The sequence below is a fragment of the Vicia villosa genome, linkage group LG6 (assembly GCF_029867415.1).
Source record: "Vicia villosa cultivar HV-30 ecotype Madison, WI linkage group LG6, Vvil1.0, whole genome shotgun sequence".
Classification (NCBI taxonomy): Eukaryota; Viridiplantae; Streptophyta; class Magnoliopsida; order Fabales; family Fabaceae; genus Vicia; species Vicia villosa.
In genome coordinates, this window is record NC_081185.1 from 118,006,173 (window position 1) to 118,078,261 (window position 72,089).

The following is a 72,089-nucleotide window of genomic DNA, read 5'->3' on the forward strand; positions in this document are numbered from 1 at the left end:
CACCTTCTTTCCGAGTGAAACCCCTTGAAACTAACCTTTCCTTGTATCTTTTCGACGTCACTCCTTCGATTCCTTCCTTAACTTTGAAAATCCATTTACAGCTGACTAACCTTGCTACAGCAGGTTTCTTGATCAGTTCCCAGGTGTGATTATCATGAAGAGATTTCATCTCATCATTCATGGCCTTCAGCTATTCAGTCTTCTTTCGATTCATCATAACTTCCTTATAGTCTCTAGGTTCTTCGTCTAGAACCTCACTTGCAGAGATTAAGGCATAAGCTATAAGATCTGCATACCCAAGTCTCTGAGGTGGCATGATGACTATTCTCGACCTATCTTTTGACAATAGGTAGTCATCAAAAGTTTCCTCAACTTCCTCAGCATCTTCTGCTTCTTCTTCGACTTCATCAGGGATATGCAATTCACCATCAACTTGTTCCACCTCAACAGGAATCTCTACCTGATCCAGCTCTTATGCACTTCAACCATCATCATCATTAGTTTTCTTGAAAGCCATCTCACCTTCATATATAATAAACGCATCTAAAACAAATATTAACAACAATATTTATCAACAACAAATCTTAAACAAAATACAACATTTATATGTAATAACATCAACATCAACTCATAAATGTGTCAGAAATGTACATGTCCCCTAATGGATTAAAAAATGAAAGGAATAGAGGATGAAGGTGAAGTGAGAGCAACAAACATGTGTTAATCGATAAGCTTGCAGTGCTCACACAAGTTTCCTGCTGTCACTTTAGCTTCATCCTCGTTAATTTTTTTCATTAACCCATTCATCCATACTTACAAGTCAAAACAAGCAAAAATATAAACAAGTCAAAACATTATGAGAAAAACATGAGATGAGATATGTGAAGACGAACCAAAACAAAAATATAAATAAGTCAAAATCCTTGCATAAGTTTTGTGAAGACGAACCTGAAGGTAGCCATAGGTTTGAAGAAGACGAAACCGCTGCATAAGTTTGAGGTTTAAATATGAGTGAGATGAGTTACATAGATGTTAGGGTTCTGTTTTGAGAGAGAAGAGTGAAATATATTAGAATTTTATTTTGAGAGAAACGACTATTATCTACTGAGCGAGAGATAATTTTGTTTATATATAAGTAAGTCTCACCATTCACCATAGTTGATAAGATAAACCGTGATGAAATGATTAAACGTTACACCATAGTTGATGAAAATAATCGTGGTGATATATAAGGACAATCCCATTTTGTGACGATAAATGGAAAATTATTGGAGCTGGGATTCGAACCCTATAACTCTTGGTACGTTTCACTATAAATTTTAACCATGACCGTGGTGAATTATCTTTTAGTAATACAAAAAAAGCGCCAAAAAATGAGTTACTACCACAGTTAACATGAGGGCTGTTGTATATTGTGTTACGAAAGGTCTTTTCCATAGCCGTGATTGAAAATCACGACCAGGGTCCCTTGTTCTTTTCCTTGTTTTTGGCTTCACATTGTTTTTCATCTTCGGAGCTTCATAAATGTTTTGTTCCTCTCCACATTTTCATCCAATAAATTTTTTTCATATGTGATTTATGGTTGAGCCCAAACAAGTAGCTTACTCATACTCATTGAGTTCTTTTAATCCCAATTTATCTTAAACTCGCAGTCTGGCCTCATTCCTTTCTCAAATATCCAACATTTAAGACTATCACTAGATCCTATAAATTCCGCATCTTCTTTAGTAAACCTATCAATTTATTCTTATAATGTCCCCTTCTTCCTTTGATGATTCGCTATGAGGACGACAACTAGCTTTGGTTGACCCTTACTCACTTTGAATTGGAGCGTGAACTCGTCACATAGTGTCCTCTAGGAGTTGATGGTGTTATCTTCTACGACTTTGAACCAAGTCATGGATTCTCCCTTCAAGGCGAGGACAAAAATTTTCCACTTCACTGTTCCTCTAGCTTGGTGATAATCTAGTACGATGTCCATATGTTTGATGTGCTCGTCGGGGTCTCTAGTCCCATCATAACTTTCTAACTTTGGGGGTTTCTCCAAATACTTCAGAATGTGGAAATCAATGATTTGTCTTGGGAATGGGTTTTGTCAATGGTGGATGGCGAATTGTCCTGCATAATTATAATTATACCTATTCCACGATTCATGGGGAGAATGAGATCTCATTGGCAGATAGTCTTTAGGTGCTGTACGACTACTATCTCTACCATTAGAGTCATTGGAATATGACTTTTAGTCCTAATGAGGGGGAAAATGTCTCATAGGCAACACTTGAGCTCTTGATAATTATGAAACCAACAGTGACAAAAGCATGCCCCAAGATAGCTTCAGAGTGACCGCGTTATAAAACATATAACTGCATGGCAATCTCAATTAGAAGCTCATTAGTGTTTGGTGTGCCTAATGAAACTTGAAGATGTTGGAGAAGATGAAACAGTTAGGGAACTAAAACATGAGGTTGCAAATAAGAGATTTTGAGTTGTAGTGGAGGGAGAGAATCATGATCTAGAGGAAGATGATGTTGGAATGAAGGAATTGGTTGATTTTCTTGGACTACCAGTTAAGGAATCATTGTTAAAGCTTTAAGATCCTGTTGGTGGAGATGTTTTTTATCTATGGGAGAGAAAACTAGTGAAGCACTGTCTTGAAGAATCCAAATAATAGATCGAAGATCATTAGTTGCGTTGCTAGTATGAACTGGCTTCGAACTGACCATAGATGGAGATAACACAAAGAGTTGTTCTTAAACATTTACAATCATTACAATCGTAACAGAAAACAGTTGTGGTAACGGAACAACCAAAACTAATTATTTTTATGAGAATTCGAGATAATCAAAAGACGATTCCTATAGACAGTGTCATTATTCTGTACTGGAACATAAAATATATTATAGGTTGATGACGACCACTATAATGAGGTTTATGGCTTGATGGTTATGGTTTTTTGACGATCATAGACAAAGTACATCCAAAAGGTTAATAATCCAATACTCAAGTTAGTATATGAATAAGGTGAAACTTTAAAATTGTGAGTGACAATGTACATAAGTGTAACTCAGAGTCACACATATAGAAGACATGCTTATAATTGACCTTGAGTTATTTAATATGGTATACATATAACCGTTTGATATAGATTAATGATTGTATTGAAAGAGAGGTCATGCTCGTGTGTAGTGTTTCAGAATAAATATATACGTGCATATCGGGTTGAGTCTATGGATTAAACTAGACTTATTGAGTCTTTGCTCAGTTTATAACATTTTGCTTATCTATAAAATCGAGAAGAACAATAATCTTTAGCAATTTTTTAAAATATATTTTAGGATTTAAATATTATTATTCATACATTTATTTGCAATATATTTATTGTGTTTCAAATTATTGTTGTATGTTGGAATGCCAATATATTTATTGTGTTTCAAATTATTGTTGTATGTTGGAATGCCAGTATAGTTTATTTTGGATCGAAAATCAACTCATCAAATTAAATCTAAGTGGCCAAAAAATACAACACATGAAACAGATTTAGCAACATTTTCCTCCAAAGATATAAAGTCTATGTTCCTAACAACTCCTACAAAACTGTGGACAGCCTTATATGAAATGCCAATATTTCATAATCATGTCTTTAGACTTTCAATTTTTGTTTAATTTCTTTTATTAGTTTTAAAAGAACAAAAAAATTGTATGTTACCAAATATATATAAAAAAATCGAAAAATTAACCACAAGCAAATTCATTTTCATTTGAGTACTGATACCTAATTAATTTAAAGAGTATCTAAGATTCTCCCATCTACAAATAGTAATCTCCACCAAATTATCATGTGAATTATCTTTGTAGTCACCACTACTCATTTGGATTTTAATCATCTTTTGTTATTTCTCATGCTCTTCTATTCTACTCAATTTCAATTATTGATCGACATTTTTATATTTTTATTTATTTTTCTTTATGGATCAATTAAAGTTGTATTAAAAATACTAAAAAATACATAAGAAGATTCAAATCCTCCTCACATCCCATCTAAAAAAGTTCAATACACAATATTCAAACTCATATCCTTTCTTGAAAAAACAAACCCTTTATTTTTACTTAAACAAATAATCAACATTATCGTTAAGTGAATTTCTTGTTATTTAAATGACCCACTACCAACCTTCTATTTTAAATTCAAGATAATGTCAAGAAAAAAATTCTCACCTGTTTTTTGTTGTCCCCATACTTAGTGCTAGATTGCGAGACAAAACTTTACTATATACTACTATATAGTATATACCTTAAAAAATTCTCCACATTATTGCCTCAATCTTTGATTTTGCTAGTAACCAAAGGAGGGAAAATATTAAAAACTTTTTCAAAGAAAAAAATTATAAAAAATAAGAGAAAGGAAAGACAATGATTAGAGTAAAGTGACATAAACATTCAAACAAAACAGTACTAGTATGTAATGAGATTACATGTAAAACTGTGAAAGAGAACAAGAAAAGTAGAATCTTAGCTGGAGGCAAAAACACACACTCCCCTAAATTTACTCTCATAATTCAAGTACACCATCATCATAAATTCAACCTTTTCACACATGCTCATAACTTTTTCAACATTTTTCAACACTTTCTCTTTGTGCAACATAAAGCTTCTCCAATAACCTACTAGTACTATACTTCACTAGTCACTACTCTATTTTCTCTCTTAAAACCTCATTCACCTCACACAACAACAACAAAAACACTAACAAAACAAGAACAAAATGCAATCCTTGTACTTGTTTATCTTGTTTATGTTCTTGTTCTTCTCCTCAGAAGCATCACTAGCTTCAATCAAATCAAATAATAGAAGGATCCTTCATGAACCCTTTATACCGTTAAACTCTCTCCCTCCATCAGAACTACCTAAACCATCACCGCCACCATCACCACCACCGTCACTTCATTCTCCACCCTCAACCCCAAACACCAAACACCCATTTTCCACCACCGGTCCCACCACAGTTCCCACGGACAACAACAACCCAAACCAAAACCAATACCAAAATGAATCACCGTTTTTCCCAAACTACCCTCTCTCACCACCACCACCTTCACCACTCACCTTTGCTTCATTCCCAGCTAACATCTCTGCCCTAATTCTCCCTCACACCCCTCAACCAGCTTCCTCTTCTAACAAACTCATCCCCATAGCACTCTCCGCTACTGCCATAGCCGCCGTCGCTGTTTTCATTTTCGGTTTCGTTTACTTCCGGCGACGCCGATATAACCGTCGTGCTTCCACCGAAAGCAAGACTCTAAGATCCGACAGTAGCCTCGAACTTTTCCCGCGTAATGTGGAGACCGCCGTCGATGTAAACCCCTCCGAGTTTCTCTACCTTGGTACAGTAGTAAATTCGCGACAAATTGACGTTGCTCCTCCTCGCGGTGGCGCTTCGGTTTCTCGAAAACTCGAGTCGCCTGAGCTCCGTCCTCTTCCGCCGTTAGCACGACTGCCGGAACCTCCACTACCACCACATCGTGACAACACTTATTCAGATGAAGAAGACGAAGAGTTTTACTCGCCGAGAGGCTCCTCTCTTGGTTGCCTAGAAAGCTCAGGTGGCACAGGATCGGGTTCCCGGCGAGCATTCTCCTCCATAGCCGCTGGAAGAGGCGGCGAATCTAGTTCAATTTCATGTTCTTCCTCTTCTTTCGGTTCTCCGGCACAGTCTCATTCGATTAGCCTCTCACCGCCGGCGAGTTCTAGTCCCAGGAGAACACAACAAAAATCACCTGAAACTACACCAATTCAGAACCAACATGTGCAATATCATCCTTCTTCTTCATCGTCATTCTCTTCATCACGTTCAACACCAGAGAGAGATTTCGATGGAGAAAAAGAAAATGCTTCTTTACCCTCAAATGCACATGCATCATCATCATCATCAGTGTCATTACAAGAGAGATTCATGGAGAAAACTGAAAACGCTTCTTTACCAGAACAACAACCAAGGTTATCCAATCATTCTAGTGCTTCATCTTCAGCTTTTTCTCTTCCTTCTTCACCGGAGAAAATGACAATGATGCATCAAGGTTTTGATCAGTCTCCACGAATGTCGAGTGTCTCCGACGGGTTAAAGCTACCCGGTCTGTCATCATTGCCATTGTCACCCGCCCTACTTTCATCGCCTGAAACAGAAAGAGGAGGGTTTAGCTGCAATCCAAATCAATGGGGAACATTTTCTTATGCTATGCATGCGCCACAGAGGAAACATTGGGAGGTACCGGTTCTCCCAAAGCCTATAGCTCCTCCACCGCCTCCTCCTCTGCCACGGCAGAGGAGGCATTGGGAAATGTCAGCAACCTCGGCTATTGTTGATCAGCCTCGATCGATTTTGAAGCCGCCTGTGTTAGTACCCCCTTCGAGGCCTTTTGTGTTGCAAAACCAAACAACAAACGAGTCTTTGGGGGAAATTGAAGAGAGTTCGAAACTTAAATTGAAGCCATTGCATTGGGACAAAGTGAGAACAAGTTCTGATCGCGAAATGGCGTGGGATCAGATGAATTCCATGTCGTTCAAGTAAGATTACTAATTGTCATTAATTTAATTATGTAGTTATTCCTATCTTTATTTTGATTAATTTTTTTAGCCTTTTAGGTGTATGAGTATCTTAGATAATTTGATATTTGCTTGAAATTAAGCGCTTATAACATGTTATAAGTTGTTTCCACAAGCTCAAATAAGCTGGTGGATAGCTTTTCTGTTGATAAATTGAGAACTCTTTTGTGTATATGCTGTAATTGGTGTTCTTGAACTAAGTAAATTGAATTGGGTTGGCTGCAGATTGAATGAGGAAATGATTGAGACATTGTTTGTAGTGAACACATCAAACCAAAAGCCGAAGGATGCTACTCCGCGTTCTGTTCTTCCCTTGCCAAATCAGGAAGGCAGAGTACTTGATCCGAAGAAGTCTCAAAATATTGCAATCTTACTCAAGGCTCTTAATGTCACAATAGAAGAAGTGTGTGAAGCACTTTTAGATGGTATTTTCTCATTCCTGCATTAGGTTATTATGACTTTGATTTTCTGTAATTTTTGTATTGGATAAATAATTATCGATTAGGCATCTAGTTAAGTTGTAGTCCTTGTTCATAAAGTATGGTAATTAACTGTAATTCTAGCAACCGTCTTCAAATATTTACCGAGGATACTGATAATGATACTAAATTAACCTTTCCTCAGGTAGTAGTGATACAGTTGGAGCAGAGCTACTTGAAAGTTTGTTAAAAATGGCACCAACCAAGGAAGAAGAACGTAAATTGAAGGAGCATAAAGATGACTCACCGACCAAGCTTGATGTGGCTGAGAACTTCTTGAAGGCGATGCTTGATATACCTTTTGCATTTAAAAGGGTTGAAGCAATGCTTTACATGATCAACTTTCAATCTGAAATAGAGTATCTTAGAAAATCATTTCAAACTCTAGAGGTATTTACTCAAACTATCTATTGTGTTTGTTCATTTGATTGAGGATGAATGGAATCTAGTATTGTCCAATCCCATGTATTAAATTGGTTATTTTTTTCAGGTTGCCTGTGAAGAGTTGAGACATTGTAGAATGTTCTTGAAGCTTCTAGAGGCTGTACTTAAAACTGGGAACCGAATGAATGTGGGAACAAATCGTGGTGACGCAGAGGCCTACAAACTCGATACACTTCTCAAGTTGGCTGATGTCAAAGGTGCAGACGGGAAAACCACTCTACTTCATTTTGTCGTACAGGAAATTATTAGAACCGAAGGCGCTCGTCTCTCTTCTACTAACCAAACTACAAATCCTACTCTGATCGAAGATGTTAAGTGCAGGAGACTTGGCCTACAAGTTGTTTCCAATCTGAGTTCAGAGCTATCAAATGTAAAAAGGGCTGCTACTATGGATTCTGAACTTCTCAGCAGTGATGTCTCTAAACTTTCCAAAGGAGCTACAAACATAGCTGAGATTGTGCAATTAATCGAAAAGGCAGGATTGGATGAAACCAGTCGGAAATTTACAGAATCGATGAACAATTTCGTTAGAATGGCTGAGGAGGAAATCATGAAACTTCAAGCGCAAGAAAGTGTCTCTTTGACCCTTGTGAAGGAGGTTACAGAATATTTCCATGGGAACTTATCAAAGGAAGAAGCTCATCCGTTAAGAATCTTCTTGGTTGTAAGAGATTTTATAGCAGTTCTTGACCGTGTCTGCAAAGAAGTCGGTATGATAAACGAACGAACTATGGTTAGTTCGGCTCATAAATTTCCTGTTCCGGTTAACCCAATGCTTCCGCAACCTCTTCCTGGATTACATGAAAGGAAACATTGTAGTAACTCTTCAGATGATGAAAGTACATCATCACCTTAGCTTAAATCATTTCTTTTTATGTAGAATATATAGAGAAAATTAGTATGAATAGAATATGTATTATATAATGTTGTTATAGTACTAGCTTGTAAATAGAGCTTTTCAATTGGAGAGAACCTTGCAATGTTGTTTTTGTATTTTCAGTGATTGGTTTTACTATTTCTTTATGAATGACAAAATAGAAAATAGGAACAATTTTTCATTTCGGGGAGGGTGCAATTGTTTTATTTCTTTTCAATGTGTGCAAGGGGCTCGAGGTTTTTCTTTATAAATTTTTTATAAGAGGAATTCAAGGTTTTTTGTTTGAGCTAGCCCGTGATAAAATGGGACCCGCCATTTTTAATTGGTCAATCAACTTTTTTCTTTGCTATAAATGCTGTTCAAACTTTTTTTTTTCTGACAAAGTTGTTCTAGCTATTTGGTACCTTGACCAATGACCAGAGACTTGGAATACTCTCACGAGCCAATTGAAAGTCACTAGAATTCATTCTTTTTACTCGGAGTATCAAGTTTTATTATCACAATAAAATCTCATTGGATAATTTCATCTTTAAGTCTTATAAGAATATTTTCAGTCACATTAATCCGCATATCCCATTTGCCACTGCTCTTAACATTGCTTCAGCACAAGATCAAGATACAACACTATTTTTTTCTATTCCAAGTCACAAGATTCTCACTAAGTAAAGTATAATATTTTGTAGTTGATCTTCTATCTAGATTGACCCTGCATAGACAACATGGGTATATAGTTCAATGTCCACATTTTTATTTTGTTCAAACAAAATTCTTCCCCGAGAAGTTACTTTTAGATACTGCACAATTCATACAATTCATAGCGCAACTTGTAAATGGTTCTCTTTTGGAAGATGCATAAATTGTCTTACTAAACTTATAATAAAAGCAACATAATGTCTAATATGCGATACCTATATAAGTTTTTCAACTAATCTTAAATACATTTCCTTATCAATAGGAATATTTTCTTCTAAGTGTTTTAACTTTACACTTGAACTAATTGGTGTACTTGGAGGCTTACATGTTGTGTTACCCGTCTCTTGCAAAAGATCAATACTATATTTTTGTTGAGATAAGAATATTTCTTTCTTAGAGTGGACAATTTTACTTCCCATAAAATACTTTAATTTTTTCAAGGTCTTAATCTCAAATTTCTTGGCTAAGTGTACGTCTAACCGTTTATGTTTCTTCTCACATCACTTACTACTAGGATGTCATTTATATACACTGTTACTCTCCCTGTCTAAGAATGTTTGTTAAATATAATATGATCTCAATGTCTTTGTTTGAAGCTTAAACCTACCATAACTTTGAAGAATCTTTCAAATCATGTTCGTGGTGATTGCTTTAACATATATACAATCTTTTTTAATTTGCACATAGTGTTGGCGGTATTAAGTTCACGATATCTAGAAGGTACATCCATTTAGATTTCTTCTTCAAATTCTTCATAAAGGAAGACATTTTTCACATAACATTGATGTGAATTTCAATTGTAATTAGCTGCTAACAATAATATCATCATATGGTATTCATTTTAACAACTGGAGCAAATTTTCCTGAATAATCTACTCCGCAAGTTTGGATGAATTCTTTGGCACCAAATTTTGTCTTAGACCTCTCAATAGATCCACCAACGTTGTATTTTATAGTGTATTCCCATTTCATTTGATAGATAAACCAATTCTCAAGTATTGTTCTTATTTAGTGTCTTCATCTTCAAGTCCATGATTTATTTCTATTTTCTATTGGGCAATGCCTCAAATAAAGATATAGGTATTGTTATAGTATTTCAACATTTCCATTTTTACAATATCAAGATCAGCTTCAACCTTGTCACCACTAATTTCAATCTTAACTTTTGTCTGAAGGTAAGGTCAGAAAGTATAAGAGACTTATCTACCTTACTTATATTCTCCCATTAAAGACGGGTTTGAAGTAAGTAACGTTCTTATTTATGAAATGTAAAATTTCAATAGGCAAAGAATTTATAGAGAGAAGATGATAACATTTGTAACCCTTTTAGGGGAAAAAAAAATACTATAAAGACACATTTTAATGTTCTAGAGTCAAGTTTTCCTCTACCATCATCACTATGGATATGGAAAAGTGATATACACTCAAATATTTTAGTAGTGAGATTACTAGAAGTGAACACATCAGGATAGAATATAAATATGACTTCCATAAGAGTTTTGGAGGCAAGGACGATAAATGGTAAACTATTTACGAGACACGGCTCAGTTAAGACAACCTCGCCTCAAAATTTCTTAAGAACCATATTTTAGAATGTCTTAACACGTTTTTGGTCTAATAAGTGCCCATTATTTCTAAAAAAAAGTCATTTGTTGGAGGTTCTTAACACATGCATGCAAACTCGTGAACCATACCTTCTTTTTGGGAGAAAGAATTAAAATAGTGGTTAAAGTAATCTTTAGCGTTATCACGCCTAATTCTCTTAACACTCACACCAAACTGATTATTAACCATAATGAAGAAGTGAAAAAATAAAAAACAGACTTCAAATTTTGTTTTAACGAGTAGACCCAAGTAATGCGAGTGCAATGATCAATAAATATCATAAATCAACAAGCACGTGATATATTTAGAGCATTAGACAATACGAATGAAAAAAAATAAAAAGTACTCGTTTTATTAGTGTCTGGAAAAGAGACACGCTTGTGTACAGTAAGCTGACACACCTCACAACAAATAATTCACATCTGAATAAATTTAAACTGGTAGAAAATAATTATTTTATAACTCTAAATGAATGATGATCAAGGATACAAAATGACATTTTCTCGGTTGATTTTAATTGTTCTAAAGAAAAGGAGTTGTTGTTAAATAGATTTGGAAGAAATATTCTAGTTATATAAGTAATAAAGATGATTCCATTCTTTAACATTTTTATTTGTCCTCTCTGAATTCTTGTTTTGGAAAATAGAAACATTGTTATAAAAAAACAACACTACATGATAGACCTACAATGAGTTTTTGTATTGAAATTAGGCTAGTGAACAATTTAAAAATATGAAGAACAGTTTGAAGGATTGTAGATGACCTTATTTGGATATCTCCTTGACCACCTACAATTATAAGAGTACCATCTGCGGTGTATATTTTTGTATTGCTAGGACAAAGTGAATAAATAGAAAAGTGTGTGATAAGTGTGTAATATGGCCAGTGGCTCCAGAATCAAGTATTCAATATTTGTTATAGGGTTTATCTGAGATATTGATTTAAAAAAATTGAGATTTACCCATTGAAAGCGAAAACAGAAACATACAGAGTACATGAATATGTCAAAGAAGAAGTATTTGTTGCATTCTCTAGTTTACTAAGGAAGAATGTCAACCTTTCTACTTCATATTGGTTGAATGTAACCAATCATTCTTCTAACATATTAATAAATGTCACGCGAATGTGTCTTACTGAATATAATAAAAAAGACCAATAAAGAGAAGTAAAGAAGCCCGCAGACTTCAACCAAGTTGATTATTATTATTTCCTTTAAAAAACGAAAAAACGATATTGTAGAATTATCCACTTATAAACACAACACATGTCATATCTCTAAGAAATGTGTGATTAAATCTACCCCTTCAAACCCAACACAATGTAGGTGGAAACTTTAATGAAGGCAAACCAAATGTCACAATTAGGTGACTATTGACTAGCGATAGACCACAATGAATGCAGAATATCCAACACCCTCCCTAATGCTCGAATTTCAATGAGCCTGCAGCATCAACGATGCACAAAACCCAACAAAAGATTTAGAATAAGCTCTAATACCATTTTAGAATTTGAATTAAGTCTAACTCATCCCTATAAAGTTGAGTTGTACGGTGATGGTTGTCCCTTACTTATAAACACAATACATTTTATATCTCTAAGTAATGTGGTTATTATATTTACGCCTTAAAACTCAACAATATAGACATTGGAGGTTGCAAGGAGAACAAACTGAATGCCGCAATTAGGGACTAGGGACAGACTATAATGAAGGCGAAATTTTTAACACACCCCTCCACATTTAGTTCTCAATGAGTCTAAAGCGTGGACGATCCAAAAAGACCAATAATAAATATAGGATAGGTTTTAATACCATGTGAAAACTGAATAATATATTTTGGGCATGAAAAATATAGGAGTAACTGATCAAAGATTTAAATATAATTACTTCTATAAATAACGATAGATAGTAAAAAATAACTTCATACAACACTTATTATGACTTTTTTAATTGCATACTTGAAGTAACCTATTCATCTAAAATCCAAGTGAGTTTAAATTTGATCAAGATTTTTCAATCTTAGTGAGTTTAAATTTGATCAAGATTTTTCAATCTTAGTGAGTTTAAATTTGATCAAGATTTTTCAATTGCATAGTGTCTTCTAGTGGACTAACTGGATCAATAAAAGAAGTGAACTAAACTGCATGTAATTAACTATCCTGTTAAGACTACAACAACATTATCCAAAAACACTTTTGTAGTACTTGATTTATTGATATTAACCTAACAAATGTGACATCCACTATATCCACCGTTGATACTATCTTTTGAAAAAAATTGATTGATTTTCATCACTTTCATTTAATATTTTAATGCTTAGTTTTCCTCATGCTATTTACAAATAGACAGTTCTTAGGGTCACAAAGCTGCTAGATCAAGGTATACAACTTTAGAAAACATATGAATAAACATTAAAATCATGTTCATATATAATCTGCCTAAGCAGAAGAGTGTTTCTATCAAATCCCTATAATGCTAGTAAAAGTTATACAAGGCAAACTTGTGCCTTCAATAACTTGACAGCAGAATTATTACATTAGATCAAATTGTTTTTAGATTCTGCTAATATAACTAGTAGTACACATTTTAATTAGTTTACCAGTAACTGCTGTTGTGTTTTTTATGTTCTGAAGAACTCATTCAAGTTATCAGCGTCTATACGCTCTAATATCCGGCGTGCTTCTTCTTCTGTTGCCGGTACTACGTTTCGAAGTTTGAATCCATTTTTCATAGCTTTTGCCTCTGGACGGACGGTGAATGAGAAATGGAAAGTATTTGATACCTTGGTACAGTCGTGAACTCGCGACAAATTGACACCGTTCCTCTTCGCGGTGGCGCTTCGGTTTCTCGAAAACTTGAGTCGCCGGAGCTCCGTCCTCTCCCGCCGTTAGCGCGACTGCCGGAACCTCCATTACCACCGCATCGTGACAACACTTATTCAGATGAAGAAGACGAGGAGTTTTACTCGCCGAGAGGCTCCTCTCTTGGTGTTATAGAAAGCTCAGGCGGCACAGGTTCGGGTTCCCGACGAGCATTCTCCGCCATAGCCGCTGGAAGAGGCGGCGAATCTAGTTCAATTTCATGTTCTTCCTCTTCTTTCGGTTCTCCGGCGCAGTCTCATTCGATTAGCCTCTCACCGCCGGCGAGTTCTAGTCCCCGGAGAACACAACCAAAATCACCTGAAACTACACCAATTCAGAACCAACATGTGCAATATCATCCTTCTTCTTCATCGTCATTCTCTTCATCACGTTCAACACCAGAGAGAGATTTCGATGGAGAAAAAGAAAATGCTTCTTTACCCTCAAATGCACATGCATCATCATCATCATCATCAGTGTCATTACAAGAGAGATTCATGGAGAAAACTGAAAACGCTTCTTTACCAGAACAACAACCAAGGTTATCCAATCATTCTAGTGCTTCATCTTCAGCTTTTTCTCTTCCTTCTTCACCGGAGGAAATGACAATGATGCATCAAGGTTTTGATCAGTCTCCACGAATGTCGAGTGTCTCCGACGGGTTAAAGCTACCCGGTCTGTCATCATTGCCATTGTCACCCGCCCTACTTTCATCGCCTGAAACAGAAAGAGGAGGGTTTAGCTGCAATCCAAATCAATGGGGAACATTTTCTTATGCTATGCATGCGCCACAGAGGAAACATTGGGAGGTACCGGTTCTCCCAAAGCCTATAGCTCCTCCACCGCCTCCTCCTCTGCCACGGCAGAGGAGGCATTGGGAAATGTCAGCAACCTCGGCTATTGTTGATCAGCCTCGGTCGATTTTGAAGCCACCTGTGTTAGCACCTCCTTCGAGGCCTTTCGTGTTGCAAAACCAAACAACAAATGAGTCTTTGGGGGAAATTGAAGAGAGTTCGAAACTTAAATTGAAGCCATTGCATTGGGACAAAGTGAGAACAAGTTCTGATCGCGAAATGGCATGGGATCAGATGAATTCCATGTCGTTTAAGTAAGATTTTTAATTGTCCTTAGTTATAGTTATTCCTATCTTGATGTTGATTAAATTTTTTAGTCTTTTAGGTGTATCTTAGATAATTTGATATTTGCTTGAAATTAAGCAATTATAACATGTTATGAGTTGTTTCCTTAAGCTCAAATAAGCCGGTGAATAGTACCTGTTGAGAAGTTGACAACTTTTGTGTATATGCTGCAATTGGCGTTCTTGAACTAAGTAAATTGAATTGGGTTGGTTGCAGATTGAATGAGGAAATGATTGAGACATTGTTTGTAGTGAACACATCAAACCAAAAGCCGAAGGATACTACTCCACGTTCCGTTCTTCCCTTGCCAAACCAGGAGAACAGAGTACTCGATCCGAAGAAGTCTCAAAATATTGCAATCTTACTCAAGGCTCTTAATGTCACAATAGAAGAAGTGTGTGAAGCACTTTTAGATGGTATTTTCTCATTCCTGCATTAGGTTATGCCTTTGATTTTCCGTAGTTTTTGCATTTGGTTTATAGTTATTGATTAGGCATCTATTCAAGTTGTAGTCCTTATTCATAAGGTATGGTGATTAACTGTAATTCTCGCAATTGCCTTCATATATATTTATCGAGGATACTGATAATGATACTAAATTAACCTTTCCTCAGGTAGTAGTGATACACTTGGAGCAGAGCTACTTGAAAGTTTGTTAAAAATGGCACCAACCAAGGAAGAAGAACGTAAATTGAAGGAGCATAAAGATGACTCACCGACCAAGCTTGATGTGGCTGAGAACTTCTTGAAGGCGATGCTTGATATACCTTTTGCATTTAAAAGGGTTGAAGCAATGCTTTACATGATCAACTTTCAATCTGAAATAGAGTATCTTAGAAAATCATTTCAAACTCTAGAGGTATTTACTCAAACTATCTATTGTGTTTACTCATTTGATTGAGGATGAATAGACTCTAGTATTGTCCAATCCCATGTATTAAATTGGTTCTTTTTTTCAGGTTGCCTGTGAAGAGTTGCGACATTGTAGAATGTTCTTGAAGCTTCTAGAGGCTGTACTTAAAACTGGGAACCGAATGAATGTGGGAACAAATCGTGGTGATGCAGAGGCCTACAAACTCGATACACTTCTCAAGTTGGCTGATGTCAAAGGCGCGGATGGGAAAACCACTCTACTGCATTTTGTCGTACAAGAAATTATCAGAACTGAAGGCGCTCGTCTCTCTTCTACCAATCAAACTGCAAACCCTACTTTGACCGAAGATGTTAAGTGCAGGAGACTTGGCCTACAAGTTGTTTCTAATCTGAGTTCTGAGCTATCAAATGTGAAAAGGGCTGCTACTATGGATTCTGAAGTTCTCAGCAGCGATGTCTCTAAACTTTCCAAAGGAGCTACAAACATAGCTGAGATCGTGAAATTAATCGAAAATGCGGGATTGGATGAAACCAATAAAAAATTTACAGAATCGATGAACAATTTTGTTAAAATGGCTGAGGATGAAATCATGAAAATTCAAGCACAAGAAAGTGTTGCTTTGACCCTTGTGAAGGAGGTTACAGAATATTTCCATGGGAACTTATCAAAGGAAGAAGCTCATCCATTCAGAATCTTCTTGGTTGTAAGAGATTTTATAGCGGTTCTTGACCGTGTCTGCAAAGAAGTCGGAATGATAAACGAGCGAACTACGGTTAGTTCGGCTCATAAATTTCCCGTTCCGGTTAATCCAATGCTTCCACAACCTCTTCCTGGATTACACGACAGGAAACATTGTAGTAGTAGCTCTTCAGATGATGAAAGTACATCATCACCTTAGCTTAAATCATTTCTGTTTATGTAGAATATATAGAGAACATTAGTATGAATAGAATATGTATTATATAATGTTGTTATAGTAGTAGCTTGTAAATAAAGCTTTTCAATTGGAGAGAACCTTTGCTTTTAATTGGGATTTACAAATTACAATGCTGTTTTTGTATTTTCTGTGATTGGTTTTGCCATTTCTCTATCAGTGACAAAATAGAAAAAAGGAACAATGTTTCATTTCTAGGGGGATGCAATTGTTTTATTTCTTTTCAATGTGTGCAAGGGGCTCGAGGTTTTTCTTTATAAATTTTTTATAAGAGGAATTCTAGGTTTTTTGTTTGAGCTAGTCCGTGATAAAATGGGACCCGCCATTTTTAATTGGTCAATCAACTTTTTTCTTTGCTATAAATGCTGTTCAAACTTTTTTTTTTCTGACAAAGTTGTTCTAGCTATTTGGTACCTTGACCAATGACCAGAGACTTGGAATACTCTCACGAGCCAATTGAAAGTCACTAGAATTCATTCTTTTTACTCGGAGTATCAAGTTTTATTATCACAATAAAATCTCATTGGATCATTTCATCTATAAGTCTTATAAGAATATTTTCAGTCACATTAATCCGCATATCCCATTTGCCACTGCTCTTAACATTGCTTCAGCACAAGATCAAGATACAACACTTTATTTTTTTCTATTCCAAGTCACAAGATTCTCACTTAATAAAGTATAGTATTTTATAGTTGATCTTCTATCTAGATTGACCCTGCATAGACAACATGGGTATATAGTTCAAGATCCACATTTTCATTTTGTTCAAACAAAATTCTTCCCCGAGAAGTTACTTTTAGATACTGCACAATTCATAGCGCAACTTGTAAATGGTTCTCTTATAGCGCAACTTGTAAATGGTTCTTTTTGGTTGATGCATAAATTGTCTTACTAAACTTATAATAAAAGCAACATAATGTCTAATATGCGATACCTATATAAGTTTTTCAACTAATCTTAAATACATTTCCTTATTAAAAGGAATATTTTCTTCTACGTTTTTTAACTTTACACTTGAATTAACGGGTGTATTTGGAGGCTTACATGTTGTGTTACCCGTCTCTTGCAAAAGATCAATACTATATTTTTGTTCAGATAAGAATATTTCTTTCTTAGAGTGGACAATTTTACTTCCCATAAAATACTTTAATTTTTTCAAGGTCTTAATCTCAAATTTCTTGGCTAAGTGTACGTCTAACCGTTGTTTCTTCTCACATCACTTGCTACTAGAATGTCATTTATATACATCAATAACACTGTTACTCTCCCTTTCTAAGAATGTTTGTTAAATATAATATGATCTCAATGTCTTTGTTTGAAACTTAAACCTACCATAACTTTGATGAATCTTTCAAATCATGTTCGCGGTGATTGCTTTAACATATATACAATCTTTTTTAATTTGCACATAGTGTTGGCGGTATTAAGTTCACGATATCTAGAAGGTACATCTATTTAGATCTCTTCTTCAAGTTCTTCATAAAGGAAGACATTTTTCACATCAAATTGATGCGAATTTCAATTGTAATTAGCTGCTAACAATAATATCATCATATGACTCATTTTAGCAACCGGAGCAAATTTTCTTGAGTAATCTACTCCGCAAGTTTGGATGAATTCTTTGGCACCAAATTTTGTCTTATATCTCTCAATATATCCACCAACGTTGTATTTTATAGTGTATTCCCATTTCATTTCATAAATAAACCAATTCTCAAGTATTGTTCTTATTTAGTGTCTTCATCTTCAAGTCCATAAGTCCATGACTTATTTCCATTTTCTATTTGGCAATGCCTCAAATAAAGATATAGGTATTGTTATAGTATTTCAACATTTCCATTTTTACAATATCAATATCGGTTTCAACCTTGTCACCACTAATTTCAATCTTAACTTTTGTCTGAAGGTAAGATCAGAAAGTATAAGATAAAGATATAGGTATTGTTATAGTATTTCAACATTTCCATTTTTACAATATCAATATCAGTTTCAACCTTGTCACCACTAATTTCAATCTTAACTTTTGTCTGAAGGTAAGATCAGAAAGTATAAGAGACTTATCTATCTTACTTATATTCTCCTATTAAAGACGAGTTTGAAGTTAGTAACCTTCTTATTTATGAAATGTAAAATTTCAATAGGCAAAGAATTTATAAGAGAGAAGATGATAACATTTGTAACCCTTCTAGGGGAAAAAATATACCATAAAGACACATTTTAATGTTCTAGAATCAAGTTTTCCTCTACCATCATCACTATGGATATGGAAAAGTGATATACACTCAAATATTTTAGTAGTGAAATTAGTGGAAGTGAACACATCAGGATAGAATATAAATATGACTTCCATAAGAGTTTTGGAGGCAAGGACGATAAATGGTAAACTATTTACGAGACACGACTCAGTTAAGACAACCTCGCCTCAAAATTTCTTAAGAACCATATTTTAGAATGTCTTAACACGTTTTTGGTCTAATAAGTGCCTATTATTTCTAAAAAAAAGTAATTTGTTGGAGATTCTTAACACATGCATGCAAACTCGTGAACCATACCTTCTTTTTGGAAGAAAGAATTAAAATAGTGGTTAAAGTAATTTTTAGTGTTATCGCGTCTAATTCTCTTAACACTCACACCAAACTGATTATTAACCATAATGAAAAAGTGAAAAAATAAAAAACAGACTTCAAATTTTGTTTTAACGAATAGACCCAAGTATTGCGAGTGCAATGATCAATAAATATCATAAATCAACAAGCACATGATATATTTAGAGCATTCCACAATATGAATGAAAAAAATAAATAAAAAGTACTCGTTTTATTAGTGTCTAGAAAAGAGACACGTTTGTGTACAGTAAGCTAACACACCTCGCAACAAATAATTCACATCTGAATAAATTTAAACTGGTAGAAAATAATTATTTTATAACTCTAAATGAATGATGATCAAGGGTACAAAATGACATTTTCTCGGTTGATTTTAATTGTTCTAAAGAAAAGGAGTTGTTGTTAAATAGATTTGGAAGAAATATTATAGTTATATAAGTAATAAAATAATAAAGTAATAAAGTAATAAAGATCATTCCATTCTTTAACATTTTTATTTGTCCTATCTGAATTCTTGTTTTGGAAAATAGAAACATTGTTATAAAAAAACAACACTACATGATAGACCTACAATGAGTTTTTGTATTGAAATTAGGCTAGTGGATAATTTAAAAATATGAAGAACAGTTTGAAGGATTGTAGATGACCTTATTTGGATATCTCCTTGACCACCTACAATTATAAGAGTACCATCTGCGGTGTATATTTTTGTATTGCTAGGACAAAGTGAATAAATAGAAAAGTGTGTGGTAAGTGTGTAATATGGCCAATGGCTCCAGAATCAAGTATTCAATATTTGTTATAGGGTTCATCTGAGATATTGATTTAAAAAAAAATGAGATTTACACATTGAAAGCGGAAACACAAACATACGGAGTACATGAATATGTCAAAGAAGAAGTATTGTTGCTTTCTCTAGTTTACTAAGGAAGAATGTCAACCTTTCTACTTCATATTGGTTGAATGTAACCAATCATTCTTCTAACATATTAATAAACGCCACGCGGATGTGTCTTACTGAATATAATAAAAAAAGACCAATAAAGAGAAGTAAAGAGGCCCGCAGACTTCAACCAAGTTGATTATTATTATTTTCTTTAAAAAAATGAAGAATATCGTAGAATTATCCACTTATAAACACAACACATGTCATATCTCTAAGAAATGTGTGATTAAATCTACCCCTTCAAACCCAACACAATGTAGGTGGAAACTTTAATGAAGGCAAACCAAATGTCACAATTAGGTGACTATTGACTAGCGATAGACCACAATGAATGCAGAATATCCAACACCCTCCCTAATGCTCGAATTTCAATGAGCCTGCAGCATCAACGATGCACAAAACCCAACAAAAGATTTAGAATAAGCTCTAATACCATTTTAGAATTTGAATTAAGTCTAACTCATCCCTATAAAGTTGAGTTGTACGGTGATGGTTGTCCCTTACTTATAAACACAATACATTTTATATCTCTAAGTAATGTGGTTATTATATTTACGCCTTAAAACTCAACAATATAGACATTGGAGGTTGCAAGGAGAACAAACTGAATGCCGCAATTAGGGACTAGGGACAGACTATAATGAAGGCGAAATTTTTAACACACCCCTCCACATTTAGTTCTCAATGAGTCTAAAGCGTGGACGATCCAAAAAGACCAATAATAAATATAGGATAGGTTTTAATACCATGTGAAAACTGAATAATATATTTTGGGCATGAAAAATATAGGAGTAACTGATCAAAGATTTAAATATAATTACTTCTATAAATAACGATAGATAGTAAAAAATAACTTCATACAACACTTATTATGACTTTTTTAATTGCATACTTGAAGTAACCTATTCATCTAAAATCCAAGTGAGTTTAAATTTGATCAAGATTTTTCAATCTTAGTGAGTTTAAATTTGATCAAGATTTTTCAATCTTAGTGAGTTTAAATTTGATCAAGATTTTTCAATTGCATAGTGTCTTCTAGTGGACTAACTGGATCAATAAAAGAAGTGAACTAAACTGCATGTAATTAACTATCCTGTTAAGACTACAACAACATTATCCAAAAACACTTTTGTAGTACTTGATTTATTGATATTAACCTAACAAATGTGACATCCACTATATCCACCGTTGATACTATCTTTTGAAAAAAATTGATTGATTTTCATCACTTTCATTTAATATTTTAATGCTTAGTTTTCCTCATGCTATTTACAAATAGACAGTTCTTAGGGTCACAAAGCTGCTAGATCAAGGTATACAACTTTAGAAAACATATGAATAAACATTAAAATCATGTTCATATATAATCTGCCTAAGCAGAAGAGTGTTTCTATCAAATCCCTATAATGCTAGTAAAAGTTATACAAGGCAAACTTGTGCCTTCAATAACTTGACAGCAGAATTATTACATTAGATCAAATTGTTTTTAGATTCTGCTAATATAACTAGTAGTACACATTTTAATTAGTTTACCAGTAACTGCTGTTGTGTTTTTTATGTTCTGAAGAACTCATTCAAGTTATCAGCGTCTATACGCTCTAATATCCGGCGTGCTTCTTCTTCTGTTGCCGGTACTACGTTTCGAAGTTTGAATCCATTTTTCATAGCTTTTGCCTCTGGACGGACGGTGAATGAGAAATGGAAAGTATTTGATACCTTGGTACAGTCGTGAACTCGCGACAAATTGACACCGTTCCTCTTCGCGGTGGCGCTTCGGTTTCTCGAAAACTTGAGTCGCCGGAGCTCCGTCCTCTCCCGCCGTTAGCGCGACTGCCGGAACCTCCATTACCACCGCATCGTGACAACACTTATTCAGATGAAGAAGACGAGGAGTTTTACTCGCCGAGAGGCTCCTCTCTTGGTGTTATAGAAAGCTCAGGCGGCACAGGTTCGGGTTCCCGACGAGCATTCTCCGCCATAGCCGCTGGAAGAGGCGGCGAATCTAGTTCAATTTCATGTTCTTCCTCTTCTTTCGGTTCTCCGGCGCAGTCTCATTCGATTAGCCTCTCACCGCCGGCGAGTTCTAGTCCCCGGAGAACACAACCAAAATCACCTGAAACTACACCAATTCAGAACCAACATGTGCAATATCATCCTTCTTCTTCATCGTCATTCTCTTCATCACGTTCAACACCAGAGAGAGATTTCGATGGAGAAAAAGAAAATGCTTCTTTACCCTCAAATGCACATGCATCATCATCATCATCATCAGTGTCATTACAAGAGAGATTCATGGAGAAAACTGAAAACGCTTCTTTACCAGAACAACAACCAAGGTTATCCAATCATTCTAGTGCTTCATCTTCAGCTTTTTCTCTTCCTTCTTCACCGGAGGAAATGACAATGATGCATCAAGGTTTTGATCAGTCTCCACGAATGTCGAGTGTCTCCGACGGGTTAAAGCTACCCGGTCTGTCATCATTGCCATTGTCACCCGCCCTACTTTCATCGCCTGAAACAGAAAGAGGAGGGTTTAGCTGCAATCCAAATCAATGGGGAACATTTTCTTATGCTATGCATGCGCCACAGAGGAAACATTGGGAGGTACCGGTTCTCCCAAAGCCTATAGCTCCTCCACCGCCTCCTCCTCTGCCACGGCAGAGGAGGCATTGGGAAATGTCAGCAACCTCGGCTATTGTTGATCAGCCTCGGTCGATTTTGAAGCCACCTGTGTTAGCACCTCCTTCGAGGCCTTTCGTGTTGCAAAACCAAACAACAAATGAGTCTTTGGGGGAAATTGAAGAGAGTTCGAAACTTAAATTGAAGCCATTGCATTGGGACAAAGTGAGAACAAGTTCTGATCGCGAAATGGCATGGGATCAGATGAATTCCATGTCGTTTAAGTAAGATTTTTAATTGTCCTTAGTTATAGTTATTCCTATCTTGATGTTGATTAAATTTTTTAGTCTTTTAGGTGTATCTTAGATAATTTGATATTTGCTTGAAATTAAGCAATTATAACATGTTATGAGTTGTTTCCTTAAGCTCAAATAAGCCGGTGAATAGTACCTGTTGAGAAGTTGACAACTTTTGTGTATATGCTGCAATTGGCGTTCTTGAACTAAGTAAATTGAATTGGGTTGGTTGCAGATTGAATGAGGAAATGATTGAGACATTGTTTGTAGTGAACACATCAAACCAAAAGCCGAAGGATACTACTCCACGTTCCGTTCTTCCCTTGCCAAACCAGGAGAACAGAGTACTCGATCCGAAGAAGTCTCAAAATATTGCAATCTTACTCAAGGCTCTTAATGTCACAATAGAAGAAGTGTGTGAAGCACTTTTAGATGGTATTTTCTCATTCCTGCATTAGGTTATGCCTTTGATTTTCCGTAGTTTTTGCATTTGGTTTATAGTTATTGATTAGGCATCTATTCAAGTTGTAGTCCTTATTCATAAGGTATGGTGATTAACTGTAATTCTCGCAATTGCCTTCATATATATTTATCGAGGATACTGATAATGATACTAAATTAACCTTTCCTCAGGTAGTAGTGATACACTTGGAGCAGAGCTACTTGAAAGTTTGTTAAAAATGGCACCAACCAAGGAAGAAGAACGTAAATTGAAGGAGCATAAAGATGACTCACCGACCAAGCTTGATGTGGCTGAGAACTTCTTGAAGGCGATGCTTGATATACCTTTTGCATTTAAAAGGGTTGAAGCAATGCTTTACATGATCAACTTTCAATCTGAAATAGAGTATCTTAGAAAATCATTTCAAACTCTAGAGGTATTCACCTAAACTGTCAATTGTGTTTATTCATTTCTTTGAGGATGATAAAAGTCTAGTATTATCCAGTCTCATGGTTAAATTAATTGGTTCGTTGTTTCAGGTTGCTTGTGAAGAATTGCGAAGTTGTAGAATGTTCTTGAAGCTTCTAGAGGCTGTACTTAAAACTGGGAACAGAATGAACGTGGGAACAAACCGCGGTGACGCAGAGGCCTACAAACTCGATACACTTCTCAAATTGGCTGATGTCAAAGGTGCAGATGGGAAAACCACTCTACTGCATTTTGTCGTACAGGAAATTATTAGAACCGAAGGTGCTCGTCTCTCTTCTGCTAACCAGACTACAAACTCTACTTTGACCGAAGATCTTAAGTGCAGGAGACTTGGCCTACAAGTTGTTTCTAATCTGAGTTCAGAGCTATCAAATGTAAAAAGGGCCGCTACTATGGATTCCGAACTTCTCAGCAGCGACGTCTCTAAACTTTCCGAAGGAGCTACAAACATAGCTGAGATTGTGCAATTAATCGAAAAGACAGGTTTGGATGAAACCAGTCGTAAATTTACAGAATCGATGAACAATTTCGTTAGAATGGCTGAGGAGGAAATCACAAAACTTCAAGCGCAAGAAAGTGTTGCTTTGACCCTCGTGAAGGAGGTTACAGAATACTTTCATGGAAACTTATCAAAGGAAGAAGCTCATCCGTTAAGAATCTTCTTTGTTGTAAGAGATTTTATAGCGGTTCTTGACCGTGTCTGCAAAGAAGTCGGTATGATAAACGAGCGAACTACGGTTAGTTCGGCTCATAAATTTCCTGTTCCGGTTAATCCAATGCTTCCACAACCTCTTCCTGGATTACATGAAAGGAAACATTGTAGTAACTCTTCAGATGGTGAAAGTTCATCAACTTAGCTTAAATAATTTCTGTTTATGTAGAATATATAGAGAAAATTAGTATGAATAGGATATGTATTATATAATGTTGTTATAGTACTAGTAGCTTGTAAATAGAGTTTTCAATTGGAGAGAACCTTTGCTTTTAATTGTGATTTACAAATTACAATGCTGTTTTTGTAATTTCTATAATTGGTTTTTCCATTTCTTTATCAATGAGAAAATATAAAATAGAAACAATGTTTCATTTCTAGAAGGATGCAATTGTTTTATTTCTTTTCAATGTGTGCAAGGGGCTCGAGGTTTTTCTTTATAAATTTTTTATAAGCGGAATTCAAGGTTTTTTGTTTGAGCTAGCCCGTGATAAAATGGGACCCGCCATTTTTAATTGGTCAATCTACTTTTTTCTTTGCTATAAATGCTGTTCAAACTTTTTTTTCCTGACAAAGTTGTTCTAGCTATTTGGTACCTTGACCAATGACCAGATACTTGGAATACTCTCACGAGCCAATTGAAAATCACTAGAATTCATTCTTTTTACTCGGAGTATCAAGTTTTATTATCACAATAAACTCTCATTGGATCGTTTCATCTTTAAGTCTTATAAGAATATTTTCAGTCACATTAATCCGCATATCCCATTTGCCACTGCTCTTAACATTGCTTCAGCACAAGATCAAGATACAACACTTTATTTTTTTCTATTCCAAGTCACAAGTTTCTCACTTAGAGTCTGTTTGGTAACACCCAAAAAAGAGCTTTTAGCTTTTAGCTTTTCAGCTCACATTAATGAAAAAGCTCTATTTGGTAACGCTATTTTAGCTTTTAGCTTGTAGCTTTTTTACTAGCTTTTAGCTTTTTTTTCAAAAGCTATTTGAAGTAGCTTTTGAGCTTGTAGCTTTTAGCTTGTGACTTTTTTTTTTCATTTATACCCTTATTATTTTAACAAAATATTATTACCCTTATTAATTAAAATGATCATTTATGTCATTTTGTATTTATCAGCTAATGAAACAGCTAATTTACCAAACACTCATATTAGCTTATCAGCTATCAGTCATCAGCTAAAAGCTACCAGCTACCAGCTATCAACTACCAGCTATCAACTATAAGCTACCAACTATCAGCTACCAGCTAGTTTTACCAAACAGAGCCTTAATAAAGTATATAATATTTTGTAGTTGATCTTCTATCTAGATTGACCCTGCATAGACAACATGGGCAGTGGCGGAGCCAGAAATTTTAGGGAGCCTGGGCAAAAAATTTACACTTTATTTTTACTAATTTTATACTCTGTTTCTACTAATTTTGCCCTTGATTTTGTCTAAAAATTTTGCCCCCTATTTTTACTAATTTTGCCCTATATTTTGTCTAAAAATTATTAAATTTGCCCCTGGTATTGTCTAAAAATCGACTATTAGGTGAGGAGTATACAACGAAAGGAGGGGTTGAGCCCGAGCGCGTGCCCGGGCTGGCTGGGCTATAGATCCGCCCCTGAACATGGGTATATAGTTCAAGATCCACATTTTCATTTTGTTCAAACAAAATTCTTCCCCAAGAAGTTACTTTTAGATACTGCACAATTCATAGCGCAACTTGTAAATGGTTCTCTTATAGCGCAACTTGTAAATGGTTCTTTTTGGTTGATGCATAAATTGTCTTATTAAACTTATAATAAAAGCAACATTATGTCTAATATGCGATACCTATATAAGTTTTTCAACTAATCTTAAATACATTTCCTTATCAAAAGGAATATTTTCTTCTACGTTTTTTAACTTTACACTTGAATTAACTGGTGTACTTGGAGGCTTACATGTTGTGTTACCCGTCTCTTGCAAAAGATCAATACTATATTTTTGTTGAGATAAGACTATTTCTTTCTTAGAGTGGACAATTTTACTTCCCATAAAATACTTTAATTTTTTCAAGGTCTTAATCTCAAATTTCTTGGCTAAGTGTACGTCTAACCGTTGATGTTTCTTCTCACATCACTTGCTACTAGAATGTCATTTATATACACCAATAACACTGTTACTCTCCCCGTCTTAGAATGTTTGTTAAATATAATATGATCTCAATGTCTTTGTTTGAAGCTTAAACCTATCATAACTTTGATGAATCTTTCAAATCATGTTCGCGGTGATTGCTTTAACATATATACAATCTTTTTTAATTTGCACATAGTGTTGGCGGTATTAAGTTCACAATATCTAGAAGGTACATCCATTTAGATCTCTTCTTCAAGTTCTTCATAAAGGAAGACATTTTTCACATCAAATTGATGTGAATTTCAATTGTAATTAGCTCCTAACAATAATATCATCATATGGTATTCATTTTAGTAACTGGAGCAAATTTTCCCGAGTAATCTACTCCGCAAATTTGGATGAATTCTTTGGCACCAAATTTTATCTTATACCTCTCAAGAGATCCACCAATGTTGTATTTTATAGTGCATTCCCATTTCATTTGATAGATAAACCAATTCTCAAGTATTGTTCTTATTTAGTGTCTTCATCTTCAAGTCCATGACTTATTTCTATTTTCTATTTGACAATGCCTCAAATAAAGATATAGGTATTGTTATAGTATTTCAACATTTCCATTTTTACAATATCAAGATCAGCTTCAACCTTGTCACCACTAGTTTCAATCTTAACTTTTGTCTGAAGGTAAGGTCAGAAAGTATAAGAGACTTATCTACCTTACTTATATTCTCCCATTAAAGACGAGTTTGAAGTAAGTAACCTTCTTATTTATGAAATGTAAAATCTCAATAGGCAAAGAATTTATGAGAGGGAAGATGAAAACATTTGTAACCCTTTTAGGGAAAAAAATATACTATAAAGACACATTTTAATGTTCTAGAATCAAGTTTTCCTCTACCATCATCACTATGGATATGGAAAAGTGATATACACTCAAATATTTTAGTAGTGAGATTACTGGAAGTTAACACATCAGGATAGAATATAAATATGACTTCCATAAGAGTTTTGGAGACAAGAACGATAAATGGTAAACTATTTACGAGACACGACTTAGTTAAGACAACCTCGCCTCAAAATTTCTTATGAACCATATTTTAGAATGTCATAACACGTTTTTGGTCTAATAAGTGGCCATTATTTCTAAAAAAAAATCATTTGTTGGAGATTCTTAACACATGCATGCAAACTCGTGAACCATACCTTCTTTTTGGAAGAAAGAATTAAAATAGTGGTTAAAGTAACCTTTTGCGTTATCGCGCCTAATTCTCTTAACACCCATACCAAACTGATTATTAACTATAATCAAGAAGTGGAAAAATAAAAAACAGACTTCAAATTTTGTTTTAACGAGTAGACCCAAGTAATGCGAGTGCAATGATCAATAAATCGACAAGCACATGATATATTTAGAGCATTCAACAATATGAATGAAAAAAAAATAAAAATTACTCGCTTTATCAGTGTCTGGAAAAGAGTCACGTTTGTGTACAGTAAGCTGACACACTTCACAACAAATAGTCCACATCTGAATAAATTTAAACTGGTAGAAAATAATTATTTTATAACTCCAAATGAATGATGTTCAAAGGTACAAAATGACATTTTCTCGGTTGATTTTAATTGTTCTAAAGAAAAGGAGTTGTTGTTAAATAGATTTGGAAGAAATATTCTAGTTATATAAGGAATAAAGATCATTCCATTCTTTAACATTTTTATTTGTCCTCTCTGAATTCTTGTTTTGGAAAATAGAAACATTGTTATAAAAAAACAACACTACATGATAGACCTACAATGAGTTTTTGTATTGAAACTAGGTTAGTGGACAATTTAAAAATATGAAGAACATTTTGAAGGATTATAGATAACCTTGGATATCTCCTTAACCACCTACAATTATAAGAGTACCATCTGCGGTGTATATTTTTGTATTGCTAGGGCAGAGTGAATAAATAGAAAAGTGTGTGGTAAGTGTGTAATATGGCCGGTGGCTCCAGAATCAAGTATTCAATATTTGTTATAGGGTTTATCTGAGATATTGATTTTAAAAAATTGAGATTTATCCATTGAAAGCGAAAACAGAAACATATGGAGTACATGAATATGTCAAAGAAGAAGTATTTGTTGCTCTCTCTAGTTTACTAAGGAAGAATGTCAACCTTTCTACTTTATATTGGTTGAATGTAACCAATCATTCTTGTAACATATTAATAAATGTCACGCGAATGTGTCTTACTGAATATAATAAAAAAAGATCAATAAAGAGAAGTAAAGAGGCCCGCAGACTTCAACCAAGTTGATTATTATTATTCTCTTTAAAAAACGTAGAATTATCCACTTATAAACACAACACATGTCATATCTCTAAGAAATGTGTGATTAAATCTACCCCTTCAAACCCAACACAGTGTAGGAACAAGCTGTAATGAAGGCAAAACCAAATGTCACAATTAGGTGACTATTGACTAGCGATAGACCACAATGAATGCAGAATAATCAACACCCTCCCTAATGCTCAAATTTCAATGAGCCTGCAGCATCAACGATGCACAAAACCCAACAAAAGATCTAGAATAAGCTCTAATACCATTTTAGAATTTAAATTGAGTCTAACTCATCTCTATAAAATTGAGTTGTACGGTGATGATTGACCCTTACTTATAAACACAATACATTTTATATCTACGCCTTAAAACTCAACAATATAGACATTGGAGGTTGCAATGAGAACAAACTAAATGCCGCAATTAGGGACTAGCGACAGACTATAATGAAGGCGAAATTTTTAACACACCCCTCCACATTTAGTTCTCAATGAGTCTAAAGCGTGGACGATCCAAAAAGACCAATTACAAATATAGGATAGGTTTTAATACCATGTAAAAACTGAATAATATATTTTGGGCATGAAAAATATAGGAGTAACTGATCAAAGATTTAAATATAAATTACTTCTATAAATAACGATAGATAGTAAAAAATAACTTCATACAACACTTATTATGACTTTTTTAATTGCATACTTGAAGTAACCTATTCATCTAAAATCCAAGTGAGTTTAAATTTGATCAAGATTTTTCAATTGCATAGTGTCTTCTAGTGGACTAAATGGATCAATAAAAGAAGTGAACTAAACTGCATGTAAATAACTATCCTGTTAATTAAGACTACAACAACATTATCCAAAAACACTGCTGCTGTAGTACTTCCTCCGTCTCATAATAAGTGTCTCATTTGTACTTTTTCTATGTCTCAAAATAAATGTCCATTTAAAATACCAATGCAATATTTATTTTTTTTTCCACTACTATACCCCTATATATTAACTTTCACGTTTTTCAACAACTCCACTATCTATAATAAATAAGGGTACTTTAGTAAATGACATTAATTTTATCATTAAAATCAACAAATCTAATCATTTTCTTAAGAACCACGCAAAACTCAAATAAGACACTTATTTTGAGACGGAGGGAGTACTTGATTTATTGATATTAACCTAACAAATGTGACATCCACTATATCCACCGTTGATACTGGCCCAGGCCCAGTTTGTTTCAGCTTTAAAAAAATGGATTTTTTCTTTGTATTTTTTAAAATAGATTTTCTAAAACTGTTTTTCAAAATATTACAAGTTTTTTTATATTCATTTTTTCTTAAATGAAACACTTAATTTGACATCCTATAACATAAACATACATAACTGAAGACCAAAACTTAGTCAAAATCATTATTTTTTCAAAAAATTGTATTTCAAAAATGATTTTTATGAAAATCTATTTCAAATAGCTTCAAAATTAAGTGATTTTTTGAAATTTTGATATCGAAATTTTTTCCCCATAAATAAATGAAATACCTAAAATCACATTTTAAGAATATCTATTCAAACAAAATTTTCATTTGAAGCTTTTATAAAAAATTTCTTTGTAAAAACTTTTTTCACAAAATTTGATAACACTATAAAAATCATTTTTAAAAAAAATCCAAAACAAACGGGCCCACTATCTTTTGAACAAAATTGATTGATTTTCATCACTTTCATTTAATATTTTAATGCTTAGTTTTCCTCATGCTTCTTAAAAATACACAGTTCTTAGGGTCACAAAGCTGCTAGATCAAGGTTTACAACTATAGAAAACATGAATAAACATTAAAATCATGTTCATATATAATCTGCCTAAGCAGAAGAGTGTTTCTATCAAATTCAAATCCCTATAATGCTAGTAAGTTATACAAGGCAAACTTGTGCCTTCAATAACTTGACAGCAGAATTATTACATTAGATCAAATTGGTTTTAGATTCTGCTAATATAACTAGTAGTACACATTTTAATTAGTTTACCAGTAACTGCTGTTGTGTTTTTTATGTTCTGAAGAATTCATTCAAGTTGTCAGCGTCTATACGCTCTAATATCCGGCGTGCTTCTTCTTCTGTTGCTGGTACTACATTTCGAAGTTTGAATCCATTTTTCATAGCCTTTGCCTCTGGACGGACGGTGAATGAGAAATGGAAAGTATTTGATACCTGTGTTCATATGATATACAAGAATAAAAAGTAATGAGAAAAGCTTTCAAATCAAGTGAAGCTGTTAAACTAAAGAAAGATCAGTTATAGAGTAACCTCGCTAGATCGTAGCTCGGGTCTTGTAACGTGAGCAACAACTTCAACATTGATAAGTGGCTGATCAGGATCGTGAAGTTCCGTGTACAGAACGCAGGATTTGAGACGCAAGAAATCGCCCACGTCAACCTGCGCAATGGTTAATTTAAAAAATTGAGCAAGTTGTGCATATAATATAGAATCGCTTTCGTAAGAATGAAGAAAAGTACTCACGGGTCTGAGGAAATCAACATGATCAACTTCTAGGAAGTAAGGAACTAATCCAGCAAAGGCATAAGCAGTCGAGAAAGCCAGTTCAAACGCGCGATTCATCAAGAAACCTCCAAATATTCTACCATGGATGTTCCTTTGCTGTGGCTGGCATAATAAGGAATTCTCTAGGCTGGTATCCCTTAGAAGAATGCTGTCTCGGTCGGCTAAAGCTGGCATGTCACAGAAAATTCTTCCCTCAGCCAATAGATCTTTAAGTTTCTTTTCTTCCCCATTCTCAAGATCTTTCTTGTCTCCCCCTCTTTTCCTTTTTTTCAAATTGTTTCTTGCTTCGGCTTGTTCAAAAAGGAGTTTTTCGCGAGCAGTTTCTGGTGAAAGCCGATTCACAGGTGCAGCCTTCCCAGTTTTTGAGTCCCGAGCAACAAATATGAAGTTTGCTGTTAGTACTATCGAGTCTGAATCATCGTCCCCTGCATGAACTACAATGACACACATAAGTTGTCGAAACAGACACGACAAATGACATCCACACGTGCTTGATTCATTCAAATTTTTTTTTTCTTTTAATTTTCTCAGATTATTATTGATGTAAATGGTCAGTGTCGTGTGCTTCATAAAATTTTTAGATGATAAAACTATGAGAATCTAATGAAATTGTTAAGGAAATAAAAATTGAATTCTTCTATTATGAAGGTTTGTGCAGCATGACATACACGGTCTTGAGAAAAAGACTGTATGTTTGGTTTCAAGTTTGGAGTACTCGGAATTGATTCCGAGTGTGTAAAATTGATTTTGATATATTTGATTGCTCTATAGTAAAATTGATCCTACTTGAAGCTAGAATTCGTAGCTTTTGAGTCTAAAAGTGATTTTTATACTGAAATCTTCTGTTCAACTCACTTTTGCAGAAATTCATCCCAACATAAATCACTTTACATTCATTTCCCTTTTAGCCCAAACCAATTTTACATAAACAATTCACCCAATCAATTTTCTTCACCGCATAACCAAACACACACAAGAAATTCATAAACTAAAGAAATGTACCTTGTTTGGATTGAGTAACCTCAAGTTGAATTTCCATTGAGGAGTGTCCAACCCATATAACAGACCCAACAATTGTAAGATCAATGTTAACAGTAATTGGCTTCTTTAGAACAATCTTATCGACCGAAGCAGTAACAAGTATAAGTGGCCTTGTTGTGCTATCTTCATCAGAACAATGCTGTTCCACAACACACACAAAACAACACAATAAAAACCTATAACAATTAACAACAAAACCCATATAACAAACTCATAGAAAAACCTGAAAAATATTCAAAAAATAGAAACTTTGAATAAATGTTACCTTAACAGAAATAGTTCCAGCCAAGGCATCAAGATCCTCAAGCAACTTCCCAATTCTGACATCATTCCAAGGATCTCTATACTGTTCTCTAAGAACAAAATCTGAGGAAAAATTGTACAGAATACCGGTTCTACTCTGCGAAGGTGTTCTAGTCACCAATTCACTTTGTGGAGGAGCATCTCTTGGTGGATCAAGGAGTCTCTCGAAGGTTTTGGTCCTTGCTTCCCAAAGAGCAGTGGTGACCGGAGAATGGTACATCCCCGGCCATAAAGCTATGTGTTTCCGGTCACCGGAACTGTTTGACGGGAGAGGGGTTTCGAAAGGGGTAGTGGATACGGCGAAGGTGGAAGAAACAGGGATTGTTCCATTGACGGAGATTGCGTAGGTGGGGTTGCTGGAAGGAGAGGAATTCAAATCCATTGGTTTGGTCTTTAGGTTTTCTGAATGGTTTCTAGTGTAACGAAACAAACGCTGAGGTAGAGTGTTGTTTGGTTTTTTTGTTTTTTTTAATAAAGAAAATAGAAACATGTGTGTTGTGTTGTGTTGCGTGGTGATGTTTTCTGTTATTATTAGATCATCCACGCAAACCTAACAGTTATTATTATGGGTAAAATTTAGTTAAGGTACCAACTACTATAATGTTGATATTTCTTTCTATGAAAACTTAATAGCATTATTTTTTCGATGAAATCATGAGGAATCTATTGAGTGAAATATGGGAAAAGAGAGTCTCATTTATAGCGATGTGGATGGGTCGTGCCTACATTAGATCAAGGATCCGTTGTACAATACTTTTAGACGGTGGCACAAAACTCAATCTCCATTGATAGAGCAGACCACCACATCTATTAGGGAAGGAAAAAAGAAAACCTCTTTCCATCCCTTTAGGTTATTCCACACCAGTATGAAAAATCTACAATGTTTCTAGCATTCGATGATACATCTCCGATGACATATATTTTAACTATTTTTTAGATCAAATTGAAGAGACATTCTTTTTATTTTAAAATTTAATTTGAAGATGCATTTTTTTATGTTTAAAAAATGCGTATGGAGATGCATCTCCGTAAACTCTATTTAGTTAAACAGTTGTGGATGATCTGGAGATGCATTTCCAGACACCTTTGATACATATCTTGCGCCAGAATCCTTCTCTCTTTCTCCTTCATTTTCTAGAAAGTTCTCAAAAAAAACTTGTACACCCCAAAATTCTTAAAGATGGTTTGCAGATCTGGTAAGGAGTGCATGTTAAAAGTATTACTCGAAATCGAGATATGAGGGCGGACACTAGGAAGGATGAACGTACTCGGAACTGAGACATGAAGTCGGGCGCAAGGGGGAAATGCCCCAGCCCAGACCGATAAATGAAGTCAGATAGAGTGTGATGCATGTCTAGTTGGGCGACCGAAATGTCAAGCTGGTGAGACAGTTATGGTAGTCCAAAAGTTGCATGGAGGTTGCAGAAATTAAGGAGGAATGCGTTACACCCTCATGATTCTGACGACGGGTGTTAGGAAAACTTCTTTAATGTTGTATCTAAAGGGTTGTTGCCTCATGAATGCAGGAAGGAGGGATGATTATAAAAGGAGAACCTTTCGTGGAAGAAGCGGACAACACACTAAAAATACAAGCATCATATAACTACGAAAATCTAGAACAGTTGCGGTCTTGCCTGATTTGCTTCAGGAAGGCTATCCAAAGATGTTTTACAGGAACATTTGGCGCCCACCGTGGAGTCTTGGTAAAATTTTCCCAGGCCGCACAAAATTCATCAAAAATCATTTGATCTCACATCGCAAGATATCTGGATCATCACCTAGCAGGAGTGATCAAGACTCTTTGTAACGTCCTGTTACCCTAGGATTTCGACTTATTAAATAATGGTAAATAATCTCTAAAACAGGTGAGATTATTGAAGAATCTAAAGAGAGAAATCTGACTAAAAGGTCTTGTTTAGTCAGAGCTGTCGTTCGACTATCTACAAACCATCATTGACCAAGGTTCGACTAGATTTAGTCAAGATGCAGGTTCGACTAGAACAAACAGAAAAAACTTAGACATTTTGTTTAAGTATAGCACTGAGGTCGGAAGGCATCAGGAGTCAAGAGGCAGTTGCAAGCAGTTTTCTGGCAGTTTTCATAGGACACGTGGAGGTCCCACAGTTGAAGATCTTGCATGTCGAAGACACGTGTTGACTGATAATCAGTCGACCGTTAGTAGTAGTTATTTTATTTTTACTATTTAAGTAAGTTCCATAGGAACAGTTTGGGGTCCGCATTTTCTACAAAACACAAGTAAACTCAAATCTCTGTGCAATAATGAGTGACGAGTGCAACTTTGGAATGTACGTATACGTACCAGTTTGATTTATGCAATCATTTTACGTTAAATCTCATTTTCAGTGCACATTTACTGCTCTTTTATTGCTTTTATTTACTTTAAAGCCTTTAATTTCAGTGTTTACTTTTACTTTCAAAGTCACTGCTGCATTTAGTACAAACCAGATACACGTAATAAACAAATTAAAGCAATTAGTCCTGGAATATTCTAGTTGATTCCGCAAAAGTAACCTTTAAAAAGGAAACTAGCGCTTGTTTACCATTTTTCTGGGTAAACAAATTGGCACACCCGGTGGGACCCGTCAATTGTTGTTTGTTTTATATTTGTTAGTGTAATAGTTATGCATGATACTAAGAAGTGGTCGGAAATTAACTAACATGGCTGAAGTTAATACAAATGATTCTGATCTTTCTGGAAATCAAGGAGTTGTTCTAACCGGAACAACACCACAAAATGCCGCAAATTCATCCCCAGTTAGAACAACAAATACTGGTGGATCGACGGCAGCAACATTGGTATCATCACCAATGAATGTACGGTCACCATTTAACCCATTACGACCGCCGTTTCATGGAATGCTACCTCCGCCAGGTTTTAATCCTCAGTTTGGAATGCCTATGTCTATGATGCAAGGATTGCACACAAATCCTTCATTATATTCCGACAGCATGATGGCAACAAGCACATCAAATCCAGGGGGTCGACCTATGGGCATATGTTACAATAACCAGGCTTTGCCATCGTTAAGTACTACGTCAATGTTGTCAATTCGACAACAAATAGACGAAAGTAATCATGAAATGGTGAATGCCCTTACTCAACAAATGGGAACTGTTTTTACTCCCATGATAAACAACACGAACCAAAGTTATGAAATATTGGCTAGACAAATGGCCAGAATAGCAGACTTCTTTGGAGCGCCCCCACAACCAAACCTTTCGACTCCACAAGGGTCGAACGTTAGAGTAGTTGAAACTCCTAGAAATGGGGAACAAATTGAACAAGAAATCCCTAGAGTGGTACAAAGGCATCAAGATGCTGATCAGGTTCTTAGAAATATCCAACAAGATGTCAATGTTGGAAACAATAATATCTCGAATGTAGTCGAACAAATCTTAGTTCAGAATGGAATAAATGTAGGTTTGCATAGACCAAATTTTGTTTCCCCATTGTCAGAGTACGTAAGGCAGACAAAATTGCCTAGTGTCATACCCCAAAATTTGCCCTCCTACAGTCAATCAAAGGTTCTTCATTTCATCTCCAATAACTCAAGGCTCAAGGGTTCTTCTCAAGCAACAGTCTCCTAATCGAGAGTCTCAAGATTAGGGTTTTCATTTTATCAAAGGATTAGGAATATTCAAGGCCTCAAATGGATCTCAAGGTCTCTCAAATGTCCAAGAACACCTCCATATGAAGGAGTTATAGCTTGTACAAGTTGGGCGATTTTGAGAGATTACATCCAATACAAAGTGGAAATTTTTGATATTTTGAATTCTTAGGCCTATTTTTTGGATCTAAAACATATCCACAAATAATGTTAGTACCTAAAGATCTATTGTTTTAGTTTTAATACATTTATTTTATTTATTTGAATTTATTCATTTAAATATTAAATAAATTAAGTAAAACATAAAATAATTAGATTAAGTCAAGGACTAATTTTCCAATCAAGTTTCAATCATCCAAATATCCAATAAATGGTACAAATTTCATGTAAAAAAGAGAGAGAATAGATTAAGTGTAAAAAATAGAAAGTTGGGTGATATATTTTCTCCAAAATTTTAAATGATCAAGAGCTCATGATCCAAGCCCATAGAAACCCTAAAATACACATATATATTCTAAAAAGAGTCAGCAGCAAGGGGGGCCGAAAAAACTGCAGAGGAACCAAAACCGTGGAAGGGTGTGAAATCGCAGATGAAGGTTCAGTTTGATCCAGGCCAGTCCAAGACTACCAATCAATTCCTTATGGTCCTCTGAGACTAATTGCATCGTTCTTGTTCATCAACAACATCAAAACCGCGAGCTAATTGGGCCACGGTTGCATCGAAAAATTTCGACTTCGATTTCATATATTCGTGTAAACTTAATCGAAATTGATCATATATAATGGTTTGTAGTGGTGTTTCGATGGTCTCTGTTTAGTTTGATTGAAGTTTCTCCGCAAATTCATCGTTTCACCATTGCTAGGCCAGTGAAGCTTGGAATTGGGGCTTACTGAAATAGGGCGAATTAATCGAAATTAAGACGTCTAACGGGTTCGTGAGACCTTTTGCAATCAATCCATAATATTTTTATGCGTTTTGAGTGAAGAACTTACAGGTTTGAGTGGACCGTGGCTGCTGTAACGGGATAGCATGATGGCTGGGTGTCTGTCGTTTGGTTTCACGAAGGGGACAAGCTGCTGGGCGCAAGGTTCTTTTTTTAAAAATTAATTCGTTTTGTTTGCTATATTTTATGCATGGCATGTTTTGTATACAGCGAAACCCGCTAGCGCAGGTGGCAAGATGCTCCTTCTTGTAATCGTTAGGTCTCTAGTTCGAAACTTGCTGGGGACAATATTTTTACCATTTGAGAATTTCTCGGATCCAATGCATCGTCCCATCATGTGCATACGGTACACCCTTGTCATCCAGCCACTGGATCATTAACATCTCAGATCTGACGCACCAAGATGGAGATGCATACCATGGATACCCAACTTAGTCATATGCAATCCAAGCCCAGGTTTTCTTAATTGTTTTTATTTATTTATTTGTTTAATGGTGTAATTGAATTAATATATTTTTATGGCATATGGTTTGATTGTTAAATTAAATTGATAATATAATTAAATTAAGAATAGGGTTATAATTAGGGGTTTAGAATTATTTATTCGATTTTCGATTTTCGAGTTAATTTATTTAATTAATTTTAATAGTATAAATCACAATAACCCTAGAAGTTGATTCCCCAATTAGGGATTGCCCAATCCCATTGGCCATTCGGCCAAAGATATTAGGATTTAATTTATTATTCGTTCCGACTAAATCTATTAGTCGCAATGGTTAATAATTGATTAATTTAATTAATCAAATCCTATAAATTAAACTAACAATTTATTCTGCTAAATGGTTTTAACCAAAGCTATTGGTTACGATGATTAGCATTTTCCATTTAACAAATTCGTTATTATTTGTAATCGAATCTATCGATTATGAGGGGTAACGATAATTAAAACACGCACATTTGCTATTCGCGAAAATCGAATCAATCGATTATAGTGGTTAGCAATCATCCTTTCAATCCGTTAGCCTTGGTGATCAAACCTATTGATTACCGCAACTAACGGTAACATATTAAAATCAGGGTTGTACGCCCAAATACTTAAAACACATCCAACCACAAACCAGAGATTTTCATCTCTTCGATACTGCGAAACTACGAAGGTAATTCAAAATACCTTTTCAAAACTACGAATAGGCCATTCAAAAAGCCTTTAATCAATTTCAAACCACAAATTCAATCCTAAGGCGTACAACCCTGTCCCCGAACTACGTTGACTCTGATTCTCCATAAGGGCACTTGGCAACAAGACGAGTCCCCTTCCTTCAAACCCTAATCATGTTCAATATAATTAGCCTTTAACTCTATTCACTGTCTGTCACCTTTCTTTATGTTTTTCCATAACCCTTATCTTTGCAATGTTAACCTTTAGGAAAGGGTTGAGGGTGCCTAACACCTTCCCTCGACCTGAATATAGTATCTTACCCTGATCTCTCAACTACGTAAGGTTTCCTATTCGCCTTAGTAGAATAGGTGGCGACTCTAAAAGTCTAATTTTTAGGGCAGGTTGCTACAGCTGGCGACTCTGCTGGGGATAACTATAATGGTGAATACTATGCTCCTATAGGTTTTGGCAGGGTTTAGGTTTGGCAAGTTTTTTTTAGGGTTTGGCAAACTTGCCATTTTTAGGGTTTGGGGGAGGTTCATCTTTTAATAAATATTAAATTATTTTTTAAATCATTTGTTTATTTTATTTGTTTTTGTTTTCCTGGAATGTTCATTTGCCTGCCTTAAAATGTTTGATTATATATTATATGCATTGCTGGTATTTTCTATGTTGTGTTAAACCCTAAGTGTGGGAGTTAACTTTGAGATCAATAGGGGAGTATGAATCGCCTACGAGTCTCATTGATAACTCCACTCGGAGTGGGTTGAGTATTCGGAAATGTCTAAAACGAGGCTTGACTTTGTTGAGGGCAGGACTGGATACTTGGTTGATCTCTCCGAGAACCTACCCCAAAAATTCGAACCTCATGGATAAAATGAGTTGTTCTAAAACCCAAAGAGACAAAAAGTCTCGGAGGCTACGAACGACCCCATGAGACCTTCTAGAACCCCCTATAAAAAGGTTGGCTCCCAAGAGCCGCTACGTCGGACCTATGAACCTATGTGATTATGTGCTATATGTATATATATGTGTTGATCATTTTTTTTTATTATTTCTTTTTCCATTCATCATACATCAGGGGCATTCTTGCATCATATCTTATTCAAAAAAAAAAAGAAAGAAAAAAGGATATCATACATATCATGCATGGCATACACATCATTTTCATGACATTAAGAGAAGATTCCTCTCCTATCTCCAGAACAAGGGACCATTGGGAAGGATAACCTAACATCCCGACCATATTATCCAACAAGATTTCAGCAGAAGAGATCAATGGATTAGCAAAAGCAACAGGGTGGCCAACGCACCTGGAGGTCCAAGCCAAAACGATCATTCACCCCGTTGTACATGCCACTGTCTCAAGCTTTGCAACGTTTGCTCAGTCAAAACTTGGTAACTCTGCTACCTCCATACTCAGCTCCAGCTAACCCCGCTCCTGGGTACAAGCATCATGCTAGGTGCGCTTATCATTCAGATAGTCCCGGCCATGATACAGAGGATTGTGGGCCGTTGAAGCACAAGATCCAAGATTTGATTGAAGAAGGGCTCATTGAGTTCGAAGATCCTCACGAGTCTAACGCCGTAGGTGGCTAGAAGAAGGATTTCTTAGATCATTAGCTTTGTTTTCATTCGCAATTTCTTTCCGTTTGTTTAAACATTAGTCTTACGACATATGCTGCGTACTTTACAATAATCATTAATGCATTGCTTACATTTGTCTTGATTTACTCCTAGTGTTCTCACTATATTTAAAACTGTGTTTTTACTCGATTTTCTCATTTGTGATATTCAACTCTCGTTAAAAGTCGTACACCTTTAGAGGGAGAACGACGAAAACGATACCACAATTTCATACACTACGCTTTCGAACAGACCGTGTTGACGATGTACAGGTGTAACTCGGTGAACTGACTTTTTAATAATCGGAATGTACGGTAAGCAAGAGTCGCCACCGACTTTTATTTTATCCAAATTTAATTAGAAAGGCTAAAAGAACAGGAAAAACCTTTTAAATAAAATAGGGTTCGGGGGGTAATTATGCAAAGGGAAGGTGTAAGGCACCCTTTGCATCCATGGTTATCCATGGGCTCTTAACTTGCTTTGCTCTTTTTGTTTCAGAAAGGTAGAAGAAGAAGATATGGACTTTAGCTCGTAAATGAGCGTAGCCATATTGAAGAATTTTGAGAAAGAATTTTTTAAAATAGTTTAGGGCAAGGCAAAGCAATTTAAGAGCAATTTACCTTATATTTGAGAAATCTGTTCTTTCAGCCTTTCAGAGCGAAAGGGTCTATCCTTGCCATAAGAGGGCAGGAAGCCTTTCATTTGGAGGTTTAAGGGTCATCGAAATATCCTTTGCCATAAGACTGTCCCATGCCATAGAAGGGCAGGTAGTCTAAGGCAAGGATCAGAATAAGCCCTTTCGTAGGCAGCCAGAAGATACCTCAGCCTTTTCCGTAGGCAACATCCGAGGGTCGAGGTCATTTGTGTATCGAAGGCAGCATCATTTAGGGTCGTGACCTTTTTATCGAGGCAACACGGCTGAGGTATCCTCGAATTCGAGGGACATGGCTTATTCTGCAGAAAAACGAAGACAACAGGCAACAGGCAACAGGCAACAGGCAACAGGCAACAGAGAGGGTTACCCAAAAGCGTGCGTGTGTGCACCAATCATGTGATTCAATTCAGATTATATTATCTTGTGTTTAGTTATTCTAATTAATTTAGGGTTGCACTCCCTATTTTACTAACCACGCAGTAATATAAAGCAATAAAGGGGAAGGGGACAATGAAACCAGCGGATCCCTTATCAGGGTTTGACACAAGTAATAATAATAAAAATAAAATACAAATGGATAAAATTTAGGGTTACCAAACTCGTGGCTTTGGCAATCCACAAACCCTGAAAGACAGAAAATAAAAAGTTGGGTGAGTGTATGGCTAATTCGAAGGTACTCAGGATAAATTTAAATAAAAATAAAAGAAAAATAAATTAATGATGAAAAAATAGAGAATACTTAGCTTCGATTGGAATTTGATCTGATATGGTTAGAGTCGGAGGAAAACTCGGAGGTAACCCTGAAAAGACAAGGCAGAACAAGAAGTGAACGCAAGGCAAACCCTAAAAATAAATCAATTTAAGAGATAAATAAAATTGAATAAAGCAGCACACTTATCTTCGAGGTTTGTTGAAGACGCGCACTCGAGGTGAATTATATGGCTAACCCTGTAGGTCTGGATGCGTTGGATTGTAAGAGCGTGAGATCTGATGGTGGAACGCTGAGGGAGCATGGCGTCTGCATGGAGCGTGTTGCACCGGATCCAGAAATTCTCTTCCCCTGATGCGCGCGCTTCCCATTTGAATTGGACCACTCGCGTGATGACACGATGTCATCTTCTTCCCACCTTCCGTCGTCTTAGGTCTGTGATGACCTTTAGTGACGGCATGCCTCCGTAGGTGAAACCTGTGCATTACGAATACAGGAAAACAACACCAAAAACTTTTCGCGAGGCCACTGTTATGCTCGTCTAAACCTCACGAAGACAACCATGGCCCCAATTGAACCTAAATTTACTTGTATGAGAAAACCCTAATTGAAGCTTGCTAATCCTATCAATGGTGGAACGGCCATAACAGCATAGAAACATGATTAAAGCTCCAGAAACAATCAGTATATCATGACAAACGCACATATGCAATTGGATTTTAATATGGATGCTTGAATAAACGTAATCGGTTCAATTTAGGTTTAGACAAACCGTGAGCAATAGAGAATGATTCTTGATGCTTCAAGCCTTGAATTTGATTGAGAAAGCTTTCTTGATGCCTTGGGAACGTGTTGAGATCGATTAGAAGCCTTGAATTGGCTTGCAATGCAGAATTGTAGTTTGAACTTTTTGGTGAACTTTGAACTCGGATTTTGGACTCTCTGGCTGCAAATTCGTCCCCCTTGCCATCTGATATTGTTATGTATATATAGGAGAGTGATTTAGGTCAACAAAATTGGAATAAATCTTTATTGAATCAAGAATTGAATGTGATTGGAAATTTGATTGAAATTTGCCATGGATCCTTTCTATATTAGGCCAATCTTGGGATTCAAGCATCATGAACGAAATATACTGATTGGTGGGAGATATTTGATTCAATTCTTGACTTCAAATTAAAGAAAAATCAAATCTTGCATTATTTTTGTATTTTGCATAATTAAATCATGATTTTATTTAATTAAAATCATAAAATAATAAATAAAATAGCAAGAATAAAATGCTCCTAGTTCTAGCACATGGATGGGCTTAGAATAAGGTTAGAACCAAAAGATTATAGGCCCATTTGGAAATTTTTAGAGTTTTGGCCCTTTTCCTTTCATATTTTTTCTAAAAAATAGTCCAACTTTGACAAGGTGTATCTCCCTCAATTTTTGAGGTATGGAGGTGTTCTATGACATTTTGGAAACCTTAGAGAGTCCTTTATCCAATGCCTTTGGTCTCATATCAAAATCATTTTCCATTCTTATTTTATGACCTTTTGAAAAACATGTCTTTTTGTTGACTTTTGAAAAGGACCTGTAATGTATGAGGCCATAATTCTTAAACCATTGACCTATGAGCTTTGGTTCTTGTACCATTGGATAGAGGAGTGAATTCCCTTCAAAATGAGCTTTGGTGCGAATTTTTCTGATGAAGTATGAATTTTTCAAAGTTTGGTTGACTTTTTAGTTCATGCCCAAAATAGTAACTTTTGACTTTTGACTTTTCTGATCTTTCCTTGCATCATCATGATCAACCCTTGATCAAATGATGATTTTAGGGTTATGAGGATGTTTTTGACCGAATGTCTTGAACTTTGACTGTATATTGACTTGGAATGACTGTTTTGCCCCTTGAGAGTCGACTGTTGACCTGATCAGGATTTGAGGGACTAAACTTGCTTTGATTGGCTTGATAACTTACATAGAGATTCTTTGGGATGTTTGTGACCCTATGGAACCACCTTGAGCCATTGATTCAATGATTTTCCTTCTAAAGAAAAAAACCCTAGTTCAGATCTTTGTATAGGAGAAATTGTCTAGGAGCTTTGCATGTGGATTTGAAACTTGAATAAGAGAAATAATGTGGGCAAATTTTGGGGTATGACAACAGGTATTGTTTCAATTCCTAAATAACGGAGATATAAGGATGTTAATCCCTTGTCAACCCCTTTGAGCCTAAAGAAGTAGGAGTTTTCCTTCATATAAAATAAAACCCTTAATACATAACCTCGGGTAGGGTAGTTGCTCAGTTAACTTAATTATTCCAAGTTGTTCCTTTGAACATAATCACCGATGGTTCCTAGTCATCATTAAGTCTGGCAGTCAATATCCGCAAAGAAAAAAGAGAAAGCAATGCAAGGGCCTGCTAAGTCAAAACCTATTAAGGAGACTTAGGCAAAATTGGGGCATCCCGCTGACTGTAGTTTTAAAATGAACAGTTCAGGCAAAAGTTAGGGATAACAAAGTCGAAAAGAGGTCACCACATGCCCTCGACAAAAGAAAGGTATTACAAAAAGGAGAATGACTGCCTTTGCAGATAAACCTTTGGTTTTTGAACCATCATAAATGTCAATGTCATAATTCCCCAAATTCTTTTGGAGACTAAATGCATAGTTAACTGAGCGTAGGACTGGAGAACATCACGAAGATTGGGATGGGTACAAATAAACTTTGAGCCACTATCCTTGTTTCTTAAAACCGTGAACCAGGCCACGTTACAGCCCTTAAAAGTCCTAACTGAAGCATGGTTAGTTTGAAAGCATACCGTTACCAAAGGTATCCCGACTCCTTAAGGTCTACTATAACTCTTGAGTTGATATCACTTTCTTACAAAAAAAACTTTGTTTCACTCAAAAAAAATGTTTTTAAACTTTCAAGACAGACATATGCATTCGCATCTTATGAATTTCATTACAAAGTACACTTGTCTATGTGGATTCAGATGTTTAAACATCAGGGGGAAGTTGCATGGGGCATGGCTAATGGCTAAAAATCCTAATGACTGACGAAGTAGCTTTAAAAACTCGTCAAAAGAAGAAACATCCCTTACTCATGACTGGGATGGCTAATGTGTACACATGGCATAACTCGTCATTATCCCATTTACATGGGGCAAATCTAATCAAGATCCATAGAATCTCTCAAGGACGCTGAATAGCCCGTGGGGCAAGCCCATTACCTGGGGGCACGTTGCAAAGGTCACTCAGTAGCAGATGGTGTCAATGCCACTCTCACATCCTTTCCAGGAACCTGTATAGGATATTTCTCAATCTGTCCATATAGTCTTCTTTAAGACATGTTCAAATACTTTTTACCCTTTCTAGGAGCCTTTTTCAGATAGTCTTTTTAAAGACCCATCTTCTTATCCTCTCTATTTTCAAACCCTTTCAGATAGTCTTCTCTAAGACATTTTCCTTTCTAAGAGCCTTGTCTAGGTAGTCTTCTGTAAGACATCTCTTAACTTTTCCAGTTAGTCTTTTAAGACATATTCAAACTTCTCTTATGCTTCCAAAAACCTTGTCAAACTTTGTTTAAAGTACAGAGTCTTCTCTAAGACAGTTCACCATCCTTTCTAGGGTGATCTTCTTCAAGATGTTTTTCCTAAGTTTTGTTTAAAACCCCACATTCCTTAAAACAGTCTTTATCTTCGATAGGAATATTTTCGACCCTCGGCACAAACACATCCCTTTGAGCTTTGTTTAAAGCACAATCTTGTTTAAGACAATTTCCCATTCTTTTCAAGGACCTCTTCAGGTAGTCTTATAGAAGACATCATCTCATTCTGAGTACTCAGCAAATCACTGTCCGTCAGGATGCGACCGAAATGCATGACTCATTTTAAAAAAGCATCTGCTTCACATTCAAACGAACACTTAGCATCAAGGAGAACTTGAAATTGGTCTAATCAAAGACAATCATTCCTGATAAAGACCCTTGAATGAGGAAACCACGTTCAGAGGATTTTCCTAAAACAGGGGCATACAATCAAGGATCCTATTGACTAGGGGCATATCTTTCAAGAATTCAAACACTGGGGCAATGCATATTAGGCAAGACATGGTGAAATTCTAGTTCTCTCTAAAGGTCCCTCCTTCAGATAAAGTGGCACGTCTCTCAAAATTTCTGATAATCGGGGAGTCACACTAGTATCATACAAGGAGCATTGTTGCATAATTGATCTTCCCACGCCTGTACTATTTACATCCCGCAGTGTGGGATAAGCATACATGCATAATTCTCATTTATTTTGAGAATCTCATTACAGCATCATGACATTGCATAAAACTAACGCTGTCTTTTCAGGTCATTTCATAATCGAAAAGGATGTTATCATCCAATTACAGTGCAAATACGATCGTATCAACGATTCAATCTTAACAGATACAATTCTAATACCTCATTCCAAGTCTTTCTTCAAAGACAATCCAGAAGCAATCAAAGAATTTCTTACCTCTCCAGGTAGTCTTGTCCAAGACAACTATCCTAACCTTTCCAAGCAGTCTTGTGTAAGACATATCCTGACCTTTTCTTGGTAGTTTTGTTTAAAACATTCCACGACCTTTATAGGAACCTTTCTAGGTAGTTTTGTTTAAAATATTTCATAGCCTTTATAGGAACCTTTCTAGGTAGTTTTGTTTAAAACATTCCACGACCTTTATAGGAACCTTTCTAGGTAGTTTTGTTTAAAATATTTCATAGCCTTTATAGGAACCTTTCTAGGTAGTTTTGTTTAAAACATTCCACGACCTTTATAGGAACCTTTCTAGGTAGTTTTGTTTAAAATATTTCATAGCCTTTATAGGAACCTTTCTAGGTAGTTTTGTGTAAAACATTCCACGACTTTTATAGGAACCTTTCTAGGTAGTTTTGTTTAAAACGCTTCATGTCCTTTATAGGAACCTTTCTAGGTAGTTTTGTCTAAAACATCTTTTGTCCTTTATAGGAACCTTTATAGGTAGTTTTGCTTAAAAACATGCCATATCCTTTATAGGAACCTTTATAGGTAGTTTTGTTTAAAACGTATCGTTCCCTTTATAGGAATCTTTCTAGATAGTTTTGTTTAAAACGTATCGTTCCCTTTATAGGAATCTTTCTAGATAGTTTTGTTTAAAACGTATCGTTTCCTTTATAGGAATCTTTCTAGATAGTTTTGTTTAAAACGCTTCATGTCCTTTATAGGAACCTTCTCTAGGTAGTTTTGTTTAAAACATATCATGCCCTTTATAGGAACCTTTTCTAGGTAGTTTTGTTTAAAACGTATCGTACCCTTTATAGGAACCTTTCTAGGTAGTTTTGTTTAAAACGTATCGTACCCTTTATAGGAATCTTTCTAGATAGTTTTGTTTAAAACACATCGTTCCCTTTATAGGAATCTTTCTAGATAGTTTTGTTTAAAACATATCGCTCCCTTTATAGGAACCTCTCTAGGTAAGTCTTGTTTAAGATATCCCGTATCCTATCTAAGAGCCTTTCCAGGTGAGTCCTGTTTAAGACGTACCATAACCTGTCTAGGTAGTCTAGTTGAGACATTTCATATCCTTTCTAAAAAAAAAACCTCTCCAGGTGAATCTTGTTTAAGATGTTTCATATCTTTTTAGGAGCCTTTCTAGGTCAGTCTTGTTTAAGACATATCATGCCTTTCTAGGTAGCCTTCTTAAAATGCTTATCCATTCTTTTCTAAGACACGCTTAGTTCTTTTAAAGAACTCCTCAGTTAGTCTTCTCCAAGACATTCTTCCTAAGCATTGTTCAAAGCCTAAGCTTCTTCGCATCAACTTTCGATATACCCTATTCAGGAACCTCTTCAGGTAGTCTTATGTAAGACATTGCTTCCTCTCTCCTCAGATACAATCAAATGATCCAGGTCTGAAAAACATATGCTTTAGACAAGTACCCTGCCAGGCAAATGAGTGGCATCTATAAGCCCATCTCCCACAGAACTCCTTCCCTATGCAAGCAAATTTCAGGGCATTTCAGTGTCCAATCATCTTCTACCTCTTCAGGTTCAAGAAGATTGAACAGGGGCAGCTGTCATACCCCAAAATTTGCCCTCCTACAGTCAATCAAAGGTTCTTCATTTCATCTCCAATAACTCAAGGCTCAAGGATTCTTCTCAAGCAACAGTCTCCTAATCGAGAGTCTCAAGATTAGGGTTTTCATTTTATTAAAGGATTAGGAATATTCAAGGCCTCAAATGGATCTCAAGGTCTCTCAAATGTCCAAGAACACCTCCATATGAAGGAGTTATAGCTTGTACAAGTTGGGCGATTTTGAGAGATTACATCCAATACAAAGTGGAAATTTTTGATATTTTGAATTCTTAGGCCTATTTTTTGGATCTAAAACATATCCACAAATAATGTTAGTACCTAAAGATCTATTGTTTTAGTTTTAATACATTTATTTTATTTATTTGAATTTATTCATTTAAATATTAAATAAATTAAGTAAAACATAAAATAATTAGATTAAGTCAAGGACTAATTTTCCAATCAAGTTTCAATCATCCAAATATCCAATAAATGGTACAAATTTCATGTAAAAAAGAGAGAGAATAGATTAAGTGTAAAAAATAGAAAGTTGGGTGATATATTTTCTCCAAAATTTTAAATGATCAAGAGCTCATGATCCAAGCCCATAGAAACCCTAAAATACACATATATATTCTAAAAAGAGTCAGCAGCAAGGGGGGCCGAAAAAACTGCAGAGGAACCAAAACCGTGGAAGGGTGTGAAATCGCAGATGAAGGTTCAGTTTGATCCAGGCCAGTCCAAGACTACCAATCAATTCCTTATGGTCCTCTGAGACTAATTGCATCGTTCTTGTTCATCAACAACATCAAAACCGCGAGCTAATTGGGCCACGGTTGCATCGAAAAATTTCGACTTCGATTTCATATATTCGTGTAAACTTAATCGAAATTGATCATATATAATGGTTTGTAGTGGTGTTTCGATGGTCTCTGTTTAGTTTGATTGAAGTTTCTCCGCAAATTCATCGTTTCACCATTGCTAGGTCAGTGAAGCTTGGAATTGGGGCTTACTGAAATAGGGCGAATTAATCGAAATTAAGACGTCTAACGGGTTCGTGAGACCTTTTGCAATCAATCCATAATATTTTTATGCGTTTTGAGTGAAGAACTTACAGGTTTGAGTGGACCGTGGCTGCTGTAACGGGATAGCATGATGGCTGGGTGTCTGTCGTTTGGTTTCACGAAGGGGACAAGCTGCTGGGCGCAAGGTTCTTTTTTTAAAAATTAATTCGTTTTGTTTGCTATATTTTATGCATGGCATGTTTTGTATACAGCGAAACCCGCTAGCGCAGGTGGCAAGATGCTCCTTCTTGTAATCGTTAGGTCTCCAGTTCGAAACTTGCTGGGGACAATATTTTTACCATTTGAGAATTTCTCGGATCCAATGCATCGTCCCATCATGTGCATACGGTACACCCTTGTCATCCAGCCACTGGATCATTAACATCTCAGATCTGACGCACCAAGATGGAGATGCATACCATGGATACCCAACTTAGTCATATGCAATCCAAGCCCAGGTTTTCTTAATTGTTTTTATTTATTTATTTGTTTAATGGTGTAATTGAATTAATATATTTTTATGGTATATGGTTTGATTGTTAAATTAAATTGATAATATAATTAAATTAAGAATAGGGTTATAATTAGGGGTTTAGAATTATTTATTCGATTTTCGATTTTCGAGTTAATTTATTTAATTAATTTTAATAGTATAAATCACAATAACCCTAGAAGTTGATTCCCCAATTAGGGATTGCCCAATCCCATTGGCCATTCGGCCAAAGATATTAGGATTTAATTTATTATTCGTTCCGACTAAATCTATTAGTCGCAATGGTTAACCTTTAGGAAAGGGTTGAGGGTGCCTAACACCTTCCCTCGACCTGAATATAGTATCTTACCCTGATCTCTCAACTACGTAAGGTTTCCTATTCGCCTTATTAGAATAGGTGGCGACTCTAAAAGTCTAATTTTTAGGGCAGGTTGCTACACCTAGGGGTTGGAAAATTCCAAAATTTACCAAATTTACTGGTGAGACTGGCGAATCGACAGTCGAACATATTGCTAGATTCCAGACAGAGGCTGGAGAATTAGCAAACAATGAGAATTTAAAAGTGAAATATTTCCCAAGTTCTTTAACAAAAAATGCCTTTACTTGGTTCACGACCTTACCTCCACAATCTGTATTTTCATGGAGTCAATTAGAACGATTGTTCCATGAACAGTTTTATATGGGACAGTCGAAGATTAGTTTGAAAGAATTAGCTGGAGTTAGGCGAAAGGGTACAGAAACGGTCGATGACTACCTCAATCGTTTCAGGTTATTGAAAGCTAGATGTTTTACACAAATTCCTGAACATGAGTTAGTCGAAATGGCTGCAGGTGGGTTAGATTATTCCATAAGGAAGAAATTAGATACCCAACATTTAAGGGATATGGCACAACTGGCAGACAGAGTACGCCAGGTCGAAAGGCTAAAAGCTGAAAAAGCCAGAGTTAGTAAATATCATAAGAAAGAAAAGATAGCTTATGTTACTACAAATGAGTTCGACTCTGATAGTGATAGTGAATACGAAGAGGGAGAGGTCAATGTGGCTGAATTGAAGCCTGGACCACCATATATTTGTAAATTACTCAAGCCCTCAAAAGATAAAAATCCGATCGAAAATAAAAAATGATAAATTTTCTAGTAAAACGTATTCATTTGATATAACAAAATGTGATGAGATATTTGATTTGTTAGAAACTGATGGGCAAATCATAGTACCCCAGGACTTAAGAATCCTCCTCTTGAACAAAAGAAAAAAAGAGGATTTTGTAAATTTCATAATTTCCTGGGTCATAAGACTTCTCAATGTGTTCTTTTCAGGGATTTGGTGCAGAAAGCTTTGAAAGAAGGAAGGTTACAGTTTGGAGAAAAGCCAAAGTCATCAATGCAAGTTGATACTGATCCCTTGCAAGTCGAAGAGGCTCACTATACTGAGCTTGCAGATGTGATGATGGTCGAAACTACTGATGGTTTCGGCGGAAAGCAAGACGGTGCTACTGATGGTAAAGTTTTTAACATGGTCTATCCTGAACCAAAAGAAAGCCTCTTGAAATTCCTTGAGAGGTGTCACAACAACAACTCTCAAGTTGGATTATGTCCAAGGTGTGATGCTGTTTTCAATGTTGATGCTGCAAACAAAGTGAGGTTCGACCCTCGTCGAGGCAAGAATCGTCAGTTCATGTATACAGGAGAAAACAGTGGTCGAAGGGCTGGAGAGTACAGGAAGAGGTTTGAAAAGCCAAAGACTTTTCGACCCAAGACGGATGTCCCTGAAGACAAGTGGGTGAAACCCATTAACTTCAGAGGAGGTAAACGTCCAGAATGGCAGATCCAAGGTACTGGAGCAAATGCTGAAGGCTCTTGGACTGATAGCGGATCTAAGAGGAAAGACTATATATCTCCAAATTACAAAGGAAAGAATCCTATGACTCGAACGCAGTGGAGGCGTTACCAAAGAAGCCATAAGAATGGCCAGGAAAACTCAAAGATGATGCAGGCAGGTTTTTCTCACTACCAGCCGAAACCTTTTCAGAGGAGATTGACTGAAGAGCAGGCCAAAGTGGCAAATGAGAGGTTGGCTGCAGGAATGATCCTGGGAAAGAAACTCATCAAAGAATTAGTTGATGATGATGCTCCGATTCTCAATACAGAAAAAGAGCCTGAATATTCTCCACTGTCGGATGAAGAGGTCGACGATAACTTTGACATAGAGTCAGATGAGTTGTTAATCGACTGTGGAATTGTATCTGTGCTTCCAGCAGAGTTCAACAAAGTATCTGAGGTGTCTGAGAATGAAGATGATTTTCTCCCTGACGAGAATGTAGAAGAGACGCCTGTTTGTTATTATGTAATGGGAAAAGGAGTAGTGGAAGAACAAAAGGCTGTGTTTGAGAAGCCAGATCGAGGAATGATGTATCATTTGAAGCCTTTATTCATAAGGGCAAAAGTGGATGGGGTTCCAATAAACAAAGTGTTCGTCGATGGTGGGGCTGCTGTGAACTTAATGCCCTATTCTTCACTTCAGAAAGTGGGTAAGTCTGACAAAGATTTAAGACCTCACAATATGGTGCTGTCTAATTATGAGGGTAAGACAAGTGGAATACTTGGAGTAATTCAGGTGAAATTAGCTGTTGGTTCGACTGTCAGGTCAATCATCTTTATGGTGATTGCATCTCAAGCCAATTTCAAGTTACTTCTAGGTCGAGAATGGATCCATGGTATAGGGGCAGTTCCCTCTACTTTGCATAAGCGTGTGGCCATTTGGAGGCCAGATGGTATAGTGGAAAATGTTGAAGCTGACCAAAGCTATTACAAAACTGAGAGTGGTCGCAAGCATTTCGACCAGCATCTGGCAAATGTAGCCCCTTGCTACAAAGCAGAAGAGGTGTATTCTTCTGATGAAAGCGTGTCTAAGTATCTGAACTTGGACCCAAATTATGGTTTCATTTGGAATAAAGAAGATCCTAATGAACCATTGAATCATGAAAGTCCTCCAGAGGAGAGGACAACGGTCAAAGATGATGACCACTGAGTCAGAATATCTGGCTCGAATAACGGCTTATTTGGCCGAGAACAGGGAAAAAACGGCTTTAGAAGCCGAACTAGAGAAAAACATGGCCATTGAGGCCATGATGGTAAAAAATGCAAACAATCAAGAAGTCGATCATCAGGTCGAACGCTTTGATGGAATATACGACGACGAACCTTTAGGTTTCGAAATGGATCCATTAGGATCTGTAAAAAGAATGCAAGCTCAAGATCCTCTTGAGGAAGTTGACTTAGGTGACGGAGTCATTAGAAGACCTACTTATGTAAGTACAAAACTTACAAATGACCTAAAGACCAAGTTGATTCAACTCCTAAAAGAATACAAAGATTGTTTTGCTTGGGATTATCATGAAATGCCTGGGTTGGGTCGACATGTGGTAGAGCATCGACTACCATTAAACCCAGGTAAGAAACCTATCAAGCAGCTTCCTAGAAGATTTGCGCCAGAGGTTATGGAAAAAATCAAAGTAGAAATTGAAAGATTGCTGAAAAGCAAGTTTATTCGAACTGCGAGGTATGTCGAATGGTTAGCTAATATAGTGCCTGTAATAAAGAAAAATGGTAGCCTTCGTATATGCATAGATTTCAGAGATTTAAATAAGACTACCCCTAAAGATGAATATCCCATGCCGGTTGCTGAAATGTTAGTCGACTCCGCAGCCGGATTTGAATATCTCAGTTTATTAGATGGATATTTAGGATATAACCAACTTTTTATAGCTGACGAAGATGTATCTAAAACGGCGTTTCGATGCCCAGGTGCTTTAGGAACTTATGAATGGGTAGTAATGCCCTTTGGTTTAAAAAATGCTGGAGCTACATATCAACGAGCTATGAATTCCATGTTTCATGATTTTATTGACAAGTTTATGCAGGTCTATATCGATGATATTGTAATGAAATCTAACTCTGAAAATGGTCACTTAGACCATCTTCGACAGTCTTTTGAACGAATGAGAAAATATGGACTCAAAATGAATCCTTTAAAATGTGCTTTTGGTGTCCATGCAGGGGATTTCCTGGGCTTCGTAGTTCACAAGAAAGGTATTGAGATAAACCAGAACAAGACGAAAGCAATCTTGGAGCTAAAGGCGCCAGAAACAAAGAAACAACTCCAGTCATTGTTGGGGAAAATTAATTTCTTGAGGAGATTTATTTCAAATCTAAGTGGCAAAACGAAGATTTTTTCACCACTTGTGAAGCTCAAGAATCAAGATCAATTCAAATGGGAGCCAGAACATCAACAGGCGTTCGACCAAATAAAAGCTTATTTAACTAAGCCTCCTATTTTGTTACCCCCCAATAGGACAAAGAGTATGAAATTGTACATAGCGGCATCAGGTTCGACAATTGGGAGTATGTTAGCCCAAGAGGATGATAATGGCGTCGAAAGAGCTATATATTATCTAAGTCGAACCTTAGTGGATGCTGAAACTAGGTATAATGATATTGAAAAGTTATGTTTATGCTTGTATTTCTCATGTAACAAACTTAAGCAATATATAAAGCCTGTTGATGTGTATGTGTCCTCTCATTTTGATGTTATTAAACATATGTTGTCTAAACCAATTTTGCATAGTCGAATTGGTAAATGGGCCTTAGCGCTAACTGAATTCTCCTTAACATATGTCCTTTAAAAGCTATGAAAGGACAAATCGTGGCCGATTTTATAGTCGAACATGGGTTAGTTGAACTGTCAGCAGATCTGGTCGATCAATCTAACTGGAAGTTGTTTTTTGATGGTTCTAGTCATAAAAATGGATCAGGAATTGGAGTCCTGATTATTTCTCCTGAAGGACTTCCAACTAAGTTCCACTATAGAATGAAGGTTGTATGTTTTAATAACGAAGTCGAATACGAAGCTTTGATAACTGGTTTGAAAGCCCTGATAGACTTGGGGGCAAAGCGAGTTGAAATTCGAGGTGATTCGGAGCTGATAATTCGACAAATCAAGAAAGAGTATAAATGCATCAAAGAAAATCTAATCGTGTACTATGCAATAGTGGTACGCTTGTTAGAGAAATTTGAACTTATCGAGATCTTGCATGTACCAAGATCTGAGAATTACATTGCTAATGAATTGTCACAGATTGCTTCTGGCTATAGAGTTTCTAAAAACAAGTTAGAAGATATGGTCGATATCAAAGAGAAAGAAACTCATGAAATATCAGACAAGTTAGGTCAATTGTCGACGTCAAAATTTGGGGGGGTAGATGACAAAGTTGAAAGTAAAGATTTGTATGCCTTAGAAATTTTTGCCATCGACAATATGACAGATTCTGACTGGAGAAACCCATTGGTCCAATACCTAAATAATCCAGTCGGAGGAACCGGTCGAAAGATTAAATACAGAGCTCTAAACTATGTGATATTAGGAAATGATTTATACAAGAAAACAGCTGAAGGTGTATTGTTGAAATGCTTAAGTGAAGCTGAAGCATATTTAGCTGTGTCAGAGGTTCATAGTGGTGTTTGTGGAGCTCATCAGTCAGGCCATAAGATGAAATGGTTGTTGTTTAGACAAGGTTTATATTGGCCGACAATGCTAAAAGACTGTATTGAATATGCAAGAGGATGCCAAGAGTGCCAGAAATTTTCAGGCATTCAACATGTTCCAGCCAGTGAATTGCATGCCATTGTCAAACCTTGGCCTTTTAGAGGATGGGCTTTGGATTTAATAGGAGAAATCAAACCTGCATCTTCTAAGCAACAAAGATTCATTTTAGTGGGAATAGATTATTTTACTAAATGGATAGAAGCAATTCCACTAGTCAATGCTGATCAAGAAGCAGTGATTAGTTTCATACAAAAACACATTATTTACAGATATGGGATTCCAGAAACTATTACTACTGATCAAGGATCAGTGTTTGTTGGTCGAAAGATGCAAGCTTTTGCAGCAGAGACAGGATTTAAATTGCTAACATCCACTCCATATTACGCTCAGGCTAATGGTCAGGTCGAAGCTGCTAACAAAGTTATTATCAATTTGATAAAAAAGCATGTGGGGAGAAAGCCAAAAAATTGGCATCAAACGCTCGACCAAATCCTTTGGGCTTGGGCTTGTCGAATACTGGAGTATTGTGTTAGATGAACTAGTAGAATTAGACGAAGAACGACTAATAGCGTTGGATAAGTTAATAAGACAAAAGGAAAAAGTGGCGAAAGCTTACAACAAGAAAGTCAGAGAAAAAACATTCATGGTAGGTGATTATGTATGGAAAGTTATTTTACCCATGGATCAAAGGAACAAGTTATTGGGTAAGTGGTCCCCAAGTTGGGAAGGACCATTTAAAATTTTGCAAGTGTTTTCAAACAATGCATATGAAATTGAAGAACTAAATTCAGATGGTCGAATCTTGAGGATAAATGGTAAATATTTGAAAAAATATAAACCTATACTTCAAGAAATTCGCATAATAGAATAAAACCAAAAGATTATATTAAAATGGCTAAAAATTTGGCCAATCATTACAAAAGGTTCTTATAGAGCACGATGATAGTCATTACAAAAAGGATAGCCAGCTAGGTCGAAAACAAAATTACAAAGTTGGAAAGTTATTCCTAAAATAGGTTAACTTGGCTGATTCAAATTCAATCTTAGAATCAAGTCGAGACAAATTCTGTTTGAGCTGTCGAACACTGCTTTCCAACTTGAGGGCATTTTCACCATGACCAAGTCCTTTCAAGACTTCCTGGTCAACAATTTCAGGCGAAGGGACCTCTTCAGTTTGAGCCAAATTGATTTTCTCTTGTTCAAGATCTTGAATCTTCTTGTTGAGGTCTTCAATTTGAGCCCTGTAATCAGCAATCTTGTTGTCGATCTCTCCCTTCTTATTAGAAAACTTTAAAGTTTTCTCCTGAAATTCTTCAACCTTTTTGGTCGAAGCTGCACTGGCATCCCATTCCCTCTCCATTTCACGCTCTTTGTTCTTTGCCTGATGAGTAATGTTCTTCTTCGTCATAAGGTCCCTCCAGAGCTGGTCGAAGTACGCCTCAAAATCAAAGAAGAATTGAACAACAACTGCTGGAAGAGAAGCTTTGATTAGTAAGTCAAGGATTTTACGAATTTCTCCACCAAGATGTTCAGAACTCTCAAGAACAGCGAGAAACTCAGGTTCGTTCAGATGGGCTCTTAGCTGACATATAGCTTCAACAAGAGAAGCATCAATCTCAGCATCAGGATTGGTCGACTGAGCAGGAATCTCAAAAGAACTTGGTCGCAGCTTCTGAAGTCGAAAGAGAGCTTCTAAAGGATTGGTCTTCTTCAAGTCCAGAATTTCCTCCTGACTAAGAGAACTGTTGGAATTAGTATCATCAGCAATAGAATGTTGTCTTGACTGAGAAGCTGCATTGTGTTCTGGTCGAGGGATATCTTCAACATTTTTCCTGACAGGTGTTTGTTCGACGATAGGTTTGTCCTGAGGATCTGTTTGACTTCGATCTGGAGTGTTAGCCGAATCAGTGTTGCTTCCAAAAGCATCAGTCCTTTGAGGGCTAAAAGGGTTGGAGTCAGGAGTAGCTTCAGCAATTTTCTCAGCAACCTCGACAACCTTCTCCTGAGTATGGTCGACAGTTGGTGCACTCTATTCAAGAAAAGTGTTAGAAAACAGAGATATTGAGAGATATATTGAAAGAGAATGTTAAGTTACCTCAGGAAGAGTTTGAGACGAAGAAATTGTTGGAGCTGTTTGAGGCTTGACAACCACTTTGGGAATGTTCTTTACAACTTTTCGTCTTTTTGGTGGAGTCGGAAGCGGAGGTCGTGAAAAGATCTCACTTTCCTGATTCGGTGGAGATGTAGTTTCGTCCGATTCACTAGGAACTACCAACTGAAAAAGAAGGATAACAATTAATGAAGGTTAAGGCAAATTTGACAAGATTAAAGATCAAGTTAAGTACCTTTCTCACAGTTTTGTTTTTCTTGGTGGTGGTGTTGTTCGACGTGTTGGGGCGCTTTCGACCTGGCTTAGGAGCAGGAGCTTCGATTTGATTGGTAAGATCAGGCCCTGAAAGATCTTAAATTGATATTAGCATATTGCTGTTCGACAGTGAAAAGAAAACGAAAGCAGATATAAAATACTTACTTATGGTAAGTTGATCCTCCAACTTGTCGAACGCAGTGTTCAGTTTCTTGATAAAAGAATCTCGATCAAATAGTTGGTAGTATTCAGACCACCACTCACTAAACTCTTTAGTTGTAAAATAGGAGTTTTGAAAGGTGAAAATTGGGTGTTCCAGAGATTGTTTGTTATGAAACTTTAAACAGTCAAGGTGTTGACGAGATGTAAACGGTCGACCGGAGTAACAAATGTCATTGTCATGAGAATATAGGCTTTTGGGCAGCATCTGGCTCAAACCAAATTGTCGAGAGACCAAATTTGGTTGATAACTTACAAACCCATAGCACTTGCCTGTCGACTCAATACGATGAGAGAGAAGTGTTGGGGTCAGAAAAGCAGCCCAAATAGCATTCAGTTGAGCTCGAAGGGTTGGAGTGTTCCCAGGGAAAATAGCTTTGAACCAAGTCGGCCCAAAACATCGATTGGAAAAAGGGGCCATAGAAGCTATGAATGTTTTACATTCAGAAAACAATCTCACATATTTGAGAAGGTTGGGCCTGTTAGACTCATCTTGAGGAGTTTGGAAGGCAAGTTTGATGCCTTCGACCCTCCTGTCATACATGACCTCTAGAATGGACTTGGAAACAGTGTAACCTATATGTGACTCGAAGGTAGCATTCAACCAGTGTTGCAAGAGCCAATAAGGTCCCGACAGAGAGAGTTGTTTTGGAGTTTCGTGCAGACGTTTGATCCTTAAAGATGTTATGCCTAAAGTATGGTAAAGATAAGCAAGGAGAAGCTTACCTAAAGAGACCTTTCGAACTTCATGAATCTGAATAGCCAAAGGTATGTAAGCTTTGGCAATCTGAACTGATCCTGGACAAAACAAATAGTATGAGAGCCAGTAGGTGAGGAAGGCAACATGCTCTTCGTCAGAGACTTCTTCTGTCGACTTGTCATAATGATCTTGCATATACTTGGTGATGGTAGCGTTGGTGAAGTTGAAATTCATTTCTGTGGGAAGAGTGGGGTCGAAGATCTCACCCAATGGCGAAAGCCCTGTGATGGCAGCCACGTCGAAGAGAGTAGGAGTCATCATTCCACAAGGAAAGTGGAAGGTGTTAGTCGAACCTTCCCAGAAGAAGATCGAAGCAAGTAGCATAGGAGGACAAACCCTATGACCAGTTCTGGATAATTGTATGGCGTCGAAGATGCCCAATTCCTCCCATCTTTGTTGTTTTTTCGCTTGAACTTTGTTAAGCCAAGCCAAGTACTCTTTGTTGCCAGGAGCTGGAGTCGAACGAAACACCCTAAGCGAAGGGTCCATAAACTTCAAGTCGAGGGGACGTGGTTTGTCGAAAGCTACAGGCATGGTGGTTTGGAAGCAAGGAAAGAAACCAGTGGTTTGCTCTGGGTGGTAACGATGATTTGGTAATGGCCCTGAGAAAGCCATTAATTTATCAGTAATTTGAAAAGGGATTAACATCTGGTTTTGCCAAATAATGGCTTTGGCTTCAGTGAGGTTGGGTTGAGGAATAAAATCTAATCCTTGTTCTTCTTCTTCACGAGACATGATAAACCCTAAAGGGTTCGCACCCGTAGCGTAAACGGTGGTGTTGGTGGTGGTAGCTGCCATTGGTGTGTATGAAAGGAGAAGAAGAAAATGGGTAAAGGTTAGAGAAGAAGAATTGGTTCTTTCTGAAACGTTTGAGAAGAGAAGTAAACGAGAAGAAAGAAAGAAAAGGAGAAGAGAGCTGCATATATATATATAAGCTGATAGTGACGTCATAAAAAATCGTGCAAAAAGAAGTTGTGAAATCAAAGGTCATGTCAAAAAAAAAAAAAACGCTTTGGAAACTGGTTTCAGAAAGTGGGAAGTAGTTATAGCCCACTACCTAAGAATTAGGTAATAATTAGTACCTAGGGATGTGCAAAGTAATCATGGCGTTAGAAAAGAACAAAAGTCGAAACCCAAGAAAGAACTGAAACGCCATTTTTCTCTTTCCTAAAGTCAGTCGAAAGAAGTCGCTTGGGGGGAAATTTGTTACCCTAGGATTTCGACTTATTAAATAATGGTAAATAATCTCTAAAACAGGTGAGATTATTGAAGAATCTAAAGAGAGAAATCTGACTAAAAGATCTTGTTTAGTCAGAGCTGTCGTTCGACTATCTACAAACCATCATTGACCAAGGTTCGACTAAATTTAGTCAAGATGCAGGTTCGACTAGAACAAACAGAAAAAACTTAGACATTTTGTTTAAGTATAGCACTGAGGTCGGAAGGCATCAGGAGTCAAGAGGCAGTTGCAAGCAGTTTTCTGGCAGTTTTCACAGGACACGTGGAGGTCCCACAGTTGAAGATCTTGCATGTCGAAGACACGTGTTGACTGATAATCAGTCGACCGTTAGTAGTAGTTATTTTATTTTTACTATTTAAGTAAGTTCCATAGGAACAGTTTGGGGTCCGCATTTTCTACAAAACACAAGTAAACTCAAATCTCTGTGCAATAATGAGTGACGAGTGCAACTTTGGAATGTACGTATGCGTACCAGTTTGATTTATGCAATCATTTTACGTTAAATCTCATTTTCATTACACATTTACTGCTCTTTTATTGCTTTTATTTACTTTAAAGCCTTTAATTTCAGTGTTTACTTTTACTTTCAAAGTCACTGCTGCATTTAGTACAAACCAGATACACGTAATAAACAAATTAAAGCAATTAGTCCTGGAATATTCTAGTTGATTCCGCAAAAGTAACCTTTAAAAAGGAAACTAGCGCTTGTTTACCATTTTTCTGGGTAAACACGTCCCGACTTTTATTTAATTAATTTCTGTAGATATATTGTGTGAGGATTATGTTTGTTGATGTTTAATTGTGTTGGAAAGACCTTGGATGTTGAGTGATAGCCTTAGAATCTTGAGATTTAAGGTGTTTGAGGTGTTTGAGCAATAATGTAGAGATTAGGGGTGGTAGAAATAAAACTAATTATTAATAATTAATTAGAATCATTTTAATTATTTAAATAGTATTAGGAGGAATATTATTTAAATAAATATTTAATTAGAATAATGATTATTTTAATTAGTTAAATAATTATTTAGTTGGGATAAAATTTATTTTAATTAGTTGAGATAATAATAATGATAATAATAATAATAAGAAAAAGAAAAAGAAGGGAATAGAGAGACATAACTTACCGAACGTGAAAACGAGAAGAGAAGAGGAAGAGAGCTAGGGCATAGGAAGGATAACCTCCATTAGAGAAGTTTCAAGCTCATCATCTAAGGTAAGGGTGAGACCGACCTTTGTATAAGGGATTGCATGATAACACGTGGATGGGTGTTTTGGATTCTCCATGTTTGTGTTCATCTCTTATAGGTTTTGAATAAATTGATGTATGACAATATAATTGGGTTGTATGTTGGATGATTTTTGTGATGGTGAATGATTGAAATATTGTATGTTGATGAAAGTGAACCTGTGAAACTTGGATAGACAATTTTTAATGGAAATTGTGGTTTTGGGAATGTGTTGGAACTGATTTTTGTACACTGAAATTGCAGGAAATATGCTACTGCCTCGGTGGTAACCAGTTAGCACTTTTGGAGTAATCGATTACAAATGAGACAACTTTTCAAAAAATTGGATTTTTCGTGGGTGTAACAGGTTACACGTCAAATTTTGTGAAAACCGAGGTTTATGGGAGGGGTGTAACCGATTACCGCTGAAAAAATTGAGTATCCAAGCTACTGTAATTGGTGTAACCGATTACGTGTTTTGGTGTAACTAGTTACAACTATTCTGACACAATTTTATAAATTCATAACTTGAGTTCTGGCGTCCGATTGAGGTGCCTTCGAAACGTTGGAAAGCTAACACAATGTACTTTAATTTAAAAATAAGTTGGAGAACCCGAAAATGATTGATGTTGCTGTTTGGTGATAAATGGTGTATAATTTGTATGTTGTAGTGTAATGAATGTGTGATTGGTGTATTTTTATATGACATGTTGCTACAATACTAATGTTGAATGCTTGTAATGCATGTATATATATGATTGGTGGCTGTTTTGGTGTGGTACATTGGTTAAGGTGAATACCATTGTACGTGTTGGTGTTGTTGCATGTCATTTATGAAGTCATGTATCATGGTATTTAGACGGTGATCCGTGTTTGTGAGCCTCAATCCTATGGTGGGGATTGGGTGCGAGTAGCTGGTTCCAAGTGGGAATCAGTGAAGCATTACCTATGGTGATGGTGACGATATTTGGTGTGCTCTGATCCTATGGTGGAAATCGGGAGTGAATGAAACTAAGAGTTCATAATTGGTACCACATGCATTGAGTCATAGAGTTTGGTCTTATTGTATTACATATATTATTTCTTATAATGTTTGGATGGTATGAAGTGTGCTTGTATAATGTATTACTATGTTGAATTGTATGGTGTGTGGATTGTTGAATGGGTGATTAGGTTGAGATAATTATATACTTATATATTATTATGCATTTTCTTATATATTTACGAATCTCATCTCTTTTGTTTGAATATTGCCTCCACGTGGGTAACGGCCAAATACTTAGTGTTGCACCCCAATTTTTGACCTCTGAGATCCCATCATTTTCTAAGTGTTATGATCATTATTGTTATACCCCAAAATTTGCCTGCGTTTTTTTAAAAAAAAAGAGAAGTCAACAGACTTCTGTCTAAAAATTTGGAGTTTTATACAATCTTGGATTTTTATTTCATAAATATCCTGATTTTATAAATACTCAATTTTCAGAATTTTTTATATAGTATTTTGGTTCGCTGTTAAATTTATTCTTACATAAAAGCCAAATACTGTTTATCACTTCATACACTGTTTATTTCAGATTTATTTTCAGATAAATAATGCTGACGTAGTTGGTACAGAATTAAAATTTGCAGGCGCGGAGTCCGGGTTTCAGATTATACTGGTAACAATTAAATTATTATTGGTTTTATTTCCCACTAATTTTTATTTTTATACTATATTATTTTTTTCAAAATCTCTTTCTTTCTTTTCAAATATCTTCCTTTCTTTTCAAATCTCTTTCTTTCAAATCAAATCCTAGCTTTATTCTACACCCCTTTTCTTTTCAAAACCTACCATACTTTTTTTCAAATCCTACTACTATTCAAAACGGTAACACTCCATTCCCAACGTCTCTATCTCTCTCTTTTCACTCTGTAAATACTCCTCATTTTTTCCATAAATTCTCACATCAAATTTCACTCATCTCCCAAATTTCTCAAACTTCTATCTCATAATTATTTTCTCTTCTTCCCCGGCAAAAATGGCGAAGTGGATGGATACACTTTTTCTTATAGTCATCACTATTTTTACGGTGATCATGTCCTTCTTCTGTCTGCATAGTCCTGAAAAATGCGGACCTGCGATGGTTACACTTTCGATCATCTATTTTCTGTTGTTCATAGCATGGATTATTAATCTACATATGTAAAGTTTGTCGTATCTTCTGTTTTTTAGAATGTACCGTTCTTTATTTTTACCGTACTGTTCGCTACGTTTTGTTTAGGTAATATTTGTACTGTCAGTATTAAGTATTACACTATCTATTATACCGTCGTTTAACTAGTAAGATAATCTTATGTGTGTTTATTGCTAGTTAAATATTTATTTTTCTATGCATTAAATCCCTTTCAATCTTATTATTGACGGTAATTTTGTTCGCGTACAGTGTATTTTAGTTATTTATTATATTTGTGTTTTTCTAACAAATCATGTAAATAATTTCTCACCATTAACACAACAAAAAACAAAAAAAGAAAAAATTGACTTTAACTGTTAAGTTTTCACTTTAACTGTTACGTTAATATCCGGACAGCTAGTTACCAGTCAAACCCGCTATCAGCGCAATTCTCCTTGTTTGTACCATCAGTCAAATCAATTTTTCACACTTCAAATTTCCAAGATTTTGTTCTAGAAGTCTTCTGATAATCACGTGATCAACAGAGACTCAACACTGCACAAAAATCAGGTACGCCTAACTGTCTCCTACACAAACAGTCCCTAACTAGGTTTTTTGTTTTTTTTCAGGAGAACGAGTTTTTGAGACCTCAAATGGATTTCATGGATCTCTATATGTCTCAAAGTACCACCAGACAAATTTTCAAACTTCGATTCGCTCGGACGTACAGCCAACAGCTCAAACAGTCAGCAGACGACCAGTTTGACCAAAAAGTCAACAGACAATCAAAAATGCAATTTTTTGTCAACATCCATATTTTATCAAAAGATTCATCATGTGATCAACGGTTGATCATAATTCATCAAGAAAAGTTCAGAAATCGACAAAACTCAAAATTGCAAAATTAGAGTTTTTTACCTAAAAGTCAACTGAACTTTGACCGACCATAACTCTCTCATAATTTATCAGAAAAATTCCAACCAAAGCTCATTCTCAAGGAAATTCAATTCTCTACAACTTTGATGTTGGGACCAAGGTCAAGAAATGCTTCCGCCTAAGAGATATAAGCCAAAACATTACAGGTCATTTTCAAAGTCAACAAAAAGCAGTTTTTTGTCAAAGCCCATATCATCAAGTTAACTTCTCCAAATGCAAAAACACTTCCAAAGTGGCTTGTAGAGGACATCTTGGGCTTTCCAAAAAGTACAAGAACACTTTCATAGGATCAAAATTGAGGGATATATGCCTTGATGAAGTTGACCTTTTTTGGGAAAATGCATAAAACAAGTAATGACTAAAACTTGATTCTTTTTCAAAAAGGCCAATTCTTTTGTGATTCAATCTTGATTCCCATATGTCTAAAGGGCATCCACGACCTATCCATGATTCATGACACTTTTATTTCATTTTAATTAAATTTTATTCATTTAAAGTTTAATTAAAGTGAGATAATTCAAAGATATTATCCAAGATGCTCATGTGATGCAAGCAATGACCATTCAAGATGCTTAAATATATTATTGCAAGATTGAAGAGAATAATACTTGAGTGTTTTAACCATGGTTAAGAAATGCACTCATTGAAAATATTCCATTATCATATTTTTTCCACAAAATCAATCATGAAAATTCCAACTTGCAAGGGTTCAAGATCAAATCATTTGCCTATAAATAGAGCTTCATTTCTTCATTCAAGAGAAAAAAAAAGGGGGGGAGAAACACAAAGAACAACAACAATCACCACAAAGTCATAGCTTAAGTTTATATTTGAAAATTTCTTTAGCCACCTCCCTTTGGGGGTCACCCCCAGCGAAAATCCCAAAATACCCCTGCTTCGGAAATGAACTTCCGAAGCGCTTTTTTTTTTTTTTAAAAAATTTCCATAATTCGGAAGTTCATCTCCGAAAAAACCTCATGGGGGGTGTCTTCGGAGATGAACTTCTGAAAACACCTCATGGGTGAATTCGGAAGTTCATTTCCGAATTATGCAGAAACTGTGTTTTTTTTTTTTATGTTTTTTCTTAAACAGTCTCGCATTTTAATTAAACGCAAACGCCAAATAAAATAAGCAACAGATAAACTGAAAATACTAATACGATAAATAAAATCCAAATAATATATACAAGCCGAACCAAATAGTAATAGTGTGCGCAATATACAATCCGAAAACAAAAAATAAATAAACCCAACCACTACAGGAGATCAATGGCGTGGTCATCCTCGGCCTGCTGGTTCTCCAGGATCTCCTCATGTGTTGGCCTAGGAGCGCCGGGAACGTCGGGTCTCAGTAGAGGATGGGACACCCGGTAGAACCATGTGACGTACCCCTCCTCACTGTGCCAGTCCTGTGTGACCCGAGTGAGACGGTACTCCTGCGGTACCACATGCTGCTGCCACTCCGCCCATATGGCAGTGAGCTGCACTCGGGTCACTGTGTCGGGAGCAGCCTCAAAGGGTGACCTGGGTATCCGCTGCACGAATCTGAACTGACGCATACACCGCTCAGGGAGATACCGGACCATGATGCCGGTCCCGCATGCCAACCAGCCTGAATATAAAGCAATGCCGTCAAAGGGTACAATCTGAGCGTAGTCGACGAACGGCCTCCAGGTGATGTCGTCGTGCATCGTGCGGTCCAAGTACAAACGGTATGGTCCCACCGCATCGTTCCCCCTCTGGAGATCGTATCTGGCGGCCCTGGGCATGGCGTCCACGTACGCAGGATCGATGTGAAAGCCATGGATGCGGGAGAAGTAGGAGATGATCCAGCTCTGAAACAAAAACATGATAATGTATTAAAAATAAATACAAAACATAAATAAATAAATAAATACGATAATGTATTAAAATAAAACGTACCGTAAGCAGTGTGCAGGATCCGACCAACTGCCTCGTCCTCCAGTTGGAGGCCTCATTCAGCTTCTGGTAGAGGTATGCCAGAGTAGCTGCCCCCCAGTTCCACTGGTGAACGGTATCCAGGTCCATGAAGTAGCGGAGGTAGGTCACATCGACGTACCTGACACTCTTGTCCATAAAGCATGCAGCGCCTACCACATGCATGTACCAGCACCGGAGAGCGCAGCCGCGGTGATACTGTGTGAATAGCTCGTCACCCTCACCCTCAGCCTCGGCAGCCGCGTCTAGGTGGTGCTCAAAATAAGTGCTCAGTGTGGTGAACCGGACATGAGGCCTAGATGTCGTGGCGCACTCAAAGTGAGCAACCTCGTGCTCCATGCCCAAATAGAGCGTCATCCACTTAATGGCCTCCACCCTCTGGATCTTGGAGTGGGTCAACAGCGGCCCCCTAATCGGCAGGTGGAGAAGACACTGCACATCATGCAAGGTGATCGTCATCTCCCCAACCGGCAAGTGGAAAGAAGACGTCTCCTTGTGCCACCGCTCCACAAAGGCCCCCTGCATGCCATGGCTGATGGTGGAATACCCCGTCATGCAGAGCCCACTAAGCCCTGAACCTCTCACAGCGTCGTTAAACCACTCAGCTGCTGGTTTAAATAGACCGAAAATCTTGCGGGCGTGGTTGACCATTTTCAGCGGCTCTCACTCCTGTTACAAAAAAAAACAAATAAGCGACATATATTAAATAAGCGGACATACACTACAACGCGCAAGGCTTTTCACAGCGCTTTTTTTGGCCTTTAACAGCGCTTTAAAGCGCTGCCAAAGCCAGCGCTGGCGTAGGCTACGAAAGCGCTTTTAAAAGCGCTCTGGTAGACCCCCCCTTTAAGAGCGCTTTCCTGGAAAAAGCGCTCTTGTAGGACCCCCTATAAGAGCTCTTTCCTGGAAAAAGCGCTCTGGTAGACCCCCCCTTTAAGAGCGCTTCTTAGTAAAAGCGCTGGCAAAGACCAGTAAAAAAGCAAAAAAAATTAAAAAATTACGCAGCATACAAAAGCGCTTTTGGAAAAGCGCTCTGGTAGGCCCCCCTATGAGAGCGCTTTTTCCAGAAAAAGCGCTCTCATAGGGGGGCCTACCAGAGCGCTTTTCCAAAAGCGCTTTTGTATGCTGCGTAATTTTTTAATTTTTTTTGCTTATTTACTGGTCTTTGCCAGCGCTTTTACTAAGAAGCGCTCTAGTATGTGGACCTTTAAGAGCGCTTTTTAGAAGCGCTGTAGTTGCTAAATGAGGTATTTTTATGTGCAGCCTATAATTTAATCCTCCCAGTCGACCTGTAATGTTTTCGACCTGTAATATTTTCGACCTGTAATATATTTTCGACCTGTAATATATTTTCGACTATATTATTTCAGCCATCAGTAAGACAATATATATACTAATATATACCATTATAATATCCAAAATTATATATATACATCATTACAAAATTATATATATACATCATTACAAAATCAACAATATTATAGTTCAAATCTGCATGAAAAATAGCTTAATATAAAATTGACACAATTCCTCTTTGATTTCTTCTAACTTTAGCTTCGAGTACCCAGCAGCACGGAATTCGTCAAGGTACTATAAAACAAAAACATAATATGAATAATATATTTAGGTAAATGTAATAAATTATATGAAATTATCTTAAGTTATAACTTTATACCGTGGGAGGAATCTCTAATTGATTCGCCTGAATGATTTCTTTCATAAACCTCAATACAAAGTATCCGCAGTCTGAACTGTTACGCTGTAGCGGACACTACATAGAAAAACAAATAAGATTCTATATAAGTTGTCTTGTTTTACCAAGTAGCATAAATATTATAAGCAAATTTGTGAAAAGTAATGTACCTGCACTTCGATCCAGGTGATGTTGTTTGATTTAGTCCGGGATACCTGTGCGTCCCGTTGACTACGGAATACTTGTATTGATCTAATTAACAAATATATAAAAGCATATGTTTAGATCAATCCCACAAATAAGTAAATATATAAATATACACGAATATATATTTAGAACGATCCCACTTACAAATCAACGATTTCCTTCATGGCCGGATAATTGGTCCATTCACCCTTTACCGAATTCAGATAATACACGACTTCCCTTATCGGGTTGATAGCAAGCAGCAACCAGTGTGCTCTATAAATTAAAACAATAGGTTATATGAAAATATTGCTATACACTAAAGAAACAGAGATTAGATGAATAAAGAATGAGAAACTAACCCTACTGGTCGGGTATTATACGCCCAAAGATGCAGACATTCTGTATTGCCGGTGGACATGAATCTATCGACTAAGCGCTGTCTAACAGATTCCGGATCCGAAACAATTTCCATTCCGCTACAATGGGCGGAAGACACGAACCGGAATCTGTTAGACAATGCAGTCCCGCGCAACACTCTGTCATACAACAACCTTAAATAAAAACATAATAAACATTAGATTCTTTTCATTGAAAAAGTGTAAATAAATTATATTGTGGGACTAATTAAATAATATATCGGATGAGTGAATATTACCGGATGTATGAATGCATATTACTGACGCCTAGTTGATCTTGGTTAAAAATCTCTTGCAAGTCATCAATTGTAATATGTGACTTGAACTCAATACCGAAGACACTTTCATCCATATCGATTTCCCGTAAAGCACCATCCTTCATATCGGACATATCAACCATTGTTGCGAGTGTCGCCCGGTATCGAGGCACAAAAGCACCGCCTTTTCTTGCCGCTTGCTTCGGAGGACCACTGGGTGGTACACTACGAACCTGCTGCGTCACTTGTTGTGACTCCCGAGCGGATGCCTAAAAATCATATAAGTTAGGTAAAATATAAAATCATGCATATTTTGATTCAGATTATATATTAACACTTTAAATGTACCTCTTTTAGCGATGCAACAGACTCCTCCTCCTGTAAAATCCCTTTACCCTTAATTGCGGGTTTTATAGGAGCAGTCTAAAAATAAAATGTAAAACATAATTAATAAACGGTTTAGAATTGACATTCGAAAACTAAATGATTCATAATCGTTTTCAATTTACCTCATCACTAATGGTAATGAGCTCCGAGGGCCATGCAACAAACGATCCTATTGCATCTCGCAGCAATGTCGTCTCTGAGACCATGTCAGGTACCGGTAGAATCGCATCACGATCTAATACAACATCCACCGATACTTTCAGGTGTCCATCCGGGAGCGGTCTGTGGTGAAGTAAATCTCCCGAAGTGTTGTGCACTTTTCCCTTGCCAACTAGTCGATAATTCGGTTCCGATAAGTATAGTTGGCAAGATGAAATGCCCTAAACCAAAAGTAAATATAAAGTCATTATCATTAATAAAATAGAACAATTTAAAAGGAAAAAAAATTGTAATTACCTCGGGAAATTTCCTTTGATAGTTGATACTAGCCTTATCACTAGTTTCTTTCACCGATGAAGTGTTGCACTTTTCTCTCATATACACTTCTTTATCTCTTTGCAATTCAGAGACTTGTGCTTGCAATTCCGCCAACTTTTGCAACACTTCTTCATTTGAAGGATTTCTTCTCCTAGGACTCTTGTAAAAAGAGGTTGGAGTCACACCATGACCCTTACCCCTCACCCGACCGGGATACTCGGGAGCATCTAGTACTCTACTAAGTACGCTCTCCTCACCGGTGGATGCCGATTGCGACAAGGTCTCCTGTAATTCATTTACATTTAAATAATTATTAGTGGAGATAAAAAGTCATTTATATATTAAAAAACATTTGATTTAATTAAAGACACAGTATTATACTTACACATTCAGTATAAACTCTCTGAACATCGGGATCGACAGCGTGATTCTTGCCCACACGAGCTTCCTTCCACAACACATGTACAGGAAGTGAAGCTTCCTCACTTTTACTCTCCTCCAACTATGCATTGACACAAACGATAAAATCGTCAATTAAAACATGCACATGTAGACAATTAATTAAATCGAATTTCTATTTACTTACAATTTTATCCTCTAAGCGTGCATATCCCAAACGCCCTTTTTTGTATGGATACGCGGGTTTGGATGCTCTCTCCCTATTCGTGGCACTCTTTTTCTGAAAAGCTTCATCTCTTTGCTTTACAAACTCAGCCCAATCTGCTTCATCAATGAAGGTCGCATACTTTGTTGGCCGTCCCGGTGCATCTTCAAGAAATTTTCCATCTTTATCCTTAAGATAGGTGTTTGTCAAAAAACTTTTCCACCCTCTATATCTCTTGCCGGCCAAACTAAGTATGTAGCTTTTACGTTCATCTGGTATCTCAAAAGTCCTCTGCAAAAAAACGTACGCATAGTGTGTTAGTATAAATAATTTAAACAATTTATCGTCAAGATAATAACAACAATTAACCATATATGATATATACCTGAAGCTCTTCCCAAATCGCTTGTTTTTTCTCCTCCAATTCTAAATTTTTCGTTTTCGATTTCCAGGTAGCTATGGAGACCGGAATATGCATACGGACAAGTGTACCAATATAACTTGTCAACTTTGCAGAATTAGGACCAATTGGTTGTTTATCAGAATTCCATTCCAATCGGTATACTAATCCTTGGTCTCTATGTCGTATGATACTCCTCATAATAGTGATGCCTCGTGCAACCTCTTTTGCTTCAGTATCAGGTGGAGCATTTGTATCCGAAGCAACTCTTTCTTGTGAGTTTTCTTGTAAGTTTTCAGGTGGGTTTTCAGGTGGAGCATCTCTATCTGAAGCCATTGAACCTGTATCAAACAAACTAAAGCACATTAGTACACTATTAATAAGCTAACAATCTATACAAGTCAAATGGAAGTCAAACCATGCATGTACAAGTAAATCGGAAACGAAATCGGTACAAATCAAAATAAGCGTAAAAAAGAAAGTTATCGGAATTGAACGAAATTTACATGGCTATGGTAAAACGTCGCCACGGACTCAAAAACAAAGTCGGTTTTCCGAAATTCAGACCCTAAGCCCGACTTTTGATTACGGGCAGAAGCAAAACCGATAAAAAAATAGTCCCGAAATGTAAAGATAAGTGCATGAGCAGCTCCGGAATCGTCAAAATAGTATAGTTACATGTAAAGAAGTCAACAAGCGGATACATGGTTCAAAAGTTATGTACAAAACGAGAATATGCACCAAATTGAATAAAACAAATTAGTCGGACTATGTATACTATTACCTTTATCACTAACGTCTCTTTCTTTTCTTGGTAGGTTTGTGTACTACGCGTCTCTTAACAATGCGGACGGTTGGATTGATCCAAATACCCTCATTATGATCATTTCTAATACAAGATTCATTCTCATTTTGATCGTTTCTTGTACAAGATTCAATGCCAACACCAATATCACCTTGATCTTCAATTTTTTCATCAACTATTTTGTTAGATAAAAGCACTATAGACCATTTCGTACTTGTCGGATCATTGACATAGAACACTTGTTTAGCTTGAGAGGCTAGAATGAAAGGCTCATCTTTGTACCCTACCCTATTGAGATCCACTTGCAAAAATCCTGACTTATCCATTCGTACGCCACTATTATTTTCAACCCACTTGCAACCAAATACAGGAATCTGAAACTTCGCGTAATCAAACACCAAAATGCGCTCGATAACCCCAAAATATGACAAATTTGCAAATATCGGATTTAAGTCATTCGCACTTGATATGTGCATAGCTTCAGCTACCAAGGTAACACCACTATTTTGCATAGTACTTTTATCATCCTGTTCTTTGGTATAAAATGTGTATCCATTAATTGCGTATGCGCTATAAGAAAGTACAATTACAGATGGACCATAGGCTAAACATCTCAACCTTTCTGTTACTGAAGCAGGATCTGAACGATACTTTGAATAAATATGATCTCTAAACCACGGTATGAAACTTCGATTGTGCTCTCGTACTATCCAGTTCTCATTTCTATTTGGATTTAAATCTCGGAGAACAACTTTGTGCATTTCAACAAACGGCTCAACCTCAATCTCATTGTGCAGAACATACAAGTGCACTTGATCCCGTTCGACCATTGATACTGTCACAACTTTATTTCCAATTAGCCTTTTTCCTTCTTTTTTTTCGACAATATGAGATTTGGGGAGTCCAACTGATTGAACATTTGACAGATATTCAGTACAAAACTCAACCGCTTCTTCAGCAACGTATCGCTCGGCAATACAACCCTCCGGTCGACTTCTGTTTTTCACGTACCCTTTTAATATTTTCATATAACGTTCAGCAGGGTACATCCATCTCATATAAGCTGGTCCGCACAGTTGTGTCTCTTTCACAAGA

At 36.4% G+C, this 72,089-nt stretch overlaps 5 protein-coding genes across 7 annotated transcripts; 3 read left to right on the top strand and 2 right to left on the bottom strand.

Moving 5' to 3' along the window:
• The first annotated feature begins 4,565 nt into the window (after positions 1–4,565).
• LOC131609734 (formin-like protein 1) lies at positions 4,566–8,581 on the top strand. Its single transcript, XM_058881527.1, has 4 exons — positions 4,566–6,561; positions 6,826–7,025; positions 7,225–7,469; positions 7,570–8,581. Exons 1-4 carry the CDS (start codon positions 4,763–4,765, stop codon positions 8,377–8,379), a joined length of 3,054 nt encoding a protein of 1,017 aa, XP_058737510.1. The 5' UTR covers positions 4,566–4,762; the 3' UTR covers positions 8,380–8,581.
• A 4,894-nt stretch (positions 8,582–13,475) lies between these two features.
• On the top strand, positions 13,476–16,606 carry LOC131614501 (formin-like protein 1; the record flags this gene model as incomplete). The annotated part of the gene is made up of 4 exons (XM_058886074.1): positions 13,476–14,665; positions 14,913–15,112; positions 15,311–15,555; positions 15,656–16,606. Coding segments are annotated over 4 exons (2,448 nt in total), but the record flags the coding sequence as incomplete, so codon positions are not given.
• A 5,166-nt stretch (positions 16,607–21,772) lies between these two features.
• LOC131614502 (formin-like protein 1) lies at positions 21,773–24,956 on the top strand (the record flags this gene model as incomplete). Its single annotated transcript, XM_058886075.1, has 4 exons — positions 21,773–22,962; positions 23,210–23,409; positions 23,608–23,852; positions 23,956–24,956. Coding segments are annotated over 4 exons (2,442 nt in total), but the record flags the coding sequence as incomplete, so codon positions are not given.
• Positions 24,957–30,757: 5,801 nt separating this feature from the next.
• LOC131612192 (acyl-coenzyme A thioesterase 2, chloroplastic-like) lies at positions 30,758–33,482 on the bottom strand. 3 transcript variants are annotated; one of them, XM_058884000.1, is made up of 5 exons: positions 32,918–33,475; positions 32,614–32,791; positions 31,570–32,036; positions 31,357–31,485; positions 30,758–31,260 (listed from the first exon to the last, which is right to left on the bottom strand). In XM_058884000.1, exons 1-5 carry the CDS (start codon positions 33,443–33,445, stop codon positions 31,099–31,101), a joined length of 1,464 nt encoding a protein of 487 aa, XP_058739983.1. In that variant the 5' UTR covers positions 33,446–33,475; the 3' UTR covers positions 30,758–31,098. The 3 variants fall into 3 exon arrangements, with proteins under 3 accessions (XP_058739983.1, XP_058739982.1, XP_058739981.1); XM_058883999.1 differs by having other exon boundaries at positions 31,570–32,045; positions 32,918–33,468; XM_058883998.1 differs by having other exon boundaries at positions 31,357–32,036; positions 32,918–33,482.
• A 22,983-nt stretch (positions 33,483–56,465) lies between these two features.
• Positions 56,466–59,051, bottom strand: LOC131614503 (verprolin-like). The gene is made up of 6 exons (XM_058886076.1): positions 58,547–59,051; positions 58,220–58,291; positions 57,255–57,361; positions 57,005–57,184; positions 56,644–56,938; positions 56,466–56,491 (listed from the first exon to the last, which is right to left on the bottom strand). Exons 1-6 carry the CDS (start codon positions 59,049–59,051, stop codon positions 56,466–56,468), a joined length of 1,185 nt encoding a protein of 394 aa, XP_058742059.1.
• Positions 59,052–72,089: the final 13,038 nt, after the last annotated feature.

Coding starts and splice junctions, on each gene's coding strand:
- LOC131609734 (XM_058881527.1), top strand. CDS start 4,763: ATGCAATCCTTGTACTTGTTTATCTTGTTTATGTTCTTGTTCTTCTCC. Junction 7,026..7,224: donor GTGTGAAGCACTTTTAGATG/GTATTTTCTCAT, acceptor ACCTTTCCTCAG/GTAGTAGTGATACAGTTGGA. Junction 7,470..7,569: donor AATCATTTCAAACTCTAGAG/GTATTTACTCAA, acceptor TATTTTTTTCAG/GTTGCCTGTGAAGAGTTGAG.
- LOC131612192 (XM_058883998.1), bottom strand. CDS start 33,445: ATGTTTCTATTTTCTTTATTAAAAAAAACAAAAAAACCAAACAACACT. Junction 32,037..32,613: donor GGTTACTCAATCCAAACAAG/GTACATTTCTTT, acceptor TAGTTCATGCAG/GGGACGATGATTCAGACTCG. Junction 31,261..31,356: donor CCGAGCTACGATCTAGCGAG/GTTACTCTATAA, acceptor ATATGAACACAG/GTATCAAATACTTTCCATTT.
- LOC131614503 (XM_058886076.1), bottom strand. CDS start 59,051: ATGGCAGCTACCACCACCAACACCACCGTTTACGCTACGGGTGCGAAC. Junction 57,362..58,219: donor AGTTCGAAAGGTCTCTTTAG/GTAAGCTTCTCC, acceptor AAGATCTTTCAG/GGCCTGATCTTACCAATCAA. Junction 56,492..56,643: donor TAATTCCAACAGTTCTCTTA/GTCAGGAGGAAA, acceptor GCTATATGTCAG/CTAAGAGCCCATCTGAACGA.